The 72089-nt window shown below is 36.3% G+C and overlaps 1 protein-coding gene across 2 annotated transcripts; it reads right to left on the bottom strand.

Annotated features, from left to right (window-relative positions):
- Positions 1–24774: 24774 nt before the first annotated feature.
- LOC145681282 (cytochrome c oxidase assembly factor 5) lies at positions 24775–47520 on the bottom strand. Of its 2 annotated transcripts, XM_081752906.1 has the most exons (4): positions 47278–47516; positions 36661–36762; positions 32037–32113; positions 24775–24876 (listed from the first exon to the last, which is right to left on the bottom strand). In XM_081752906.1, the coding sequence occupies exons 1-3, from the start codon at positions 47386–47388 to the stop codon at positions 32072–32074; spliced, it is 255 nt and encodes an 84-aa protein (XP_081609032.1). In that variant the 5' UTR covers positions 47389–47516; the 3' UTR covers positions 24775–24876; positions 32037–32071. The 2 variants fall into 2 exon arrangements, with proteins under 2 accessions (XP_081609032.1, XP_081609033.1); XM_081752907.1 differs by lacking the exon at positions 32037–32113 and having other exon boundaries at positions 47278–47520.
- Positions 47521–72089: the final 24569 nt, after the last annotated feature.

Below are 72089 nucleotides of genomic sequence, written 5' to 3'. Positions count from 1 at the left end.
AATCTACATAGATATAACTCTAAGAAACGAAACGAAAACAACAGAGCGAACGCATGGAGTATAAACAATTCAGTGTTATTCTTTATCCTTCTTGACACAATGAATTTTCCTCGGTTTTTTTTTAGATGTTATAGTTTATTACACGTTTATATGAATTAATATGCTCGTAAGTTCCTTACGTTAGTTTTTCAATGTGTATCGTGAACGTTGAAATTTTCTCACCATGATTAAACAAAAAAGTTATTTCAAGAAATACAAAGGTGATTCATTTTTCTTATTACAAAATGAATTTACTATTAGATAAGCCAAAATAATAAAAAAAGACTATTATTAACAGCTTTCATTTTAATTACACTTTGTATTTCTCAAAAGAGGTAAACGTATATCTTTTATACCGTTACAAAATACAAGTTGTTTGTAAGTATCTTGTAAAGAGTCAGAATCTGAGACAATGAACTAAATTAAATGTGAAATGTTTCTCAATTGGTGAAGTTTCTACGAAATTTATAAACGTTTAAAAATGCCTGACAGAGAACTAAAACAATTTTAGTGGCGGATCTAGAAAGTAAAAATTAGGGGGTGGGGAATCCAGAACCTAGTCTATGATATGTTTACTAAAAACTTTCAAAAACGTATAAATAATAGCTTAAATTATTTTTCACACTAACTGGGGGCCTAGGTCCCCCGGCCCCTGGCTAAATCCGCCACTGCCAAAGTATTTAAATGAGATGTTAGGAGTTAGATGCTCAGTTAAGAGTTTCCTCAACAAAATGGTTTGGAAGTCAGTTTACTAGAAGTCCTCTGGTTTTAGTCTACCTGCCGAATAGAAAATACGAAGTTTGAATTAAAAGAAAGCCTGAAAAATAACCAAGAAATTAAATAAAAAAATAATGATACGGACTTAACCACAGATAGCCACATTGCTTTCCAAACTTTTAAGTCTTTTTTTTAAGTAACAATAATAATAATAAACACTTGAAGCTTGTGTAATGATGTAATCACTCCCCGATTGCCAATTATAATGTAGCATGGATTAAGAGCCAAAGTCATGGCATTAGTAAGAAAATTTTAAAATCTTTTCATTATTCAACTGATTAGAGATAGGAACATATTTTAGATTCAAAGATTAATCCAAGAAGTTTGGGAGTTTGGGTGGGGGAGTTAGTTCATAGGAGTAGCCCTTGAGGTTAGAGAATTTAAAGGAGATTTTTATTCTCAATTATAAAAATCAAGGAACACGTTTTCAGAATGGTTGTCATTCATAATCAGAGGTGGTCATGTAACCTGACGTAACTTCAACCCCACAGTAAGTGTTTTCCTTCAACTTCAAACTGTATTGTCTGAATACTTTGATCTGAGCAATACTGAGCAAAACTTACGCTTAGAACACTGAAAAAAAAAAAAAAAAAAAAAAAAAAAAAAAAAAATTCACATAGTTAACTTTTAATTAAGTTTTGTTTCATATTACAAAATAATTTGTTTTCTTTCGTGGCTTGAACATTTATTTACACATTTAACCTTTCTTTAGAGTAGTTTTTAACCTGGCCGTCCTTATGATAATCATTTACCTTGTCGTGATGAGGACAAATAGTTTCCATTATGCCGCACTCAATAAATAAATAAATAAATAAATAAATAAATAAATAAAGAGGCTTAACGCCTATAGTAAGAATCACAACTCAATGCAGAAGGAAGGAGCAAATCAGATCTGTATGCAATACCGTGCTAGAGTCCATTCATGTTTAAGTTTCTGCAAAGAAAAGAAGTCGGTACTTTCTGAGGAATTATTTTATAGTCAATTCTTCGGATCAAGAAAAGAGGTCAATGTCGAGAAAGGTCAAAGGAAAATCGTTCTGCCTACGATTTCAGCACGGTTAATATAAAGAAAATAGTTCAGTGGAATCCAGTGCTTCTTTCTGTTTCGCTTGAAGCTAAGAAGGCGCGAAATAAAAGAGCACACATTGTGATTTTTCTACTGCTCTGGAGGAGACTTCTGTCCTGTGTAGAGAAAGAATTGGTTGGTCAGTGTTCACTTCTGCCCTTTCTGTAGCAATTTTACAGTCATTCTCGGTAGTTATCAATTTTCCTATTGTATCTAGTGACTTATGTTATGTTACTGAAGGACAGTTAAATCTGCACAACATCAGCAGCGACTTCTGTCCAATCTATATATACTTTTTGGTGTAGAAAGCAATAGTTTAGCAAACGATGAAAATGCAGTATCACAGATAAGCCCTATCTCTGTACAATGCAGTAGCTAATAATGAAATAGTGAAAAAAAAATCACAAAATTATTATTCAAAGACTCTGAGGAACATACTACAGGTATCTTGCTCGCACATAAAATTAGACTGCTTTCCCTTTTCCCTACTCATTTGTTACCAGCCCAAACTGTAAAAATATCGCCCAGGTTCCTCGAGAAGCAGTTGTTACAGCATATAGCCAAGGATATAACTACGTACATAAATCTAAGCAATCATGCAGCAACGGTGACACCAGACAAAGAATGGTTGTGAATAAGACTATCTAGTTCAATCTACGTCGAACTCAGAGCATACTAAATGATATTTACGCATGAAAAAGTACTAATAAGAAACATCTTAAAATTAACTGTAGGAAGTTTCTTACTCCCTGCGTGAAGATCAGTGGTAGAGCTTTAACCTCTGGTGCTTGGGACCCTTGGTTTGATCCCAGCTCGCACCAAGTGAAATTGTGGTGGACAAACACTGTGTGCGTGGGTTCGGGGTTCTCCCGTTTGCTCCTACTTCATTTCACCATCTCATTTATTTCTCATTATCACCGTCTCCTTTAGCCTAGCCGGCAAAACTGTGGGACGTAAAACTTAAAGATTTGATTTTTCCCTATATGAAGAAATTTCCCCCGGCTTAATAATAATGATATGTACGAAAGCAGTTGACAACAACTACAAACCTCTATTCTGTTTGAAGGATTTGTTCTGCTTTATTTGAATGTGCGTATAGGAAGGAAACGAAACAAATTGGAGTCTGAAATTTTTGAGAGCTTATTGTATATCTGACAGCATTAGTTTACTGTTTCGATTCACACTAGTTCTTTTGTTAAATGGGAGCCTGCTTCACTAGAGCACCGGCTTCTAGCAACTTAGTCTCAAAACACGTTCAGTCCCTAAATTTCAATCAACCTGAAACCTAAAAATAACCTGTGCCCTTTAACATCTCATATTACTGCAAGGTTGAAGTTTGATTTCACGAATTTTTTCACCTTTTCTGAGGATAAATCATTCTGAAAACGGTTCGTTATGTTTCCTAACGTTCAAGTTTCAATAAGTTGCCTATTCTGTAACAGAATATTTTGTCTTGAAGCTTTGTATCTATAGGTACGTATACATGCAGTCATATGAGGAAGAAAGAACAAAACACAATCGAATTCATTATTCTTGTCCGTTTTGGACCTAATTGAATTTTGAAGCAATTAAAAAAAAATAGAAAGCATATGACGTTAACTGCTGTTCTGTCAACATCTTTAAAAGTGAGATACCAAGTATCTTACGTAAAATGAATGCTTCACTATTGTTTGATTTTATCTCTACAAGACTTTGTAGTGAGTGAGAACTTTTGACATTTTTATTGATATTTTGCACAAATACGTTGTGATGGGAGAGAAAAACGTGAGTTTTTCATCCTTTGAAAAGAATGCACATGTTATATATTCATATAAATATATTTGAAGAGGTTTTCTCATACGTTAATAAATTTTACATTTATTAAAAAAAAAAAAGGAGTATTTTTATTTCTAAGACCATCTTATTTTCCATTTTTAATTTTTTAAGCAAAATGATATGAAGGTTTAGAAAAAGTGTTGAAAAATGATTATTAAACATTTCTGTTCTTAATCATTTCACTTATTTAAATTGAGTTTTCTTTAAATTCTTAGGAACTGCAAGCTATTGTCTTTTCTACAGCCTGTCTTACTAAAAATAAAACATAATTTACCATTTTTCTTTTGTTTGTTTTTCATAAGTGAAAGGAAATAATGAAATACAACTTACCACGTTCATGGATAATGTTATTCTACAACAGAAAATATGAACCTCAAGAATTTTCAGTGTTGTCAGAATAACATTTTCCCCAAAATCTAACTTAAGGCAGCGGCTAGAGGAACGAACCCAACTCCATTTAATTACGTATCATGTTGTCTTGGAACCAGGCACGTAGCCAGGATTTCGTGAAGGAAGGGGAAGGGGTCCGTGACATGAAATACTGTGGTCATCGCACCAGGAGCTCGATCATTCTAGACTATTTTACTGGAACATATATTGGTTCGTTTAGCCAGGATTTCGCAACGGGAAAGGGGGGGTGGGGGTGGAAAAGTAAGTGACATGAAATTCTGAAGGCCCAGGAGCTCGATCAATCTAAACTACTTTACAATCAAAATATATTGGCTTGTTAGGACAATAAAATGAGGATATGTTGTTAAGAATTTTAAAAACAAACTACGAAGAAATCTCGAGTAAAATAATAAAAGAAAATATTGAAAAAGATTTACAATATTTACGTCCTTCCTCTGTTTTTTCAAATATAACAATTTGCCTTTCATTATGACCTCAATTATTATAAAAAGTACATATATTATAAAAAGTGCATATTCAATAATGTCTTGTAAAATATTTTACAATATCTGCGTTCCTTTCTCTGTTGAATCAAATGTTAACAGAACTTTCTTTCCACATAAACTTTTGTTTTTATTATTCCGTCAACTACTATCTGTTCCAAATGACAGGTTAAAGGAGCAGTACAAAATTGTTTTTGAAATAACATGTTTGACATTGCAAGGATGCGATGACGAAAAATTATGATAAAAAATGTCCACGCTGTTACGCAACGGCACTATGCTTTCGGAAGCTTAAAAACTCCCTGACTAGTAGCAGAAATTCTGAAAATTCCGTAACTTTTCTAGAAATTGCAAATTCCCTGACTCTTGCAGGATATCTCGCTCACCTCGCCACCATGTATTGCAAGTAATACAAATCTCCTCATAAGAAAGAGTAACCAAAAACTTCCTATAGTTTTTTTTTTTTTTTTTTTTAATTTTTAACATTGATTCTTCTTTTTATCATTTCATTTTGTTTCGTCCTTCCTTAATTTTTTTCATTTCTGGTCTCGAAGGGGGGTCTGGGGGGTCCGAACTCCCCCCCCCCTTGGCTACATGCCTGCTTGGAACTATTTTTTAAATAAATGTCGTATTTAGTATGTAATAAACAAAATAGTTTTAACATACAGTTATTAAAATTAAATAATAATGTTATTTAAAAAGTAGCTCACAGCATACCAAAACAACATGATACGTAATCAAATGCAGCTTAGTTCGTTCCTCTAGTTGCTGCCTTAACTTATATTTTAGGGGAAATATTATTCTGGCAACACTGAAAATTCTTCAGGTTCTTATTTTCTGTGTTGTAGAATAGCATATCTATAATTGTGGTAACTTGCATTTCATTATTTCCTTTTATTTATGAAAAACAAGTGAAAGAAAAATAGTAAATTTTGTTTTATTTTTAGTAATGCAGGCTCTTAAAGCCATATTCACGGAGGATATAACTAGGACTAAAAGAAACAAAGATATGAAAGTTTTTTTTTAAAAAAAAAACACATTTTGTATGGCAAATAGTGATACAAATATCAATTATTGTAAATTTTGTATCACATTTTCTGTACTATAATGAGTAATTATAGATTCATACAAGAAGTCAAATAAATACGAAAACACTTCACAATTCTATTCATTATGAATGGAATTGTGTATTTCTTTCGTATTTATTGAGTTTCTTTTATGAATCTATTATTATTATTATTATTATTATTATTATTATTATTATTATTATTATTATTATTATTATTATTATTATTATTATTATTATTATTATTATTATTTTCTATAATAAAACAAAGAAATAAAGTATATTGTTTTACAAGGGACGTAAATTGGTCATCCGGTATATCAGTACTTCAAATGAAAAGTGAAAAGAAAAGACGAATGTGTTTTTCTACATTTTTGAGGCTGAAGAATGCCGTTACTGTTTCAGTGATCTACTGTACGAACTTCAGCATTTTACTAACCATATCCAAGCATGGGCGGAGCTAGGAATTATCTGCTGGGGGCAGATCTTTTGGTCAGTCTCGGAGGTCTTGGTATGGGGCCACCTTATAGGTGACATTTTTATTTTTTGTCAAAAAGTTGGGGGGGGGGCAATGCTCCTCATAACTGCGCATATGTATCCAAGTCTCATTCATGCTACACGATATATCAGCTAGGTCCAATATATTTGAATTTGTTGCCAATACGCCTTTTCTTCAAGGGATTTTTTTTTTTTTTTTTTTTTTTGGTTACACACTCAGGAACAAGGATAGGATGATCCGAAACCTGAAAAGGTCTGGAGAATGACCCACTAGCAACAAACCGACAAAAGTATGGAAAGACAGGGTGGAAAACTGTTTTGTAACCCAAAGTCAAGACATTTTTTCTTCCAGAAACCGAGCCTTTAAAGAAAAGTTTCTTGAAATTATAGTAGCCTAATATTTTTCAGCTTGCTTTTTATTTTAGCTTCCGTGGTAATAATGAAAGATGCAAAGATGCATCGCAATTTGCGGTACATTTTTCAATTTATATCGCATTTCCATGCTTTTGTATCACAAACTGCGATGCAATACTGCTTATAACAAGCACTGGAAGCAGCTTCATAACCTAGATTGTTTCTGGGGGGCAAGCATTAATATGCATATTTGGGCCCCGTAGAGAAGTTGTTTTCCTAATTCTTGGGCCTTCTCTTTCCATCTTTCTCTTACTCTATATGGGGTCCCGGAGCCTGTGGGCCCTTCTGCACGGCAAGGTGTGCGGGGCCGTTAGTTACGCCCACGGGCCCTTTTCATACATGACAAATTAATTAAGAGGGCAATATTGACAAATCTCAAAGCCATACGAATAAATATTATTCCTAGGACCCCTAATAGTAGATATTGTTTACTGAAATGGGCCCACGACTCATTTTTTTATTTAACTTTTTTGTGCTGTTTTGTTTATGTAATGTAGTGATACTTCATTTATAATTTCATGTTCGTATCGTATATGGAGTAAGAAAATTTTGTCTTAAAATGAGCCCCCCTTGAACAGCGGGGAGTTTCTCTGGGAACAGTTTCCCCCTGCTCCGCCACAAGTTACCGCTCTGGCTGGAAGGAACGTACTCACTGCTGTCGAGTAGTGAAGATATACTTTCTCGATTGTCCCTTGTTGCTCGTCAAGCGACCCGTTACATTGAGATGTGACTCAGACAGACTTCAGGGATTACATAATAAGGTGTACCTTCACTGTTCTTCCTCGGCGAGTCCATTCCATTATATACGAGGTCCTGGCTTCGATTACCGGTGGGAGAGCCTTTGAAACTTAAAATATTACAGTGGCTCGAATTCCACTTTAAACTCATAGGTCTATGTCTCATATAGCTTTGCTGCTGAAAAGAAACGCTTAACTCGAACCAAGAAACTAATCAGTTCCTTCATATGTCCTTGATGCTTTTGTTTCTTCTACTCCCATTTTTATCCTCCGTGAATAAGGCTTCAGAAGAAAATCGAAAATTGAAAGTGCAAGGAATTTTCAGGAATTAGAACTTAAAAGTGAGTAAAATGATTGCTAAAATTCCTGAGTTTGTTAACATACTGTTTGAATTTCTTAGTAATTCTCTTTTACGATTATGTGCTTATTTCCAGGTAAGTAACAGAGAGAAAATAAAACTACGAGGGGCTATCGTAAAGTTTTAATTACCATAGTTAAAAAGTCAGGTTGCAGGGATTGTTGTGATTTGTAGTTCATAACCCCTCTCTCTGTAGTCATTACCCAGATGTACACATTTCTCCCAGCGTTCCCTCACTTCACGAATACCTTCATTGTGCTTTAAACCACTCTTCCATCTGAAGTATAACTTTATCTGTGTTGTCAAAATGGCGACCACGAAACAGATTCTTCATTTGCGGAAACAAGAAAAAGTCACTGGGTGCAAGGTCGGGAGAATGAGGCGGACGCCGCAATAGCTAGAAACCACACGCCCTTGCTTTGTCGACAGAAACTTGAGATGAATGAACTGGTGGTTCTGAAAAGGCGTCAACAAACGAGGAACCCAGTGCGCTGATACCTTAGATATAAGAAATTTGTCATGGATAATTTTCCAGACACTACAATAACTGAGACCAGTCTCATTCATAATCGTTTGGATGGCTACACGTCTGCCTTCGAGGATTAAACACTCCACTTTCTTCACAGTAGCCGTATCGCCCGTTAAGGATGGTGTTCCAGGTCTTCGGTCATCTGTGAGAGACATATGACTAGTTTGGAATTTCCTTTTCCAATTTACAATGATGTCATGAAAGATGGACACTCATCGCCATACACAGTCTTTATCTCGTCATGAATTTGTCTGGCATTATTACCCTTCAAATTCAGGAACTCTATCATATTGCGAGCCTCAATCGTATCCATCTTGCACTTTGATCACTTTTGGCACTCCCTGTATAGGAGCTAATTTCCTTAACATCATATACATAAGAATCAAATATAACTCTGACAAAGGTTCATCATCAATCTTAATAACTTCCTGGTGATAATTAAAACTTCACGATATTCCCTCGTACAAACATGAATACAAGAAGAAAAAAAATAGATTTATTCACTGGATATATGACTTACTAGTTGATTCTAACAAGATATATCTTAGGTGCGGAGCAAGAAGTCATAAATATGCTGCAGATGCTGCCAGAACTTACAAATAGAATATGAGTAAAGAAGAACTCCATGTATCATCGTTAGGAAAAGATATACAACAATAGACACATTAGTTACACTGAGATAATATAAAGACCTAGAGATGCCCTTTATGCCGCAGTGTTGATTCGAGCGTGTTCTCGATTGTAGCGTTCGATTCGAGATAGCCTCTCCCAAGATGGCGTATTCTGCAAGTTTCAGTCAGCTGTACCTTTTAGAAAATATTACACTTTCTAATAATTCACGTATGGTGGGCGAGTTAGCTACACCTCTGTCATATATTGTTACTTGTCATGTTTTTCAGTGCTCTGCTCTTGTGGTATTTAACTAAGCTTAATCCCTCTAATGGTGCAGATGTAAGTGAAGTGGATGTTAAGAAAATCTGTAGAAAGGAAACTTACAACGAGTACCTAAAATTTACCGTAGATTTTAAACAATACCAAATGCTACAACTCTTTACGTTATCCGCTCTACGCTTTACAACACTAAATCGCAAATTATTATTTTTAAAAGTAAATCGTAGTGCCTGTCATTTTTAACAAACAAATTCCACAAAAACAGAAATAATTATATACTATATACGAAATATAGTTTCAATTTGGTACAACCCTCTGCTAAAGTGAACGTGAACCCATTTACAAATATACTTCTTTTATACAGAATATCGATAAATAACGAGCGACTTTGATGAGAGATAGGCCCATTGTTCCTTTTAACAGTGAGTGAGGATTATTTTATGCAATAATTGCCATCATTAGCAATTTTTAACGTAGGCAAAGTAAGCCTACTTCCTCCACAACCAAACAGTTACCTTGCCTAGGTGTCACAGAACACTTGTACGTTACAGAATTTTGGGAAAATTTCCAACAACTCATAAACATATAGTTCAATAAATAGGCAAACTTAATAATAGTTTGACAATTCTCTAGGCGGTAGTCTTTACGAGCCTTTGAACAGTGTAAATATAATGCATATGCCTATTCATCCAATGTTATTACAAGTACACAACCACATTATACTATTGACTGTTACAGGGTAAAAGAAGAGATAAATGTCTTACCTTTGGTGTATTATGAAATTTCAAAGAACGTTGATTTTTTCGTACAATTTTTCCTAGGAGCACAAACAATCAACAATAAAATAAATTACTATGGATCCTTACGTGAAAAACACCTCTTTATCCTCTTCCAATATGGCGAATCGATTCGATATATGCGAGTTCGATACCATCAAAGATCTCTCATCAGGGCACCTCTGCTCCTTTATATTAACTCATTGCTTAGTTAACACTGTATTTTACCACACATACACTACATAAATAAATAATGCAGGGTGTTTCAAAATAATATCAGGGTTTTATGGCCTTGTAGTATGTATTGCACTTAACGTACAATTATGAATAATACATAAAATAAAAGAGCAACTCAAACAGTTTTTCCTACAAGTGTTCAGTGTGAGCACCATTCGTCACACTACACACATTGAGTCGATAGGCGAGTTCTTCCCAAACCTTGATCAGTGTGTTTGCAACAACTGCTTCAGTCCTCTTCAATTCTTCAATTTCCTTAACATTCTCCACACAGACGTCACTAGAATTGCAAATTTACGACTAGCCTTCCAAATCGATTTCTCGGGGTAACGCGTGAAAAACTCTCTCACTCACTCGTTCAACACGTTCTTCAGTCACTCTTGGTGGACCCGTACTCTTCCCTTTGTACAGACAGCCGGTATTTTCGAACTGATGATACCATATACGGATGTTATTATCATTTGGTGGATTGCAATTGAATTTAATGCGGAAAGCATGTTGCACTGTAACTACAGATTCAGTCTTTCCCAAATGTAAAACACAAAAAGCTTTCTGCTCACTAGTCGCCATCTTTGCTACTAGCGCTTTCTAACGGTGGACAGAAGAAACACTGCATGCGTATGCGTGCGTACAAAACTGTTTAAGTTGTTCTTTCATTTGATGTATTGTTTAAAGTTGTAACTTAATTGTAATAAACAGTACAAAGCCTTAAAATCCAGATATTCATTTTGAAACACCCTGTATTTTCTTCCAGCAAATAGAAACTAAAAATTGTTATTGGCAACGGACGACCTACCTTTTACCCTAAAAAAATTCATTCATTTAGATTTTCTCGAAAACTACGCATGCAAATTTGCTGTCAAACATGTTATTTTGTTCAGCATGATGTGATTTATCGGCTGAAATATGTCTTCTCTTTGGATAATATTTCAGTTGAACAAAAATTAGAATTTAAGAGCTAATGACAGTTTTAGCCCAGATAGCAAAAATGACTTCCAACAAACTTGCAGCAGATTTGCAATTCAAGTCTGACAAACTTGCAGCAGACTTGTGATGCAAGTCTGCAAGTTTCATGCAAGTTTAATGCAAACTTCCTAGTTGACACTCTTCGAACTCGCAACACGCCTGCAGTGCAAGTGTATGGTAAGTTTGCGAAGCAAGTTTCTGCAAGGGGTTTACTTGCACAGCAAGCCAACTGAAAGTTTCCACTTGCACTTCAAGTGCACAGCAAGTCGGCAGCAAGTTAGTGCAGGTTTGACGCAAGTCTCTGCAAGGATACATTTGCACTGCAAGTCTACAGCAAGTTTGTAGTAAGTCTTCTGCAAGTATATACTTGCATTGCAAGTCTACAGCAGGTCTTCAGCAAGTGAGTGTAGTAAGTTTTCTACAGGTGTATACTTGCGTTGCATTGCATGCCTTTTACAAACCGAACATTTACTGTATACGAACAATCACACAGTATATTTTTCTCAACAACTTTGTCAAACAATACACGTTTAAAATACAAATTATCTGTACATACTGGATGCTTACGTAATTATCTTAATTATCCACTTGTTTTCATGCTTCACACACTTCGCACCTACTACAAATGGCGGCCTGGCGGGGAGATTTCTAAGATTAGACTTTTGTGCCACATGTTGGTAGAAACTAGAACTGATACACTTGCTACAAAGTTGCAGCAAGCCTCCGAGGCAAGTAAAATCTAGCAAATGAAAATCAAATTACGACATTTGCGGGTAACTCTTTCAAAACACCTGCGGCAGGTGTTCAGTGTACAGAAAGTCTAGCAAGTTAAAATCAAATATAGTGAAAGACTTGCTGCAAACCAACATGCTATTAGGGAGGCTATATCTCATTAACTGCAAGGTGTGATCAAAAAGTACAGTGAATGAAGTTGCACAGTGCCATCTATCGATGTTGTATACATTTCAACTAGAAAGCCCGGTAGCCTAAATCTTTGGTACAGTCAGTGTTGAGTTTGAACGAGTTGTCACATGTTAGTTAGCTTCCAGAGGCAGAAGAGTGAGGACGTGTTAAGAGTGTCTGTCGCGTGCCAACATTAATTTTTGTTCTAAGCTGCAGAAAAAAGTGCCAAAGAAGCTCAGGAAATGTTAAAATCAATGTATGGCAATGAAACGGTGGCATTGAAGACTGTTTACAAGTGGTTATGAGCGATTCAAAAGCGGCAAGGAGTAGGTAGAAGAGGAACATCGATCGAGATGTCCTTCGACGTCAGAAACAAATGAAAACGTGAACAAAAGTGACACAAATGATTTATTCAAACAGGTGAATGACTATTCGAAAGCCTTCCGAAGAACTAAACATCTCGTATGGGTTCGTAAAACGCATTTTAACCGCCGATTAAATGGGCGAATGGCTTCCTCCTTTATCACAAAAACGCACCGTGCCACACCTTCTTTTTGATCCGCGTGTTTTTGGCCGAAAAAAAATATTCCTGTCTGTCCACATTCACTGTGCTCTCCAGATACAGCACTATGCGGCTTCTGGTTCTTCCCCCAAAATTAAAACCATGCATAAAGGAAAACGTTTTGAGACCATTCCTGATATTGAGTGGGCCACAACAGAGCAGCTGAACGTCCTACCAAAAGAAACCTTCCAAAAATACTTCCAGTCATGAATGCAACGTTGGGATAAGTGCACTGCTAGAAAAAGGCAATACTTTGAAGGAGATTAAATCAAATTCGATGTAAACTTATTACTTTATTTGTAATAAAATTATTCACCGTATATTTTGATCACACCTCGTATTCCATATATGCACTGCCTCCTGCTGCTGTCATAATGAAAAGCTTACTAAGAGTATATTTCAGTAACAGTTTCATCCTAATAGGAGCCATGATATTCGTACAGCATCGATTTTCAGGTTTACGAAAATATTTTTCTCTCCATGTTTTCGAAAACTACGCATGAAGTTTCACATACAATTTTTTTTCCTCAGTTCAATTAGATCTACCAATTGGTATATATTTCATTTTTGGACAATTTTCTTTCTTCGTTAAACACTAATAATATCAAGGATGTAATAAATAGAAGATCTGTCCATATGTATCTTTATCCTATTAAATCGGTGAAGCCAAAAAGCAACCGTGCATCGGCACGTCTGATTGGCTACTCTCGTTTCTACCATCGTCTGATTGGCTACTTTCGTTTCCGCCATGATTGTTGGCTCAAAACATTGCGATCGTATTGGGCGGAATGGGCAGAGTAGGGGTGGCGATACTGTGACGTATGGCTTCAAGATTTTGTTTTAAGGGCAGATCCTCTATTTTATAAGATCCTTGAATAATATAGAATTTATGATCGAAAATAAAAATAAAAACTTTTTTCTCTTTTTCTTTATTTTATCTTTTTTCTTTTACATATTTAGCATTTTCTTTCTTTTTTTCGCATTTCTCTTTCCATTAAAGAAATTCAATGTCGACTAAAAACAGGGAATTTTTGTTATTATTCAGTTCAAAATCTTTTGTTGTCGCGAATTCTCTCGACGGATTTGAAGCTTAAAATATATACAACGATAATCATGCCTGTTGTAGTGTATGATTGCGAAACATATCGCTTACTTTGAGGGAAGAACATAGACTGAAAGTATTTGAGGCGACGAATATTAGAACTCAGGAGGAACGGGACTGAGGAATGGCGGAAACTTCATAACGAGGAACTACACAATTTATACCATTAACCAAATATTGTTAGGATCATCAAGTCTAGGAGCCTCAGGTGAGCAGGCCATGTAGCCAGAATGGAAGAAAGTAGGAATGCTTTCAAAGTTTTAAGTGGAAATCAAATTGGAAAACGACCATTGGGAAGATCTAGGAGCAGATGGGAGGACAATATTAAGATGATCTCGCATAAACAGGAGTACAAAGTAGAAACTCGATCCAAATGGCTAAGGATACAACCCAATGGAGAGCTTTTGTGAACGGAGCATTGAACCTCTGGGTTCCGTAGGCCATAGAGTTAGTCAGAGTTATTCCTCTCCCCATTTTCGCCTAATAATGTTTGTTTAGTAATGTATAATTGTGTTTTGTCTAATAAAGAAATGTTAATAAAATTTCTGAGCAGTGAACGCAAATGCGATGCGAGTTTCATTTGGAATATTGTTAATACATAAAATCATGCATTCCAATGTGGCGCCCACCTGAATGCTTCACAGCTTCAGTTCTTTTTTTATTTTTCTTCTCCTTATCTGATGAGGTATTTAGCGAAAGTAGTTACTTTTTGTGTATGCTAGTATTTTTATTATTTTTTCTCTTAAGTAACTCGTTTTGTATATGTCTAAAAGACAATAAACATAATTTCTTGAGAGAGTTTTTTTTTTTTAAAGATAAATATCAGAGATCTTGTTTCTTTACCTTTTGTTACTATTTTTATCGGAATTGTTGCAATGTGTCTAGAACAAGGAATGAGATCAGTTAAACATACAGACATGCTTTTTTTTAATGGCTACTGAAGTCTCCTTTTTAAGGTTGTATTCTCACAATTGTACGTAGAACCATATAGTATAACAATTAAGCACTGATAGTGACGCCGTTGACTCCGGTGGAAGCAAAAGTTTTACAGTTGTACCGCTTGGTGTCGCTACTATATATAATAAACGTAAATGGTGCAGAGTTACAGTTCCCTTTCTATTTCACCAGACGTGTTGATGTGTACCCTAATAACACTGGATAATTATGTACTTAGTACAGTCATTTAAACACAGTTCATTCAAAAGTTCATATTATAACTATGTGAGAATTGAGTACATGGATTATGCTGTTTACGGATGACGAATTGATATGTAAAAGATATAAAGATAAAGCAATGAAGAAAGTGGACGAATGGAGAAGGATGTTGGAAGAGAGAGGTATGAGATAAGTAGACCAGAAACAGAATATATAGTAATAATTAAAGGAGAAAAGCTACTATCTACCTTGAAATTCAAGTATCTTGGATCTACATCGACCAGAATGGAGGATTACATACACAAGCCAAACACAGAATACAATCTCGATAGATAAACTGGAGAAGGGTGCTGTATGATAAGAAAGTAAGTTGCACGTTAAAAATGCCGTATATGCGAGAAGTCAAAAAATAAAGGGACTTGAGAAAAGGTACATTTATTCTAATGATATAAAACTGAAACATACGTTATTTTTCTACATAATCTTCTTGCACTTCAGTGCACTTTTCCCAACGCTTCATAAGTTTTTATTTTCTCTTTTTCTTTCTTTCTTTTCTTTTCTTTTTGATTCTGCCGTATTTGCACCGCATCAATGACTAGCAGATGGTTGACGTTTAAATTCCTTAACTTCTGGTGATGATGGGTATTTCCAAACCATGCTCGCAGCCCACTTTCCGGTTCGTGATGATGGTCTGTCCGATCTTTCCTCGTCACATAAAGAAATTCCTCCTTGTTTGAAACGCTCTATCCATTCGTATATTCTGCTTCCCTGAACACCTTCAGTACACAAAAAGCGAATCACTGCCCTCATTTCCTCTTTGGTGCAGATCGACAATGGAGCTGCCATGCTTAACAGTCTGCTACATTCCAACGACTAACGCAGAATAAGAGTGACACGTTGCCAGGAGCGGATCCAATGGGGATGATCCCTCCAGAATAGGATATTTTTTATTTTATTATTATTCTACTATTACTTACTATTATAGTATGTTATTATTATTATTTGTAATCCATCAGTATCAATTTCTAAATAAGCTAATTCTACAGAAGAACAACTTTTTTTTTTCAATACATTCTTAGCTTGATTTGACTTCGAACGACCGCTTCCCCAATCATTCAAGCTGGATCCTCCCTGCACGTTGCATAGAAGTGTTGCAGACGACATTAATTCAATGCTGGATACTACAGATATACCACATTGTCTTGATCCCTAGTCTTCCGTTGCAAGCGCTGCTATCGGCTGAAGGAATTCCACTCGCTTAGCAACAGCTGAACTCTTATTGGCTCAACGCGTGGGTGTGTGAGGTGTGAGCTTTAGTTCGCATTTTTGCCACGGCTCAAGACATTTTGGCAGCACCATAACAATGGTTACCAAATCCTAGTGCAAGAACTTGCAAGTCCCTTTACTTTTTGACTTCCCCTCGTAAAATGATACTAAGACAAACAATGATATACATTACTAAACCTTAGGCAGTCGCAAAGCCCCAGAAGTAGAAGATCGAAAGGTGGAGATGAGAATGTTAAGATGGATGTATGGTGTGACGAGGAAGGTTGGAATAAGGAATGATTACATAAGAGGTACTGTTAAGGTGGGACCTTCGAGCAAAAACTTTCACGAATAAAAACTGAGATAGTTTGGACACAATGATGTACGAATTGGTGAAATGAGAATGTAGAAGGAAACGAAAGTACTCCGAAAAACCCACAGACACAATCTTGTCCACTACAAACTTACTTCGCCCAGGTTCGAACCAGCGTCTCTATACACCAAATATAAGTTCTCCATCACTGATCCATCGAGAAGAATTAAAGATGAGAATGCAGACCCCCATATAACTCTGGGAAAAGATGGAGACAAAGAAAAAGATTTGAACCGCGAGATTTGTAGCTTTGAATTGCGTGACTAACTGATTATTATGCATAAACCATTGAATTTAGCTACCACGGAATGAAGAAAATGTGCTACGGAATATTACGTACATGGCTTGGTTCGTTTTACGACTTATGTTAAATCTTTGTCATAATTACTACAGATACTTCATTTATTAAGACGGTAATGATAGGGAATACAATAGAAGATTATTCTGTATAGTTTAAGTAAATAATGCACGTATTCTGATAGTAAGTATACACAACTACATAGTTTGCACTCTTGCTGTACTAAGCACATTACTGTAAACTCACTGTGAAGAGCTAAGCAGTGTTTCTAGGTTAGTTGCTAAGGAAGTGTAGGATATATACTGTATATTATCAAATCCTGGAGCAGTAGCCACTGTGTGGAGATCTTCAAGATGATTTTTAGAGTTTCCTACTAGCTGAACCTGCGCTCTCTACACAGCGCATCATTCGCATATGTGCATATATCTCCTCACTCCTCACAACATCTATACATGTCCCTTTACAGGCACAAGTGAAAGACGTCTTGATTTTTAAAAAATCGGCAAGGGGCATCATAAAGGGGAGATTTTTCGATTATTTTTTCTCAATATCTCTCACCGTTTGCAAGATTTGAGCCTATTTCTGGTTGGAGTTACTAAGTCATGTATGACCAGTGCATGCAGTATTTAATAAGCAAATACATTACATATACATTAATTATAATGTCAGTTATATATGGTGTTCATTGGGCAAAACACTTCAAAAATAAAGATTGATCTTAGACTGAAGAAATGGTTATCCTTTCTTTTTCATTATAATTTGACCATGAAACAAACGCCTGATACATATACAACCCCTATATGCAATAATGTGGTGTTGGAATGTATAATGCGTAGGGTATGCTGCTTTAGTTTTTTTTTTAATTTCAACATTTCCAGTGAACCGTAAAAATGTAATAAAGAAATAGTGGCAGTGTTTTTTTTAAATATTCAATTAGAACTGGACAATCTACGCAAAATTTGCAATTGATCAGTGAAAACTGCATCTTTCTAGAGCCTGTAGTTTCCGAGATCTCATTGTCGAAAGGATTGGTTACAAACATATAAACTTCCAGAAACATATAGTTTCAAAGAACTCCAAAGATGGCAGCACAGTTCATTTGCATTGATTTTGGAGAAGACATTAAAATACAAAGGCCATGACGATAATTTTTAAAAATAAACTTTATGAAAAAGATCTATTAAAATAATTTATTTAGATTACACAATAATTTATTTAAAATATTTGTCTTTGAAATCACAAATAACGGTAAATGAAAGTTTTGAAATCAAAAGTTAAAGGTTGGAGCAGAGGCGCTCTTATTGCTATTAATAGTATTTTAATAGATAGAAGATAGATGATCAACTTCCTTTCGGAAAAAGCACGTGCAGTCTTTTCCATGGCAGAGAGGCCGCGCTGGCTCAAGCATTCACCTCTGATGTAGGGGTCCTTGGTTGGATCCCAGCTCGTAGAAAGTGAACTTTGTGGTTGACAAAAATCGTGTGTGTGGGTTTTCTCAGGGTTCTCCAGTTTTCTCTCACTTTCTTCATTTCATTCATTTCTCATCATCACCATCTCCTTTAACCTAGCCGGCATAACCGTGGGACGTAAAACAAAGATTACATTTCATTTCCTATCAAATCCTGGAGCAGTGGTCGCTGTGTGGAGCTCTTCAAGGTGATTTATAATTTCCTATGATCAACTTCCTTCGGAAAAAAGCACATGCAATCTCTTCCACCGCTGATGGGAGTTTGCGGAGTTATTCGAGTATGGAAATTTTTGAATCAGTCTACATCAAAGTAATAGAGTAATAAATAGAAAAAACGTTACTTTTCCCTCCGCAGAATCCGAGTATTCTTCCAGTGTGAAAAAATGAAATGAGTTTTTTCTTAGTTCAACGTCCCACTATTATGCCTCTTAGGCTAAAGGAGGCGGGGGATTAATGAAAGTGGATAATTGTGAAATTTCATTTTTGTGCTTCCACACTAGGAATCGAAGCCGGACCACGAGCATCAAAAGCAAACGTGGTAGCAGTTAGACCAGCATGGAGGGGCTTCTTGCAGTGTGAAATATTTCACTCTTTTATATTATAATTATCTTTTCTAAATCTAATCCAGACCCTTTTTAAAACACTCTTGTTCAACTATTTTAAATTCAGAATTGAACGATTTTAATAGAAGAAAAAACCAATAAAAATATATGAAATTAAGACAGTGCCGTGCTATCGAAAATCAGCGCCCGGGGCGAGAGTACATACGACGGCTGCCCCCGTACATATGAGTGAGGTCACCAGACCAACCGTGAATCGCCATCATGATTGGCGCGTAGATTAAGAAAATTTTCAAAAATAAACCGTGCTTTTCCTTGATTTTAAACATTTTCTATTACTTTTTTCCCTTCCATTTTATATATACACATGTATTTTCCTAACATTAGTAACATTGTAGAACCACTTCCTAAAGCAGAAAGATGATTTAAGTACATACTAGTAATATTCCAAGTAATTTTTCCTCTCTTTTTTTCTTTTCTTTTTTTCTCCTCCCGAATTTTGCGCTCCTTACTTCGGCGCCCAGGGCCGTCGCTCCTTTCCCCTTCACGGTACTGTACAGAACGAAGAATAGAAAATAACCAGAGTAAAATGCATCTGAAGGTAGGGGAATACACGGATTTCACAGAAGTATCTTGCACGAACTTCTCAACGACAGCAACAGATAAAATACTACTACTGCAAATGGACAAAGCCTCCACTCATAGTTCAAGATTTAGAAGTGCCTCCATTTGAAGTGAAGATATACAAAAACTGGGAAAATGCATGGAAGTACTTAGAAAGAAACGGGAATTACAGAGGCACGCTCTTTTTAGATTTTGCCAGAGGGAGGTCAAGATTGTCCATCGACATAAAGTGTTCCAGGTTTTTATTAGTATATAAGTTATCAAAAAATATGTGTTTCTCAAACTCAGGGAAGGAGGAGGATTGCCCTCCTCAAATGACTAGTGCACGCTAGGCGATCCGTGCACATCACCATTTCAACGGTACCTTAATAGGAGACCGAGATTTTTATTAATAGCTGCGTCGCCAGACCAGGGATGTTGGTTATGGAAGCGACGCTTATTAGGGAGAAAAAGATTATAGTCGTAGACTAGACAGAGAAAAAATAAAATGAAAGAAAAGAGAATAAACTTTTACAAAACGAGAGAAAAGGTTTGAATAAAGTTTTGAGAAGGTAAGTTTTAGTAAGTTATTTGTAGTTTGGGTATAATGACCGTATTTCTGATTAAGTAAGTAATGCTTTAGCACTATGTCAGGTTTTGGCAGAGTTTGTCGTGTAAAGCTGAATCTCTTATATAAAAGGCTACAACAGGCATCTACCAGAATTACTTAATATTTTCAAATGAAATGAAATGGAATCTTTGTTTAGCGTCCCATGGGTATGCCGGCTAGGCTAAAGGAAATCGTGATGATGAGAATTAAATGAAAATGGTGTGGTGAAATGAAGAAAGTGGGAAGAAACGGGAGAACCTCGAGGAAACCCACGCACATGGTGTTAGTCCAACCCAAAGCTCACTTGGCGCGAGCTGGGATCGAGCCAAAGATCCCATGCATCAGAGGTTTAATGTCTTCAAAAATGGAGTTATAAACATTATTATTATTATTATTATTATTATTATTATTATTATTATTATTATTATTATTATTATTATTATTATTATTATTAATAATAATAAATCTGATTTTTAGCTGTTGCAGGACAGTGTCGAATTTGAGTTTAGCCAAGGCATATGTTGATTACATAAAAGGGGAAACTGGGTCACTAGGAAGTATTTTCTTTTTGTGTATTTACACACAAAAAATTAACATAATGTGTCGTCTCAAATGAGAAAGAGATTGACAAAGCATAAAAGCAAAAACATGATAAAATGTGCTTATATGCTACCTGTCAACACTCGCAGAAATATGACAAGTTATTTTCAATGGTTTGTTTTGTTTATAAGATTGATGCGAATACACTTAAATATATATATATAGATTGGTTATCGACCAGATATCAATTGGTAACATTATTTACAATACCATTGAAGACGAAAGATAAAACACTGGTATTTTGTCTCTCATATTTTAATGAATTCGATTGGTATATTATCTATTCCGGTTGCCTTTCCATTCCTAATCTCACAAATAGCTTTTTCAAACTCATCCCGAAGAATACTAAATTCTTTATCATCCTCGCGTATTTCATTTTCTACTTCAACATCTAGGCCATATGGTCTATCCCTACTCTCATGTAAGTTCTCAACATATTCCTTTCATCTTTCTAAGATTTCCCTTCTCTCGCTGACTACCTTCCCATTCTTATTTTTCTACTGCCATCGTAATATCACTTGTTTCCTCCTAAGTTGCATTGATTTCACCTCCTTGTACATTTCCTTATATTTCCCAACTCTTTCTAATTCTTCTATGTTCTCACATTTTCTTTTATAAAACTCCTTCCTTGCTCTGTTTCCCTTCGTAACTCTTTTAACTTCCTGTACATCTTTCCGGTCTCTTCCGCATCAACCTGCTTTCATGTCTCCCTTCCTTCCTCCCTTTCTTTCTTTCTTCTTCTTTTTTTTTTTTTTTTTTCAACATCTTTTCTGTAACCCATGAATTTTCAGCCGTTTTGTGTTCGCGATAATCTACTGCTTCTTCTGCAGCTTGTTTTATGCAAAGTTTAATATGGTTCCACCGTCTGTTACTACCCGCATCTCTCCTTCCCTCGTTTGAGTACTTTTTTTTTTTCTTCAATTTTTCAATGAAAAATTTTTTACTTCCTCGTTTTTCAACTTTTCACTATTCAACATCTTGTTGCTTACTTTTCTTCTGCCTAGGGCGACCATACGTCCCGTTTTAAGGGCGTGTCCCGGCCGTCCCGTCAATAGATGAAGAAAAGTAGTATTTGTCCCGTCCCGTTTTATGCAAGTGAAAGAATAAATAACAAATAACAAATAACAAGTAAATAACAAATCCACAATCTTTACTCCTTGTAAAGGAATTAATACTTAATAATAACAAAGAAACAAGAATTGAACTGAAATTCCGTACATTAAACATGATTCGTTCGCAGTACTGCTTGAAAGGATGCAGAGGTTTTAGCAGTTGCTTGCTTGTTGAACAAACTTTATCCTGTCTTTCCTTTTTCATAAGTATCGAATTTTTGCTTCCTCCCTGTAACAGAGAGAGAGAGAGAGAGGAGGAAAGCGATTATGTCAGGGCGCTGATAGGAAACAAAGGTAGGCCTAAAACTCCAGGGTTGCTAATTCTGTACCAGTAGCAATCCTAGCCACATTCTTTTTATTTCTAGCCAATTTTCATATTCATTCTTATGTCTGTAAAAAATATAATCAGTATGAGTAAATTGTATGTAGGTAGAGGAAATTTAAACGCGAACTTTTTTTACGAGCATGGCGAGAGATGCTGACAGCTTGGCACTTGGCGGGTGAGGATGTTGGTTAGGTGTTGACAACACTGCAGAAATCAGTAAAACGAAGGTGTTGATTGTCCCATTTCTCACGATTTTTAAAAAGCCGGAACTTGTCCCGCTTTCAGCTCAAAATTTTATGGTCGCCCTACTTCTGTCTATATTTTTCAGTTGAATATGCACTTCGGCCAGCACAAGATTATGATAAGACAAAATGTCAGCCCCGGGAAGGGTCTTCGTATTCTTCAAGATATCCCGAGATCTGTTTTGAATCATAACATAGTCTATCTGATATCTACCGCCGTCTATTATGGACTTCCACATATATCTTGTTCTAATCTGTCTTGAGCTAATTGAACCATGTGTTCCCAACTACTAGTGAATTCTTTCTACAGAAATTAACCAGTACCTCTGCCCTTTCATTTCTTTCACTTAAACCATATTTGCTTGCGACACCACATTTCTGTTTTTCTCCCACAACTTCATGAGAATCTCCCATTACAATTACGCATGAACTCGCTTCTCCCTATCTATAATTTCTTCTATTTTCTCATAATTTTCATCTAATTCTTCAATTGTATGCGAAGTCGTCGTTGCATATGTCTCTCACTACTAGATTCTTCTTTTTCCCTTGAAGTCTTAACATCATAACTCTATCATCAACACATTCTACTTTCACTATCTTCTCTTTTAAGCGCTTACCAAGTATTATTCCTAGACCATTACGACCGTCCTTTTCATTACCTGAATAAAATATTCTATATTCTTCGCTGTTCAACACTCCATTACCTTCACATGAATACATACCACTAAATAAATGTAACGTAAAGAATGGACCCTGAAATGTCACGAGCAGAGCAAAGAGCAGAGTGAACTGAATCGAAGGAAGTGCGGTGTCTATGTTACGTCACTATTGCCAGATTCAAAATATGCATCAAGGGTAGGTAACCAGATTCTATCAATGTTGCCAGTATCCAGATTTAAAGCTGGTTTATATTTATGAATAAAGAATGATTCTTTAATCTCCCGTTGTTTCTTTGTCTTTGCTGAACTTATTACATTAACCTGTTTAATATTACGTGTATGTTGTTTTAAATGAAGCACCAATCCCGATGTGTCCTCTTCTTGTGACTTTTTTTGACTGTCTAATATGTTCTTTAATTTTAGTGTTACTATTGCGTTTCATTTGACCTATATATGAGCAATCACACTCGCATTGAACGCGATAAATGTCTGATTTATTTAGTGGATCAACAAAATAACTTTTAAATCTGGTGAGATGTTTTTGTAGACTTTTCAAGTTGATACTAGAAGCAGATATGTTCTGCTTTGCAAGAATACGTTGAATTTTTGTCGATAATCGTGGAAAGTAAGAAATTTCTAACCAAGTTTCTGCTTGTTTGGGAATAACTGTTTTAGGGGCTTGCACCGATCTCCGTGTTTGATTAAACCACTTTTGTAAAGTACGCAATTTGTAACCTTTTTTTTTTTCTTCTTTCTTTTTGTCCTATTTTGTATAAAAACTGCATTTCGTCATTAAGATCATGTGGACAATCACAAATTAATAATGTTCTGCAAAAGACATTTTTCATGTGTTTTTATCCTTGTTACTTTGCCACTGAAGAAGGAACCAATGTGGCGTTCCGAAACGTGTGGAAAATATTTAGGTTTCCTAACGGAGGATTCATTGCTAAGTAGCCAATTCCTTGTTAATTCTATCAAATCCGGATTATTTTGTTTCATTTCCTCTTTAAGATTTTCTAATTTTCCTCCCTGTAATATGGTACAGTCCGCAGCAAAAAACCTGCAACATGAGCATGTAAGTTTATTGTGAAAGGACGAAGTCTAAGTGTGCAGTGGAGGACGCCGAGGTTTCTCCTGGCGTGATTCATGCCACTTAGACGTTGATTCCCTGCGTTGTTAGGCGTAGTTTCATAATAAACTTACATGCTCATGTTGCAGGTTTTTTTGCTGCGGACTGTACATACATTCCATGTTCCTATCCTAAACCTTTAGCTCTTGCATGTCTCTCTTTCCCTATCTATCTTCCCCACATTATTACTTTCTCGTTCAATAGTCCTTCCCAATCCATCCCATCCCGAATATCCGAATGGGGGCGTCAAACATAACCATTGTAAATTCCATACAAGGATATTTCTTTGGAACCCACCGGAAACCAAAAGGAGGATTATATTCTCAGTCAATTATCTGGTTTTTAGTTTCGTTTTCTACTGCCTACTGGACAGTTACTAATTTATTTGTATGGAAGTCCATCTTGACTTTTCTGCGAAATTTATTATAAGATTTTCACAGGATACAACTAAAAGCTGATTCCGAGAGTTGGCAAGTCTATCTACTACGTCTTTCTCAATACAATTACTTGGTACAGAAGTGAATAAAACAAAACACATTATTGAAATTTAAATTTATTTTTTCATAATAAAAGAACAATATTTTGGCAGTTATTTACATAGAAATATTTACAAATATTCTTATGAATAGTTTAACAAGGAATTCCACTCACACTACTCTGTTGGTAACTTTAGAACTTAAAAAAAAAAAAAAAAAAAAAAAAAATACTGATATATAGCACACAATCTTCACTTGGGCAGTATTTATTTCTACTTTCCACAACTCATTCAGAAATAGTAAATAGTTTTTCACTGAGAACTTGCGTTCCATATCTTAAAATCCAGTTTGGCTTCGACGTCTCACGCCACCTGTAGAAAGAATAATGGATTTATTAATAATGTTACAAACAGCAATAAGCAAAATTGAGCACTATGTGTAAACAAGAAATCAGTATATTCAGAAGTCTAAATATTAGAGAGAAGAAAAAATGAATCAATCATAAGTTACAGCTTGGCCTCTAGTACTGAATTACTATTCTATCAGGCTTTGATTTCATATTGTCAAACTAGACACAACACCACAATGAGCAAGTCTATATGATACTACATATAAAACACACACTCGCGTAACAGATTGTGTTGAAACTGTTACGTAATTGTATTGAAACGGTTATATATATATACATATATATACAGGGTGGTAGGTAACTCCACAGACAAACTTTGGGAGGCGATTCCTTATATGAAATGAAAGAAAAAAGTTCTAATAAACATGGGCCGAAAAATGCCTCCTTTCAGAGTTATGATCCATTGAAAATTCGAAAAATCATTTTTCAAAAGTCCCTAACTTAGAAACTATCCCAAGCGGTTTAAGGAATTACACAGGAACTGGTATACGCTCTATCTAAATATCGATGATTCAGAATTCACCGGTGCCAGCGAAACGAACGCACCACTAATACTTAAAGGAGTATTCCTATACTTCAACTTCCTTTTTACAATTCCTTTCATCGATAACGGAGGATGGTAAAACATGCATATTTAGATAGAGAACATACTAGTTCCTGTGTAATTCCTTAAACCGCTTGGGATAGTTTCTAAGTTAGGGAGTTTTGATATATAGCCCTGCTTACTGTGTTGTTGTGTTTAGTTTGACAATTCTGAATTACATATGATAATTTATTTAAATAAATGAACATAAAATTATGTTTAATTGCTAATTTCCACTTATACCAAATTTAAAAACCCCGAAATTATTGTAAATATTTAAATTTTTGTAAAAATCTGGAGTCTAAACAATTCAAGGCTGGTTTTAGCACAAAATACCAACTATCTGAGTTGAATGAATTAAGTCAGGGTTGTTTCCAAAATCTAATCCGGTTTATTGAAATAAGACCAAAACTTATTTTGTTCAATCAGATATATACAAGTGGAACTATCAGAAAAGGTTTAATATGAAAAGGCATTTACATTGTATTCCTTGTGGTACTTGAAGTAAACTTCGACGGCCACGCCTCTTCTTGATTTATGTACTTTATAGACGAATGGCAAGTCTAGAGTTGACATGTAGACTTGAAGTGTGTTGGCTGAACGTAAATGGTTCTTTTTATATACAACTGAGGAATACAATCCGCATGCATTTCATATTTCCATGTCTGGAAGTTCCACGTGAATGTCTGATAGAATAAAATAAGTTTTGAGCTTCTTTCAATAAACCGGATTAAATTTTTTTTTAAAAAAAGACCTAATTCATTCAATTGAGACAGTTGGTACTTTGCACCCAAGTGTGCCTTGAATTATTTACATAAGTTTTACAAAAAATTAAAGTTTTACAATACTTTATGGTTTTTAAATTTGGTATGCTACAATATACAGATCACCGGTTCCTCAGTCTCAAGTATGTACATGGAATAAAATTTATTAAGAATATCAGAGAGAAATACAAATACACTAGACTCTCGCTAATCCGGCCATTCCTGGCAAATATGGGCGGCGGATTAGCGGAAGTACCGGATTATTGAGTGTCTGATATTTATTTGATTTTTCGCAACTCACTATCCATTTGTGTTGAGTACTGTCAAATAACATCTTCTTTCTTTTTGATGTCATAAATAGTTGCTCGTCCAACATTGAACTCAGCAGCAATGGCTTCTGCGAAGAACCTCGATTTAACTTCTCAAATTTCGAGTTTCTGCTTGAGGTCCAGCGTAACGTGTTTCCTTTTAGAAGATATGATTTCGAACATGCTACAATTTCGAATACGTACAGTATATAAAGCATTGTTTAACTAAGCATTGTTGCGCATGCGCACGATAATTCATTGTGCACGTGTTTTTGGGTGGATGTACTCCGGATTACTGAGAGGCAGGACTACCTCGGGGGGAACGGATTAGCGAGGGTCTAGTATATTCATGAAATGAAAACTGCAATGAAAATTTAAACCAGAAACACAGGAAACAAAAAACCCGTAGCGTCAGACGGCTGGCAGTTAGCTGAAGAGAAATCATCAACCACTGAGCTGGTCAAAGAGTTATTGATGGCGATTTCGCTGCTGTTAACATGAAAATTTTTAGCGATTCAACTACACCGATATCTTGACAGTCATACGTACACATCACAGATAGAAATCTACAAAGAATTTCTGTTATATATTTTCAACTGTTTAGGATAATTTGGCGCCCCGCCATATAATGTGCCCTTCTTAGGCGTATTCAAGTCGCTGAAAATTTTTAAAATCCAACATACCCCGTCCAATTCTGGATGAGTGGCAACTTAAAAAGTAGACTCAGTATATCTATTAACATACGTACTTTCTTATCTTAATATTACGAACTTTCAATAAAAAAAAATCGAATAAATTAAGTGTTGGGCAATTTATTATGTTTAAAGTTTTGGACTCTCTTATTCCTCATATGCGACGTTCCGAGGAATAAGAGACAACTTAATAAGTGTTTGTTTTCTGTATCTGCACCCTAAACGGTCAAAATAATAATTAGATTATTTTGAAACTGTACTGGCTACGACACAGAGAAACTATTTTCACAAACTATAATGATAGGCACAACAACTGGTTGTCACAGAGAAGTTTAGTATTACTACTCAGAGACCTCAAATGTAATTTAAAAAGAGTTCAGATTGTACAGAACTTCTGTTCAGTTCGTCTTACTACACGGAACGCCTCACATAACACGCGTTTTGTTTTCAGAAAGTAAAACTAATAATATTCCTCATTGTTCGCAATAATAATAATAATAATAATAATAATAATAATAATAATAATAATAATAATAATAATAATAATAATAATAATAATAATAATAATAATAATAATAAAAAGTGAAACAAAATAAAATAGCAATAATATATTTCAGACCTAAGAGATGCAGCAACAAAAATACGTGAGTAGGTTGGGGGAAAAAAATACCATAACATGAGAATAATGCAGGACACGGTCTATTGGCATGTGGTAGCTACATTTCTCTACTACAGTGGTTCTCAACCTTATTCCTATCACGATCCCCATTTTGTCATGTTCTCTTACCAATGATCCCTTTATAATTTCTGGTTTGTAATAAGCTTGTGTGGGGTTTTTAATATACCTATTGCGGAGATCTCACGATATCCATCTATTTCTATACCATAAGAATTCCTTTTATATATATATATAGTGGATACAGTAACTTCCCTAAAAGCGAATGGATTAAAACCAAATTTGGTCAGTTTATTCATATTACAAATATCGAATCCGATCCGTCATACTGTTTCAAAATGAAGGCTGCTTGAAAATTTTAAAACATTATAACTCCCTTAATTTTGGGTCATATGATAAAAAAAAATAAAGTGATTTCTAATTTGGTTAAAAAAAACTCTGATAGTTGTTAAAAAAAATATTGAGTATTTCAAATGAGTTGAAAATATGCGTCACGAAGATTGAACCGGACATTGCCGCACTAGTGAAATCACAACATGCTCACAAGAGCTTTCAATTTTAATTATATTTCAATATGCAGGTTTTGTTTCATTTGTATTTCTCTGGTATTGCAATATGCAGTTCTCATTAGTTTCATATCGTATCTCTTTCATTTAAATTGATTTTTAAATAGCTCTGCACCTGTTGAAAATGTTTAGTAGACCTATTTTTTGTTGTTTTTAACAGTATGTATTAAAAAAAATTATGCTTTTCAGAACTAAATTCAAAATAATATTTAAAAATATTTTCCGGTATTAGATTCTAATTACATTTGTCTTTTCCGCTTATCTTTGCGACTCCCAATGAAACCCTCTCGAGATTCCCTTGGGGTCGCGATCTCCATGTTGAGAAACCCTGCTCTACTACAAGTATTCAACGGTGTATACAGTTCCATTCACTCACTTCCATTGTCATTTAGAAGTCGTTTGTGGTGAGAAAACTGAACTAAAGTATGGTGAATATGAGAGTACCAAGACTTTGTGTATCGGAAGCTCAGTGTTTAGTTAGTTTGTAGCACGTATAACACATTTGATTTATTTTGAGCAATCAGTTTAGGTATCAATAATTAATTCCAGTGTTCAGTGGTTGGATATTTTCGCATTGTGAAGGAAGTATTTCTATATATAGACAACTTGATATTTGTCTTTTAGATGTCCTAAACAGTGCCTTGCCGTAAATTGGGAGGGCCGAGCGGAGCGACGCCCCCGGGCGCCGAAAGAGGCGCAAAGTTCGGGATGAAAAAAGAAAAGAAAAGGAAAGAAAAAAGAGAGGAAAATTACTTGAAATATTAGTAGTGTGTACTTAAATCCTCTTCCTGCTTTAGAAAGTGGTTCTATAATGTTACTCATGTTCGGAAAATGCATGTGCACATATTTAAAACGGAAGGAAGAAAAGGAAAAAAGTGTTCAAAATCAAGAAAAAGCAGGATTTATTTTTGAAAATTTTCTTACGTTTCGCACCAACCATGGTGGCGCTTCGCAGCTGGTCCCTCGACCTCACTCAATATGGTCGGGGGCGCCGTCGCATGCTCTAGGTTTATTAAAGATGTCACAATAATCTCAGCGTCATATTTAAAAAAGAATACCTATAATTCCCATACATTTAATTCCTTATATATATTACATAACTGCGTATTATACAAAACGAAAAAATGTATTTTTGTTCGAATTATAATTTTGTAATCGTTAACAACGGCATGAATCTTATATTTTCAGTATTTTTATATTCTTTTTAAGTACCCGAAGGTACATTACAACAATTACACAGCAAACTTGAAGACTGGACTGATGGAACTTGACATTGCAATCGCTTGCTTCCTGGGAAATTGTTCTAGTTTTACGGAACCAACGACATGACTAGTTTCCTGTGTTTAAGCATTTCATTCTTCCAATTCATGCAAATCAGTCAACTTCTGACAATGTGCAGAAACATTCGTTAAGGAAATATCACCATTATTTTTCATATATCCGCAACGTGATTGTTTTGTTGTAACTATACATATGACCATAAAATTACCTACAGAAGTGATAGAGAAACCATTCACAATATAAAACTTTGAATTCAGCCCAATTCTATTCTTACATTTACATAACTTACACGAACTAAAATATGGCAGTTGTAGGAGGGATGTTTTCAAAGTTCTAGGAATTGCTATGTCACAAGTTCCGTATTCAAACAAATTATGACATTGCTTGTCCAATGATACCAGTCAACTTAGTAAATTTACGGATTCCTATGAAAAATTCAAACTCAGTTCAAATCCCATGGGTTGACGTACACTCATGTCCAAAATTATTGTCGCATGTCTATAAATATCTTGTTGTAGGAATATAATTTGATAACGAATTCGCCCGGTTCTTATAATGTTAGTATGTGTATAATCGGCAAAGACATGTATGTGGAAAATTTCGTGTCAAAAAAGCACTAAATAAGAACAATAAAATGAAAATAAAATTTTCTTGTCCATTTAGTAACATTTTGTTTTACTCATTCTAATTTTCGTATTTATAACTCTTTTCCTATAAAATTTACCACAAATATACATTTTCCGATTATACACATAGTATCAGTATTAAAAGTACACTGCAAAATAAATATCAAATTATATTCTCACAAGAAGACAGTTATAGATATGCAACAATCATTTTGGACACGAGTGTACAAACTTTACTACGGTAGGTACCTTATATTGCTACGACGTCACCGCTACTCGTCCAAAGACAAGTGGATAAGTAAAGCCTGATATTGGAGCAATCTAAAGTGAGTTCACTACCAAACTCAAGCAATCAATCTACCATTTCTACTGTAGTAGCTAACTTCCTTCCGACGAAGGGTAATGGAACATGCTCAATGTGCGATAAGCCAAGATCTATCTCCCAGTTATACTTAACTGATGGAGGGAACTCCCCTAGCAAGTAGGAATCTTCTGTAGGGACCGGAGCGTTTATGATAATTCTCGAACAGCGATTACTTTCTAAGTAAATAGCATGTTAAAATACCTAAAATTCTTGACCGATTACAAAGCATGTACAGCGAGTCTACAGAAAACAAAAGTATGGTTTCTCGTTGGCTTTGTCGATTTAAAGCTGACACAACATCTCTAAAAGACGATCACGGCAGTAGACGCCAAAACATAGCTCTAAATTACATTAACTTCGCTGCTGTGGAGAATCTGTAGCGCGAAGGCAGACAAGTAACTACTCGCGAGGGTAGTGAAAGTATAGGCATTGATACACACCGATTTTTTGAGATTCTGCACAATCATTTGGGAGTCAGCAAGATTTCAACTCGCTGGGTACCCTATCTTTAAGAACAGAAGCAGAAACTGCACAGATCTGACATTTGCCATCAACTTCACGAGTTATTAGTTCATTACGGAACTTATTCCGGCAACGAGTAATAACACCATATGACGAGACCCCATACTTAAATCTGGCAACCAGAAATCAATCTGGAGAGTGGCGCAGACCATAAGGTCGATCTCCCCTTAAAGCTCTCCTGTTCCTTCAGTTGGTAAAGTAATTATTATGATGTTGTGGTAGGAGAATCTTGGTGCATTACCTACCAAAAGACACTTAACGTAGAATTATATTCTACCCTTTGCTCGGGGCATTGTAACAGGTGCTTATCAAACACGGATCTGACAAGGTCCATAATCTGCTGCAACATGATAATGCAACACCACATAGTACTCGCCAATGAGAGCTTTACAAGACCTACGCTGAGAATTATTCCTATATCCATCTTAGGTGCCTGACCTGGTTCCCAATGACTATCACCTCTTCTCAGAACTGAGGACACCTCTGCATGATAAGCGATTTCAAAACTTGAATGACAAAATTTGCTGTAGACCACTGGTAAAGAGACACTCCAGAAAGGTCTTTTAAGATGTCCTGAAAATTTAGTTTTGCACAAACAAAACTGCACACAGTTAAACTAAAGTTACATCGAAAATCTTGAATGCAATGCAGATGGAAGTTAACGAAATTAAACTTTAAAAACGAAAGTCCAAGAACTGTGGAAACATCCCTCGTAAAGTACAAATATTTGATTATATTACCTATTTGTTGAAAGGACGTATACTAGAATCGATGATTAGTATCCTTTTCTACCTCGAAATCTCTGTCTTGCATCCAGCTGCAATAAAAGATAGTAAGTTCACAATTACTTTAGAGGTATCAATTTTTAAACAATTTGCAACATAGCAATCAGGGGCGGATCCAAGACGAACTTCTGAGGGGGGGGGGGCGATGGGTTGTAATACTGCTACTTAGAGCTACTTTTAAGAGCTCCAGACTCTGGGATTGGTTTTATTTATATATAAAATAAGAAAGTTTCCTCTTCTGGGAGGGCGTCCCTCTTGGATCCGCCCCTAATAGCAGCAATACAAGAGAAAGGAATACTTCACTAAGGGTGAGAGAAATATTATAACCAAATTGCATTTGCCATATACCTCAAGAGTACGAATACGTTCTTTAAGTGTACAGTTGTCTTCTTTTTCATCATGCCTATATAAGTTTCCAGAAAGCATAATATTAACACAGCATTAGTATCCCCCAATGAACATAGAGAAAAATTAACAGGATATAAAACTTTTCCTCACAAGTCACTGGGTTCCGCATGTGTCTATGAAGTCTCACACACACTCCAGGAAAACATGACAAAAATTAACACATACACACTGAACTGAAACAACACGTTTGTGATGCCAAACAGAACGATGCTCCATCACATTTTTCTAAACGTCTAAAAGATATAAAACATTTTATTTACTGATTGAAACTATACAATACGTGGTACATAAGAAAAGTGGTCCTAATTTGTGCCTCCGGATTTCATATATTAACTGAATAATTCTGATTCTCTTGGAAATCTTGATCGCTGTCAGTTTTGACTGCGTCACTGGAAACCTATTTATTTCCAGATCTGTAACTAAACGTACTATTCTATAAAATAAAATAAGATCCCAAAGTATTTCGAAAAACACTTGATTACATCACTAAATTACACCTGTTAACCAGGCACTAGATTGTTGCTAACTCAAAGCTGATGGCGATCAAGCTCTCCGAAATGGAATTTTCTTGTCCACATGAATGCACCATGCAAGAAGACTTTTTGTCTTTTTTGATGTTGAGGATCACCTCACGAAACACAGGGTTCATTATGAAAAGTAATGAGCATGATGCTACCCTGACTCAACAATCCACCGCAGCGCGCGCTGCCGGCGCGGAAAAGTAGTGGGTGGTCTGTCCTTCCAAACGCGCCCGGAGTCAGTCTGCTGCGAGCAGTGAAAGCGTGTGGATGTCGATCCGCGTGAAGCACGATTTTACAAGTTGTAACACGGCGCGATGGAGAAGGTCGCCGACGGAAAATGGCACAAGTCGTTCAAGGAGGGTCGGGAGGAGGTCGCCGACGAGTCCCGTTACGGACGCCCAACAACGGCCAGGACGGACGACAATGTTAACCGTGTGCGTGAAGTGTTGCGCTCAGACCGGCGTGTGAGCATTCAACAAATCGCGGACACCCTAAACATGTCAACATTTACGGTACATGGGATAGTGACCGAGGACTTGCAAATGCGAAAGGTCTGTGCGAAGCTTGTGCCGAAGGTGTTGACGAACGAACAAAAAGAACTTCGAATTTTGCGCTGCAAGAAGTTGTTGGCATTGTGTGAAAGTGATCCGGACTTTTTAGACTCGGTCGTAACTGGAGACGAATCCTGGATGTTCGAATACGATCCAGAATCCAAAAGGCATAGTGCGGAGTGGCACACCTCATCCTCCCCCGCCTTAAAAATTTTATGACGTAGCGTTGTTCGAGCGAACCCTCCATCGCGCCGTGTTACAACTTGTAAAAACGTGCTTCACGCGGATCGACATCCACACGCTGTCACTGCTCGCAGCAGACTGACTCTGGGCGCGTTTGGAAGGACAGACCACTCACTACTTTTTCCGCGCCGGCAGCGCGCGCTGCGGTGGATTGTTGAGTCAGGGTAGCATCATGCTCATTACTTTCATAATGAATCCTGTATGTACACATCTTTCTGTTCCGTTCCAATTGTCACCATTGGAGTTTCGGTTTAAAGTTGGCACTCTTACATGACGCAGAATTTGACAATATGCAAGAGGACTCTTTGTCTTATTATGATGTGAGGAATTTGTTCCCAAAACACCCTGTATAGCCTACACGCCTTAATCTGTTGAAAAAGACTGAGTAAGTCACTGAAATTTCTGTATATCATTTCAAGATGCAGAAAATAAGGTAGACCTATGCTATTGTTTCAAAATAGTATTTATAATGTATAAATTATTTTTAAAATAAATAATGTATATTACTTGTATTTGTATTTATTTAGAAGAATAACAATACATGAGATTTTTAGGTTTTTATTTTATACATACTTTTATTTTGTTCGTTATGATTCTCCGATCTCCTCTTTTTATTCATGTCACCCACCTTTCCTTTAGTTTTAATACCGCTACTGGTAATGATCTGCACTGCAGTATATGAAAATAACATTGCTAAAATATGAGGAAGAATATAGGACTAATAGTAAAAACCGTCCTCAACTTTTAAATTACTGACTAATCTTTTGAGACGAAGAGCTGAGAATGTACGTATATGTAGTTTAATTAAAAGATTGATTATTTATTCTGATGAATTTGAATTTCTGTCAGTTCGTTTGGTGCCCCGTACGAATCGTCCTCCTTCTTCAACTTTCAATTTTCACAACGAATTTTATATATTCCTATGGAATTAGGATATGTATCCCTGATCTTTTGGAATCTATGGTTATTTTCGCCCGTCATGTATGAAGAATGACGTCCCTCAGCGATCACACTAGCCGGTGAAGTGAGAAGGGAAGAAAGAGGCCTGGGATTTACATTAGATACAATACCGGCATTTATCTGATGTGAATGAGGACACTCAGGATGGCTGTACACCTTTCCGATCAGTGTCCCCAACGGGAACCGAACTCGGGACCACTTGCACCAAAGACGAAAGTGTTAGCGACTACACTAACTACGCGAGGAGATATGTGTTCCTGTAAGTCCAATATAAAAGGCAGTCTCTGTCCTATAGCAGATGTGTTGATTGTAATCTACAATTTTGTGAGCACAATATTATTTTCTTGAGTTGCTACTTAAACAGACGTTCTAGGGCTTTCGGCATCTAGAGTTATTTTAGTCCATCACGTATGAGAGATGGCGTTCCTCGGACCTGGAGAAGAAAGGAAGCGGCCAAGGAGCTTTATGTTAGATATCATTCCGGCAATTGTCTGGTGTGAATGAGGAACCCCCCCCCCAGAAAAAAAAAAAACATCACTCAGGACAGCTGACTCCTTAGCAAGAAAGCTCGCCCCCTTGAGTGATGCACCAACCTATATCTACGTGCAGCTCCTACATGCAGTTAGAAATCTAAAGCAGCATGTCGAATGTTGTGTCGCGTCGCAGTTTTTATCCTAAGACATGTACTGGACAGTGTGTGTTAGAGAAGGAAAGAAGGGTAAAAAAAAAAAGAAGATAGGAAAGCGCGTGAAGAATTTTTCAGCTAACTATTGGCTTGGGTAGTAGGAGGAAAAATCCCGGAAACACATGGAGTCCAGGGAAACCCCCTTTATCGGTCATGCACGTGTTCAAGTTAATGCACATGTAGAACCATGAAAGAATATAGCTGTATAAATACTGATCGTTAGTCTAGCGACCTGATCCGTTTCTATTTCCTGTTTCTAATATCCGAGATTAAGGCTCCAGAGGAGAGCCGCAAGCTTGGAAGTGCAAGCTGTTTACAGGAATTACAGTTAGCTGTAAGTTAAATTATTATAAGAATTCCTGAGCGTTTTAATATATTTTCTGAAGTCAATTGTAAGTAAATTAAAAGAGTGTATAAAAGTACTATACATTTAAGCTTTTATAAGAGGGATGATCATAAAGAAAGGCTGTAAAGCCTATCATGTCTTATATGTGAGACGTAGCTGGAAGATCAACACATCTGATGATAGAGGACACTCAACAATAATTCTCAACGTAACCACATTTTTTGTTCAACCACTTATCACAACGGCGGACCAACTTTTCTATACCATTTGTGTAGAAATCCGCGTTAAGTTCTCGTAAGGCATTGGTTTTGACATAATCACATGTCAGTTTGCTTTAGAACAGGGAAAAAGGTAAAGTCACTAGGGCTAGGTCAGGTCTGTAGAAGGTGTGCTCTAGTTACTTGAAGCATAACGTCAGTGGTTGAAGTACTGAGTCTACCGTTGTGTCCAGGGTTGTCTTTAACAATATTGGTCCGTCTTTCTTTGAAGACACGACCTACTTCGCTACATGTTGCTTTGAAATTTAGCCCTTCCCCTATAACTCTACAATCCGCCTATGAATGTCTGCACGTGTACTGTTTATGGCCCATAGAAACCGCACTACCGACCTCAACTCTACTCTTGACCAATTTTGCAGACGAGTCATCATTTTTAATGTCCTCTTCTCGGGTATACGTGATCAGAATTTAAAGTCTTCAAACGTGCACCAAAACAGACATGCTATTAATCTATAATTAATTTTCGTTAAGTTATGGTAAAGAAGTTATGCTTTGTAACCTATTTTTTCGATCATTTCTCGTACTTTGTTGTAATTATATTGAGCTATTCTTTAATGCCACTGATACGAACAATAAAAATTACATACCAACGACCGTTTACACTCGAAAAAGGTGGTACGCAATTGATAACATTGATCAGGAATTGAACCATCATGCAGCCTCAGGCATTCGCGAGGTGTCTTCTTATCCTAAAAATTAAAAAGAAAATAAACTCATATATATTGGAAACTATAAATATTAGTTAATAAAGAGACACAAACTTAGGAATTAAACTGTACGGTGAGAACAGAAATGATCTGAGGATAAAGACCATTTGTAATTAATTTAATCACGCTGAAAACATTCTATTATTTAACATTGTAACTTTCGACTGGCAGCGCATGATATTGTCAAGACGAAATATATTAGAAAATTACAAATTAAGATATGGCAACATTGAATGCTACTGTGACGTAAGATGGTAGTCACTGCTTGCTGATATATTTATATCGTGTGTGTTATAAATATTTCTTCTCAAAAAGTGTGATACTAGTGTTCTTCAGGTTATCTATAAATAAAGGAAATTCCACAGTTCAAAGAAAGACAACAAGCAACACGACGTAACAAATTAGTTCTTTAATCTACCTTCAGAAGAACTAGCCTGTATGGTTGTAGAATGCTCAACTGAAATTATCGCCAAGGATAAATTAAATTTTCAGCACTAAATAGTTTAATTAATTTTTTTTATAACTTTCGAGAAGCTAACCTAACTCATTTAACCTCAAGCTATCCCAAGGAAACTAGCTTAACCTAACATAAATTTAAAAACATCTCTACTTAAGAATTCTGACTGCAAATAGTGCTTACTCCAGTGCCTTCGGAGCTCTAATCTTTTACACTGCTCGCTTGCTTGAGTTACAACAGAAGTCCTACCGTCCAAGCGTATATAGTAAAAGTGAAGAGCTCAGTGTTTGGATAAGTGGGCCTAGCCCACAGCCTAACAAAACCTATCTGAGTTTTTGAGCTTATTACTGGTATATTATCGGCATAATCAAGCTTTATCACACTGCAAGTGTTTTTTTTTTTTTTTCTTTCTTGAAGATTTAGTAATATATAAATAGAAACTAAACCATTTATATATTACTACGATTTACTACGTACAACATTTATTAAATACTTAAGTTATTTTAAGATTATAGTCAAGAAATTCTTACTATACTGAATAATAATAATAATAATAATAATAATAATAATAATAATAATAATAATAATTTTTTTTTATTGGTTTCAGGAAATTACAGACTAATAGTCCATTTATAATTCCCAAGAACAGTACATAAATAATAATCATGCATACAGTAGTATTTAAAAAAACATAGAAAAATAGCATAATAATACACATTAAGTAAAACTTCACTAATATTACCATCGATTCAAATTATAGAAGAAAATACCATGCACGGACAATAATGAGATAAATAGATCCAATGTAATTAAAACATGAAAAAAAAAAAAAGAAGAAGAAGAAGAAGAAGAGGGGTTATAATAAGTGGTAAGTTATAAACTTTCTTTGAATAGAAGAAAAATCAGGAGTAAAGACAATAATGATATATGTAAATAGTTGTTGGCATTTGACAAACATTTATATATCGGTACATTACTAAATTAAGGATTATATTTGAAAATTTTAAAATTTCTTCGTACCATGTTAGGGACACCAAGATTAAGAACCTCAATTAACGGTAATTTGTCAGTCAAAATATTATGGAGTGGTTTGACGTCGAAGAAAGTTCTTCGTTCAGATAGTTTTAGTAGACTACGAAGGTACTGAATTTCATCATGAATATTGGGGGCGCGGTGGCTCAGTGCTAGAGCGTTCACCTCCGGTGCTTGGGGTCGCTGATTCGATCCCAGCTCGCGCCGTATGGACTTTGTGGTGGACAAACACCGAAGTCGTGGGTTTTCTCGGGATTCTCCCGTTTCCTACCACTTTCTTCATTCCACCATTTCATTCATTTCTCACCATCACCGTCTCCTTTAGCCTAACCGGCATAATCGTGGGACGTAAAACTTAAACATTTCATTCCTTTTTCTTTATTTTTCATCATGAGTTTTCTTTGATAGAAATCTAAGTTTCCATTTTAACCATGAGAGAAACAAATTTTGAACTACTTCGATATCTCTTGAAAGTACTAGGCTCCTTTATTCCAAATACCAGTACAGTATTCAAGCTGGACTTCTTACGTTAGCATAGTATAAAAATGAGCAAGTTTTTTAAATAAGAAAAATCTTTAGAAATCCATTTTATGATTCCTAAGTGTCTTCCAACTTTAGAAACTATGTGTTCCAGATGTTTATTATATAACAATTTGGCATCAAATGTAACACCCAGATCCTTAACAAAGACAAACGTTTTGACCAATACAAATATCAACAACATAGTTATAATAGACAGGATTAGTTTTTGAAGTAAAAAATACCGAACCTGTTTTATCAAGATTCAAAGGTAAAGCACTAGTCTTTGACCAAATGATAATGGTATTATTTTTAATTTGACACAATCACAAACATTATTAACAGCACGATAAATCTTCAAATCGTCAGATACATAAGAAATTGACAATTAATATTTTCTTTAAGTTCATTCACAAACAAGAGAAACAGAAGTGGACCTAAATTGGAACTCTGGGGAACACCAGACAAAATATTTTGTGTATCGGAAACATGACCTTTATATCTTACAAAAATCTTCTGCAAGATAACAATGAGATCAACCATTTAATAAAGGCAGGTGACAGGTCATATGAATTAAGTTAATTGATTAATATATCATGAGAAAATTTGTCGAAGGCCTTAGCAAAATCAAAGTATATTACATCTACTTGTCTTTGGGTTTTAATAGGAGGAATATCATACATAAAGCATGTTAAATTAGACAAGGTAGATTTATTTTTCACGAAGCCATGTTGTTGATCCATTGTTTTAGGAGAAACATGGTTATAGAGAACCATAAGGGAATCCAAAGAAACATGGGACGAGATGAGCTGGGTGATTTCAAACTCTTGGAGAATCCCTAATAGGATTAGAGATTTTAAGGGATTATCAGATTGTCCAAATAGAATACAAAGTAAAATTGGTAAATCATACAATGGGATGCATATTTAATAATCAAAAGGAGATTCATTTTATACTTTGATTGAATGAAATACCAGTATACTATTTCAGAGGCTTTTAGCCATCTTCATCGGTGCCAGAAAGATTTACGCCGCTTACATGTATTACATTGTAAGAACCTTCTCATTCGCAGAAACACAAAGAAGTGAAACGAAATGAAATTTTTGACTTTAAGGCTGAGGAAGACGATGATTAAGACAAGTGAATGACGATGGAATAATTGATGAAATGAAAAAGTGGAAGGAAACGGGAGTATCCCAAGAGAAACACATGAACTCAGTGTTGTCCATTACAAACTTATTTAGACGTGGATCGAACCAAGGACGCCATGCACCAGAGGTAAGCGCTCTACCATTAAGTCACCTTGCCCCCCTCCAACGCATAAACAAAGACTTGAGTTCTTCACCCTCGCTTTCCTATGTGATGTGTAAAACTTCTAAAATCTTAGGACGAGTCTATAAGTATTTATAAGTTTTACACAAAGGACGTGTCAAGTGTTTTTTTTTAAATGAAATATACTTTCTAGTTGTCCACCTCCAATTCCCATGATATAGGATCGAACCAGGGAGCCATTTCACTACGGATCAACGCTCTACCACTGAGCCATCGTGCCCACAGAGTCTCTTTTTGTTAAAGCATAAAACCTTTTAGTTGTTAGGTAATGATCTTTTCAAACTTTTACACTGCAGTCGTGCAGAAATCAGGGCCACGGTGGCTCAGTGGTAGTGCGTTCACCTCTGGTGCTTGGGGTCCCGGGTTCAAAGCCTGCTCCCGCCAAGTGAACTTTCTGGTGGAGAAACACCGTGTGCGTGGTTTTTCTCGGGGTTCTCCCGTTTCCTCCCACTTTCTTCATTCCACCATTTCATTCATCTCTCATCATCACCGTTTTCTTCAGCCTAACCGGCATAAACGTGGGACGTAAAACTCAAAAATCTCATTTCATTTTTTTCGTGCAGAAATGGTTGGGAGCAGATTTAAACTTACTGTAAATTCGCGGCTGTAACTGAAAGATGGATATGTACAATATTAATTTGCAGCAGCATTGTGCATTTTTATAACGTATGGGAGCTGTATTTTATACCAAGTGAAAGGTACAAGTATGAATCCATTGACAGTGCCATAGAAAGTCATAGTATCCGTGCGATACTATGACTTGCTAATTGTTACCTCAATTTTCCTGGCATAAAGTTAATGTCAGGAAAATAATTTTATATCCCAGCTGTACGGTGAAACACACAAGAGGTCAAAATTACTCCACCATACCACGACTATCCAACTAAACGCAAGTAACTCAACAAATCATATAACTACACAGGTGTTGCACAATTCACAGCGTGCTCAGCCAGCCTACTATTGTTGGCATCTTTAAAAGGAAAATTATTTTTAGGAAATAAAGCATCTGTACACTGAAAAAATGGACTGTGTCTGGAGAAAAAAAAAAAAACTTTATCTGCTGTGTATAGGACACGTGATGAATCTGAACTATGTTGTTTAGAATTATCGGACTAAATTAAAGAATAAAGCAGGCTTTGCAAACGTTGGAAAAGTTGCTACTTCTTGGTCAACGTTCTCACGGTTTTACACTACCCGGAGGGCCAAGAAACCTAATCATCTACGGTGACAATGGTTGTATGAGTGTAAAGTCTTACGTAAAATAAAAATTATTACGAATAAAAGTTATTGAAATAAAAAATAAAGGAAAAGTAATTTCATGACAATTGTCATTCTGCAATCATCCTACAAATGTGTGCAACGATGGGCAATAAGGACTGTAAAAACATCACAACAAGAAGCTAAATTCTTAAAGCAAATGATGATTTTGCTGGAAAAGTCATATATTTGTATGATTTTCTTCTTGCCGACAGTTCGTCAATCTACATGAATGGAGGGTGTTAAATGAGAAATTAATAATAGAACACAGTCTTAAGAAGCAGTTTTTTTTTTAAATAGTATATACCTGTAGCTTTATGCTGTGCCCACCTATTTTCAATATTTGGAAGGATTTGTGTCAAAAGATTCCCTCAATGAATGATCATTTTAAAACAAGAGACGATTCGTAGTCATTGCCTTGTGTTGACAATTTGTCGATCTGCAGAAACAAATGTGCCACCGGTCAAGATTTACAACAGGAATCCACATATTTTTAAAATTTATAAACTTGATAGATTAGTGTGTAAATAATTGAAATATGTTGTGATTTTCCCTATAAGATGCGCAGTTACGAATAAATGGCAGGACAAAAAAAAAAAAAAAAAAAAAAAAAAAGTAACTGAAGGAGTTACTTTTTCATATGCAAAAAGTAAAGTCAATGTGCAAAGTAATGAAGCGGAAGCATTGAAGTGTCACTGAAGTATGTATACACTGAAAGATTATTTATTGTGTTGATGTTGGAAATAACAGATACTGTAAACAAGAGTGGTAAAGCTCTATTGTAGTATAAAGTAAGTTTTCTTTTTTGAACTGTCACCTAATACAAATAATTTTAATCGCAACTGCAGTGTTTTGCCCCTATCCTCTTTTGTTCGTATACTCACCGTCGCAGACGCGCCTACTTCTTATGGACGTAGCCCCGCAGGGGCCTCCCTGCTATGCTCCTGTCCTGAGTTGTTCAGATAGCATTCGTACTTTTAGCTGCCACCTAGGACAAGATGCTTAGTGTTTCTTCCCTTACAGTTTTAATTACATATGTACAAACGCTGCATTTATGCCCATAATGTTTAAGCATCCTAAAGCGAATGTACAACGAAAAACGCAACTCCATGATGCTACAATAAAACAAGCTCCTTCAATTTTATAAAAATTTACCGAGCACGAAAGAATCATTAACTTGTCTCGTATAGAGTGCGGCCTTTGTATACAACGAAGTCAAATCTTTTTAATGACTAAGATAGTATTTTAACATCTTCATTTACGCGGATACCCACCGTCGCTGACGCGCCTGTTCCATATGGATTCACCTTTTCGGGCCCTGTACTGAGCTCAGACTCGAATAGGTAGCACTCATGCTTTTCAGTGCCCATCTGGTAAAAGTTGATTTATGGTTCTTACACAGCCATTTTATGCATTTTTCCGGACACAGCGTTTCCACGTTAAACAGCGAAGTACTTTTAAAGAGAATATGCACCAAAGAACTTTTGAGAAATATTTTCTAAGGTAGAAACAGTGGATTTCCTGATATATAACAAACCTTTAAGGAATAATACTGTACAGTACACGGGCATACAAAACTGGACGGGCCTTCTAGATTTTGGCCAACTCCACTCACGACAAATGAACGTTTACGGTACAAAGAGTAAATTTAATAAAAAACACGTGAATATGTAATGAATGTATGTATGGATCACTAATGTAAATATGAACCGTATCAACAATAACTAACTAACTAAAAAACTAACTCTATGGCCTATGGAACCCGGAGGTTCAGTGCCGCGTTCACAAAAGCTCTCCACTGACTTCTATCCTTAGCTAATTGGATCCAGTTTCTACTTTGTATTCCTATCTCTGCGAGATCCATCTTAATATTATCCTCCCATCTGCGCCTAGGTCTTCCTAATGGTCGTTTTCCTATGGGTCTACCAGTGAAGACTTTGAAAGCGTTTCTACTTTCTTCCATTCTAGCTACATGACCTGCCCACCTAAGCCTCCTAGACTTGACGACCCTAACAATGTTGGGTAAACCGTATAAACTATGTAGTTCCTCGTTATGAAGCTTCCGCCATTCCCCATTCTCGTTCCTCTTGGGTCCGAATATTCTTCTCAGGATCCTGTTCTCAAATACTTTCAGTCTATGTTCTTCCCTCAGAGTAAGCGACCACGTTTCGCAACCATACAGAACAACAGGCATGATTATCGTTTTATATATTTTAAGCTTCAAATCAACAATCAACAATCAGAAGTTTATTTTCTTATGAGTTACTTCTTCGATCAAAAATCTGCACGAATTTATTTTATTATACTTTGTGGAATTTTTAGACAAAACGTACATTTTCCACTATTTAGTCGTCTTCGAAACTTGTCAAGTGAACAATTATTCGGATGCCACAAGATTGCGTACTCATTTCATATGTTATGTAAGATTTACATCATTTACCTGTTCCATATTTACAGTGCAATTCTTTCACTGTTCAACTCTTAAGCCTGAGATGTAATAAAAGGACTAAAATCGAATGATTGTCATTAATGGAATATATTTTACACATATTTCATTAAAGTAAAGCCGTAGACATAATTAAATTCTATCTGTAATTTGTTCGGAGAAAAATGTGACGTGACTCATGCCAAATTTTATTCATATTTAAATTACACATTACTCGAGTAGACGATTGTACAAAATTTTGACACATTTCTTACCTTTTCAGATTAGGTTAGAGCTACGTGATAATGACTCTTGCAGACCTTTCTTTAGAGATGCAAATCATGACAGTGCCCTCAATGTATATCTATAGCTGTCTCATGTATATTAAAGAAAACTTGGAAAATATCAGTACCCGAAATAAAATTCTTAGCTATAACACAAGATACGGAGACGACCTCGATACACCATATTTCAGGTTAAGTAAAACACAGAGTTATAAATACACTGCGATGAAGATGTATAATCTTCTACCTACAGAAATTCGTGGTATGTGTAATAGAAACTTCGAGAAACACTGTAAATCTTGGCTCATTGAAACAACTGTGTATAGCGTTTTAGAATTTGAGAAAGAATTAAAAAATAAAAAGTGACTAGTTATGTACCTATATTCAATGTATATGTTTTATATACTCTCTTGACGTTGTCTATTGCAACAAATGTTGTTTAACGACAATAAAAATATTCTATTCTATTCTATTCTATTTTCATTTCTTTTAGCAGAGCATGCACTAAATGAGGAGCTCCATTACTACTTGCAGGTTGACTTTAGGACGACCCAGTTTAAATACAGTGTGGACGTATGGCATAAACACTACAGTGCATAAAACACGAACCAACTTATTCTAGATGGCCACTATAAAGCACGAATACTATCTAACTGTGCAGGTCATGTCGCCTGAATGAAAGAAAGTGGGAACGTTTTGACTGGACGACCAATCGGAAAAAGACTTAGGAAGACTAGGCGCAGATGGGAGGAAAAATATTAAGATGGATCTCACAGGAACAGGAATACAAAGTAGAAACTGGATCCAGTTGGCCAAGGACAGGAGTGAGTGGAGGGTTTTTGTGAACGCGGCATTGAACCTCCGAGTTCCATAGGCCATAAAGTTAGTTAGCTATCTAAGTGAGTCAGGCCAGGAGCGCAGAATGGGGGCACGAGCATTAGCGAGGACGTGTGTCCGTAGGGAGGAAGCGCGTCAGCGATGGGAGTTATAGGCATAAATGAGGATAGTGGAAGATCACATAATACTTTCACTGGTAAGAGTGCACTTTGAGCAGAACTAGTGATGGGTTAACTTTACAACGCCCGCTCCAGCAGGTATACTTACTCCGAAACGAGAAATTACACTCTATTAATTTTATGAAAATAGATCTAAAGGATATAGTATACATGAAGCTGCATCAGTTCCCGAAGGAGCAGGACGCTCATACTTTTAGGGATTATTCATTGAGTATGTACGAACTCACAAAGGGGGTTAAAAAAAAAAGCGACTTTTATTTACTTATCGACTGATACGAAAATAAAAAAGAACGTACCTGTACTTTATACAGTGAAACCTCTACTAACGGACACCTCTATAAAGCGGACACCTCTCATAACGGACATATTTTGTAATCCCCAAACACTGTAATAGGAAAAACCATGTTGACAAACCTCTCTAAAGCGGACACTCTCTAGTACGGACACGGACAGTCTTTTCTGTCTCTTATAGGTATTATTTACCTCCATATTACGGACACTTTCTCTAGAAACAAATTGAAAAATACAAAAAAAAAAAAAAAAAATACATTTTCAGAAATGCATACATATATCACCAAGGAAACATTGTAATAACATTTTTCCTGTTCAACTGGCTGTTCAGAAACTCAGATGACGCGTCTTTGTTTAACAACACCTTCACATCCTTTGCTTGCATTCCACTCCCACCCAACCTGTTTTAGAATCAAGTGATTGACAGTTGCCTGCCATTTGGGATGACACGCCATTTTACTGTTTTGCTGGAATCAAGCAGAAGACATGTTTGGTAATTTTTGTTCACGTATTCGCATATTGTCTTAGTGCCTCTATTTGTAGACGGAAGCAATAAGGTGTAAGTTGTTGTGAGCTTTCGAAATGCCACGAGAAGCGCTAATGTTAAAATCGAATTGACTGAATTTTCGAAGAATACTGAGGTGTGCGAAGGATAGCTGAAAATTTTTTTATCGGTAAAACTCAAGCACCTGAGATCATATAAAACCTAGACAAGTTAATAAAGTTGCGGTGTGAAAATGACAATGAAAATTGTCTCATTGCTTTGAACAAAGTTGGTGTGCAAGTGAATGTTTTTATAGAGTGCGGAATGAAAAAAAATCCTGTGTTAGAGTCGATGCTAAAAGCTAAGAATTTAGAGGTAGCAATAGAAATGAATGTTTCAGATTTCAAGGTCTCGAACGAGTGGTTAGAGAAGTTTCGGATTAGACAAAATTTCTTTCAAAGCGATTTGTGGAGAATCCGCAGATATCGACATGCCCACAGTCATAGAACGGTTTGATAAATTACCTTAATAGTTTGTAATTACATATCACCTTATTTACTAATTTACGTAAGAAAATATCGAAACCTCTCTAAGACGGACACCTCTTTATAGCGGACAATTTTTGATTCCCCACGGCTGTCCGCTTTAGAGAGGTTTCACTGTATCTGCATGTGTAGTGCCCTTGTACTTTATCTATGACCATGTGTGTGTGTGTGGGATGGGGGAGAATTTAACGCAATCGCATGTCTTGTGCACATGGACACTTCTTACTATTGCACTACGTAGAAAATCTATGTTATTTCATGTAGAAGTGGTAATAGAACACAGAAGAAACGCAGATCATGGGGTTCTCATGTATACTATTATCGATTAAAACTTACCTAACCTTAAGCAAACCCGTTCCTATCCCTACCCTACTTATCCCTACGTATTTTACTCTATTGCACTACACCTTTTAAAGTGGCCCTACTTATCGATACGTAGCTGGAGCGTGTATTGTAAAGTTTACCGCAAGTGATTTTGTCACAGAATGTCGCATTGTTCATATCAGGAAAGGTAGGAATAAGTAGAGTAGATCGGGTTCGCTTAGGGTTAGGGAAGTTTGGACCCTAAAATAATAGAGTGTAATTTCTATGTTCCTATGAATGTTCTGCTCAAAGTGCAATTTTGCTCTTTCACTATAACTCAAAATTTATTTCAATATCGTGTGCACTGACAGTAATTACTCATATTCGCACTCTCATTCCTTCAGAGAAAATTTTTCACGCCATATTTTACCTATAAGTGTTCTGTTTGGTAGAACCGTTTGCTCGAATGAACCCTTAAACAGTATCTTCAGACTGTAAATAAATAAATAAAACTTTAAGTTTTTACTCCTTGCACTGTCAAAATCATCTTACCCTCTTTACACAATCACTTTCCAGCAGACACATTTTTAAGTCGGCTCTAAGTGTTGCGCATGGACTCTTATCTTTTAGTTCTGAGTTCTCTTCATAATACTTCATAACCATGATGACAATTAATTGTAAATATTAAAAGCCAAGAGATGTTTGGAAACTTTGTTAGTGAAATACTAGGATCATCACAGTACGCTCAATTCTTAGTCATTTGTTTCCTCTCTCTCTCTCACGCTTGTATTTATGCTCCAGGCAGATGCCGATGAGCAATCCAAACGGTAAGATGATCTATACACCTAGAGCCTTATGGGGTGTTTACACTTAGTCGATTTGCGTTCGATTCAGTTGAATTGACGTCACTTTCAACTTAGTCGACCGTGTAAACGGGACTTCAACTTAATCGCTTGTTGATCGAAGGAGACTAATCGACTGGCAACTGAATTGAAAGACGTTCTATTTTCTGTGGTTGAAATAATTGAACACATCTATCGATCTGATTCGGATTAGTTACTTCGATTTAGTGGCAAATGCAGCGAGTCGATTTAATAGTGCGACTAAATCGACCAAGTGTGAACGCCCCATTATGCAGAGTCGTTTTGACATCTGATTAATAGAATACTACGAGGTTGACTAACGGATGGTTATGAAAATTGTATTCAGAGTCTCTGATTAGGATGTAGTATTTGACGAAGTTAATCACATGTGACTAATTAATCTAGAGCAAAGGTTAATCTTTTACCCACGGTTTAGCGTGCGACACAACATTTCGTATTTCGTATATATTCATTTTTACAGACTACGCATGCGCTGATCTACTTTTCCGTAGTTCCCACATTTATATTTCTCATCCGATGCATTAGGGTTATATAAGTTAATCATACCAAATCATCATTTTAATTGTACTCAAAGGTGACTCTGAGTACCAAAAAGTGCACCTTCCTTAGTAAAGAGTTATTATTGTTACTAACTAGTCTGTGACTAAACTTCGATTAACGAATTCTCTCTGAATACCGCCCCTAACTTCCAGAATTAATCCAGGGACGAAGTAACAACATGGTTAAGAGAGTCACATGAAGGCAAACACTAATTACGACGGATGCACTATATACCAAACACTACTATGAATACAGAAGACACTCTACTCTGCTTCACTTACACCACATTATAAATCGTACTTATTCACTACTTAATATTGTAACAGGTGATAAAGGACATGGTTTCTGTTAGCGAACGATTGGTCACTGCAGGGGAACTAGTGTAATCAATATAGTGAATGAATGTGTTGATTATCGGATCGTAAAAAGGTGTTAAAGAACACTGAAAGTCTGATGATCGGTAGAGCCTTCTTCTTTTCCACAATTACAATATCGCTATATTCTCACCTCCGTCTACACATGTTCCTTAAGTCTGAACATGTGTAGACGGAGGTGAGAATATAAACAACAATACTTTTGTGTTCAATTGTTAGGTGCTTCCATTTTTGCGCAGTGGAAAGAAATTATATTTGCCAGTAATTAATCCCAGGTACTGATTGTTGTTATAGTTGTTCCGAATGAAATTGCGAATGCGAACTGCGAATTCATGTGCCTCTACTAAATTCGAAGTTTTGCGATTGCGAATCAAGTTGCAATGTATCTTTCAAAGGTTCAATATGAAATATTTTTGCTTGAAAATTCGTACTTTACGTTCCTGAGAACACGAAGAAGACGAATGTGGATAAATGACATATTTTTTTATCAACAAATGAGAAGGGAGAATTTAACTTATTGTCTCAGCTAGAGCAACAAGAAGAAAAGTTTTTCGAGTATTTTAGAATGACGCCTGCAACATTTTATTATATACTTAATAATAATAATGTTTTATATCTTCGAACCAAAAATTTTATATCTTCGAACTTACCTTATACAGTTAGTATTACAAACTATCTTCTTTCCTTTTGTTTCAAGCAATAAAACTTTAATTTTTGCCGATATGACTTCCCTCAGGTGCTAACTCTGAATATAATATAATATAATATAATATAATATAATATAATATAATATAATATAATATAATATAATATAATATAATATAATATAATAATATTTGCAAAGGATCTATATCAATTTATTCAATTATTATATTGGCTGCTTTTTACTTTTAAAACCATTTTCTGCTGGAATTTAATTCATCTTTAAAAAATGCATACAAATTTATCAGAAACCTGGTAATCTGGATGAGCTTGGTTCCACAATGGAACTTATCAAAAACACAATTTATTAAAGCATCATCTATTTCCATATTTATTATTATTATTTGTCTCCGCAACTCACACTTTCGTCTACTTTCACGCAAAACACTTTCTTCTCTGACGTAGCGCTCAGTTCCTCTGCAGACGACTCTCCATACGCACGAATTCGGACGAATAATCCCAGCAGATTGGGATCGTTCGCATTTGCATCTTTTCTCCGGTTTTCGCAATTCGCAGGTCGGAACTGGTTGAGGCATTCCAATTTATTTACAAGTGCTGGGAAATTTGCATTCGCATTCGCAATCGCATTCGGAAGCCATGGAGGCCCGGCCGAAGTATGCTATTTAATTTGCCATTACCGTAGCAACCGCTCGGAGAGGGTGGATGCTGCGAAATGGAGATGAGGATATGTCATGTTGAGTTGCATCTCTACTAAGGATACCATTAGCTTCGTTCACTAGGACGTCACAGTAGGCTAGTGTATGAATTAGCAGGCAAATTGATTATTGGTTTCAGGGTTCGATTTGTTAATTTATCAGTGGGGGGATAGGTGGATCACAATGTGTAGTGCATTTGCATATAAATTAGGGACAGTGGGGCTTCAAAGTTGTGAGATGGCCAAAAATATTTTCTGGAGTCTCCTCTAATCAGAGTAATATTTTATGTTCAAATTCAAAATCTAGTTGAACAAAACATTCAATTATCAAAAGTAACAAAACAATATCAGAAAATGTAGTAAAGGTAGAGTAATACAAAAAAGTACGTACATACAACAAACTAAAGTTGTCTTTTTTTTAAAAAAAAAAAGAAAGAAAAAAAACATTACTTACATTTTAGTTGAAAAGGCGAGATGCATGCGAACATTCTTCGACATTTCTTGCTTTCCCGGTAGGATTGTCTGTAGCACTGTGACGCTTCAATTTTATCCACATTGTTGCATATTTTTTGGCATTAAAGAAACGCAAAGGTGGACCATTTATAGATACAAAAAGGAGCTTGCTAAGTGTTACAATCTGCATACGATTCCTCAGATTATTCAATGTTTGATTCATAGCACTAAACCTATGTTTACATTCTGCCGTTGATATTGGTATTATTTCAACAGCTTTCTTAAGGCGGTCTCTAACCCTTGGAGCGCGCTGAGATTCTCCCTATCTAAAAGCATGTAAAATTTGGTCATGATTATTTCAGGAACTACTGTACTTAGAACATTGTAATTTTGGATAAGTGTTTTAATGACCAATCTCAAGAAAATGACTGAGCAATTTTATAGATATCCCGTTTTGTTTTGCAGTTGATTTTCATTGATTAAATTTGACAATCATGCAATGAAACTCGTCGCTGCTAGCCCGAGCAGACACATTTTTTTCTCTTTGGTCATGTTCATTGTAACTCAAGAAACATTTCAACGCTCTGCGCTATACGTCCGCTTTCCTGGTATACAGTTACTGTGCGATGCCGACACACCACGGGTGGTGGAGGATGTCACCAAACTCAGTATGAGGACCTATTTATGGCTGGTCGAGGGAAAGTTGGTGAGGGTAACAGATCTATTGTCACTTTTGTTCCATGATTTTATGCTGTAGAATTCACCCACGCCAGTTATAGCTGTAGGTTTTGGTTTCACAAATGCGGTTCCTAAAACAATCGACTGCAAAAAAAAAAAAAAAAAAAAGTCACTCTGGGCTTCCGGAAAAACGATCCCTCAGGGATATTTTCTGAAGAAGTACTGGGAAAATCGACGAGAATCTGAAATGGACAGGTAAGCAAAACGAATGTCTGCTTCTTTCAAGTATTGGATTGGTGCTCATTGAAATGTCTATTGTCACTTTCAATGACAGTAAAACCAAATAGAAAGTATAATTACTAATTAGTTATTCAAACTAGTCTCTGGTTGCAGCCACATACTTTGCGTTCTCTCTGCCAACAATTAGATTCTATCAAGAAAAAGTCTGAAATCTGCAGTGGCGGAAATCAGGCCCGTATAAACGAGGGATCTGGGGGACCTGCCCCCCCAAATTTACTGACCCTCCTAAAATTTTTACGGAATGCTTGTAAATGAACTATAATATGGTTGGATCGCCCCTCCTAATTTCTACCGCCCCCCCTACATTTTTGGGCTGGCTACCTGCCTGGCAGAAAAGTAAGGGAGATCAGGCCTCCCTTCTCAGTAGCGACCATGTTATTGCTTACTAAAATATTGAAAAACTTGTACAGGTCGGGTAAATACTTTTAGCTAACAAACATTCAAATGCAATACAAACTTCTGATAACCCTAAAATACCACTAGAAAAATATCAGTTTTGAGTTGTCCACAAGAAAAATATAATCCGCCTTATGCAGAGTCGTTTTGAGGTATGATTAGCGTCATACTAAAGACCTTACTACTACAGGAACCTTATGTTAGTCGAACTCTTTAGTATGGCACTAATCACACGTCAAAATGACTCTGCATACGGCCCAATATGTGTAAGCCATATATAAGAGTTTCGAACCTAGACATACCTAATGCTGAATCAACGAAGTGACAAGCAGTGAATCAGTGGCTGCTAATATATATATATATATATATATATATATATATATATATATATATATATATATATATATATATATATATATATATATATATATATATATATATATATATATATATACTTGTCTATACTTGTTTATTATTATTATTTTTAGACATGTAAGATCAAGTACTAAAGTATTATCGGAGTAATTAGAGGCGGCCTGGTCCACCCGTGCGGGGTGGAGCAACAAGACAAAGACGAAAGTGTCTATTTCTAAGAAAAATATTTGTTTGGTTAGATGATTTCAATATCTAGTGTTACGCTGCTATGGGCTGGATGGGAAACCCAATTTTGTTGCACGGCCAACTCGGTAGCTAAGCTAGGTGGGCCAAAGTTTGCCAATCCGCCCCTGGGAATCAACACAAATAAAAGAAACGGACACCTCATTTTTCATTCCAGCTTCTCAAATTAGATAATAAACATGTCAAACTGAAATATTTATTATTAAACTAGCCTTCGGCTAGCTGGGAGCTTGTCGTCCCCAGAGGCCCATATTGGCTTGACCTACTACCTTGCACTTCATAGACCTGCAAGCATACCGAATTTCACTTCCAATATCAGGTTTCATGTCTCTGACCTTCCGAGATCCTAGGATACATCGAATTTCAGTTGAAGTACCAGGGGGCTTCGCTCCCAGACCACCTAGTTTGCTCGGCCTGCGGGCTCGCACTTCATAAACTACAAGTACACCAAATTCCAGTTTCAACACCAAGTTTCATGTCTCTAACCCTTCAGGACCCCGAGATATGAACATATAATCATTGTAATCCCCATCCATATTTCTTCCTTTCCTTTTTCTTACCTTATAGACCATATATAAAAATACCGCTTATTGAGAAGTCGAAATAGCAAATTGCATGTTTCTAATTTTCAGAGATTCTGAGATAACGACATCTTTATAATAATTGCAATCCTCGCCCCTCATTTTCCTTTCTATCTCTTTTCTTATCCTTTTTATTAAAATACTGAAAATGCTGAAATACGTGTGAAATTATTTTAAATGTGAAGTTCAAATACCAAGTTTCTTGAAGTCTCTAAGGGTTTGTAATAATGATTGTAATTCCCACTCATTTTTCTTTTCGCTCCTTTTCTTCCCTTCAAGACCATATTATGGGGGGGGGGGGGAGCTGAAAATACGTATCTAATATGAGTTCAAATACCAAATTCCATGTTTCTCAAATCCTATGTATTGTCCAAATTTCAAATTTCTGGTTGTGGATTAACCTTTGCTTAGTGTCAGCCGCAGGGAGGACAATATTAAGATGGATCTCGCAGAGATAGGAATACAAAGTAGAAACTGGATCCAATTAGCTAAGGATAGAAGTCAGTGGAGAGCTTTTGTGAACGCGGCACTGAACCTCCGGGTTCCATAGGCCATAGAGTTAGTTAGTTAGTTAGTGTCAGCCAGTCACTCAGGACTTCAATATTTTATTTACTGAGATTCAAATAGTCTGTCTAATTAAAAAGTTTACATCTAGTGTAGTCGAAATTGTCGAAGGATTATTTCTCGTCTCGATTCCATTTTTCCCATCTCGTCTCGAAAACTTCCTCGTTTTTTTCTGTATAATGACTTGAACATCTTTAAACGTAATAAGTGCTCTTCATTTTGTTCGTACAATAACTTTGTCAACTTATAGGATTATATTATGCATCATTAAGATCTAATATTTAGCAAGAAATACTGTTTCCCGCAGGACTCGAGAAATTTTTCGTTTCATGTAGAGTGTCGTGTGGAAAACAAGGTGAGAATTGTCATGTTTCTCGTCTTGTCTCGAATTTAAAAATTACTTGTTGCCTCAATTTCGAGACGAGACGAGACATCTCGTCTCGTGACAACACTACTTACCTCACCAGTGTAATATCCTTTCTGGGTCCTTCACAAAAAGAAAAAATGTACCATATTACAGGGTCAATTATGAAATACTATATTTATTCTAAAAATTCAATTTATATAGCATTTATTCACAAAGTTATAAGAACCATTCCTAACAGAATCACTAGAAAAGTCACTCAAATTCCGCTGATTCTATTTTGACAGAAATTATGCTATATTCTAGATTTACTAATGAAATAAACTCTGGAAACGACAGTATAGAGTATCAAGTGATATTTTCTAAATTAATATTGAAACCGAAAGTGATATTAGATTTATGCCGCTTCTGGTTATAGTAGAGAGATTAGAGTGGACAAAATATTTTTTCATGACTACAGAAAACCGTTTCTATCTAGGTAATTATCTATTACAGTTTTTGTCTACAGTGATCAACATTAAAATGTCAACATCAACATGAACTATGTAACATATGTATACATATGTAATATACGGAACACTGTTAGATGTCAGACACCCTGCAGCGACATGATGTGATATCTAAGCGGAAAAAAGGCAGTACGTATGTAGCATATGGATAATGTGCGCTCCGTACAGATTTATGTGCTAAACATATGGATTCAGCATATTTGTATACACGACTCCAAAAGTGCATTACCACCTGCAATTCTCGTTTTCCTGCAATAGCAGGCAACCCAAAAAGCTCGGCGGTTGGGTTGGTTCCGAATTCGAAAGGCGCTGGACCAAACCTCAATTTTGTAATAAATATATCAGTGTGGCAGACTGCAAATGAGGGAATAAAACAAATTGTTAAAAATGACAATAATATTATCATGACGGAGATGGATGACATCAAAAGTTACAAAATGATCTTACTTAAGCAGTTCAAAAAAGATGAATGGCAAAAGACACATATCAGAGGAAAACATTTCTCTCCTCACCTCCCAAAAAAAAAAAAAAACTCATAAAAAAGAAAAAGTTACATAAAGTTACGTAAGTTTTAATATAAAAGCCCCACTCTATATTGTGAAAGTTGACACCCGAAAGGCAAGAACAACTGAACCAAAGTCAATAAAATTGTGCACAGATATTGTAGACGTAAAAGGAGGGAATACGAGTTTCGTATTTTCCTGGAAAAAACGGTTGGGTGGGGCACGGACCCCTCCAAACCTTTTATCACGAAATATCAAAACTGCTAGTAACAGTATGTCAGAAGTGTGTAAAAGACATGAATAATTGCAACGGAACATTTTGTATTGAAAATACGCAAAAACTAAAGGAATACGGCCTTTTTAAATTTTCCGCGGAAAAACGGATTTAGGGGCAAAAGCTCCCACCCAAAATTTTGAAACTTGATGTCCGAAAGGCAAGAAGTGAACCGAAGTGAACGAAATTAAGCGCAGATATTGCAAACGTAACATGAGGATACGAGTTTCGTATTTTCCTCGAAAAAACGGTTAGGTGGGGCACGGAACGTGGCACGGAAAATCAAATGTGCTGGTAACAGCATGTCAGATGTGTGTAAAGGACATGAAGAATTTAATCAAACTGCGTCTATGGACAATACGCAAAAAATAAAGGAAAACGTTTATTTAAATTTTCTGTGAAAAAAAAAAAAACAGTTTTAAGGGAAAAAAGGTCAAACCCAAAATTTTGAAAGTTGATGCCCGAAAGGCAAAAGGAAGTGAACCGAAGTGAATGAAATTGTGCACAGATATTGTAGATATAAAATGGGGGAATACGGTTTTAGTATTTTTCTGGAAGTAACGGTTCGGTGGGGCACTAACCCCTCCAAACCTTTGATCACGAAATATCAAAAGTGCTAGTAACCGTATCTGAGATGTGTGTAAAGGACATGAAGAATTGCAACGAAACTTTATGTGTGGACAAAAAAATAAATGAATATTGTTGTTTTTTATTTTCCGCGGAAAAACGATTTTAGAGGGAAAAATTCTAACACAAAATTTTGGAAGTTGACGTCCGAAAGGCAGAAGAAAAAATGAAATCTTTCAGTTTTACGTCTCACGGTTATGCCGGTTAGGCTAAAGGAGACCGACGTTTATGATGAGTAATGAATGAAATGGTGGAATGAAGAAAGTGGGAGGAAACGGAGAACCTCCCAATAAGCAAAAAAAATGGAGAAGGGTTTTTCTGCGGAAAAACGGTTTTAGGTGCAAAAGCTCTCACACAAAATTATGAAAGTTGACGCCGGGAAGGCAAAAAGAAGTGAACCGAAGTGAATCAAATTGTGCACGGACATTGTAGACATAAAATGAGGGAATATGGGTTTGCTATTTTCCTGGAAAAAATGAGTGGGTGCGGCACGGACCCTCCCTAACGTTTGATCACAAAATATCAAAAGTGCTAGTATGTCAGATGTGTGTCAAGGACATGAAAAATTGCAACATAACTTTGTGTATGGACAATACGCAAAAAGTAAACGAATACGGGTTTTTCTAAGTTCTGCGGGAAAACGGTTTTAGGGGGCAAAAGCTCCCACCCTAAATTTTGAAAGTTGAACTCGAAAGGCAAACAGAAGTGAATCGAAAAAAAATGAAATGAAATCTTTAAGTTTTACGTCCCACGTTTATGCCGGTTAGGCTAAAGGAGACGGTGATGATGAGTAATGAATGAAATGGTGGAATGAAGAAAGTGGGAGGAAACGGGAGAACCCCGAGAAAACCCACGCACACGGTGTTTGTCCACCACAAAGTTCACTTGGCTGGGGCTGGGATCGAACCCGGGACCTCAAGCACCAGAGGTGAACGCTCTGCCACTGAGACACCGCGGCCCCAAGAAGTGAATCGAAGTGAGTGCAAATGTGAACATATATTGTAGACATAAAATAAGGATACGGGTTTCATATTTTCCTGGAGAAAATAGTCGTGTGGGGCACGGACCCCTCCAAACCTTTGATCACAAAAAATTAAAATGCTAATAACAGTATGTAGAAAGTGTATAAGGGACATGAAGAATTGCAATGAAACTTTTTGTATGGATAATACGCCAGAAATAAAGCAATACGGGTTCTTTTATGTTCTGTTGAAAAATGGTATTAGGGGGCAAAAGCTCCCACACAAAATTTTGAAAATTGACGCCCGAAAGGCAAAAAGAAGTGAACCGAAGTGAATGAATTTCTACACAGATATTGTAGACGTAAAATGAGGGAATACGGTTTTCTATTTTCCTGGAAAACAGGGTTGGGTGCTGCATGGACCCCTCCAAACCTGTGATCACGAAATATTAAAAGTGCTACCAACAGTATGTCAGATGTGTGCAAACAACTTGAAGAATTCCAACATAACTTTGTGTATTAACAATACGCAGAAAAATGAATACTTTTTTTTTGTTCTGCGGAAAAACGGTTTCAGGGGCAAAAGCCACCACCCGAAATTTTGAAAGTTGACGTCCGAAAGACAAGAAGAAGTGAGCCGAAGTGAATGAAATTGTGCACAGATATTGCAGACGTGAAATGAGGGTACGAGTTTCGTACTTTCCTGGGAAAAACAGTAGGGTGGTGCACAGACCCCTCCAAACCTTTGATCCCGAAAAATCAAAAGTAATAATAACAGTATGTCAGATGTGTGTAAAGGAAATAAAGAATTGCAACATAACTTTGTGTATGGACAATACGCAGAAAGTAAATGAATACGGGTTTTGTTATGTTCTGCGGGAAAACGGTTTTTGGGGGGCAAAACCTCCCAAACAAAATTTTGAATGTTGACTCCCGAAAGGCAAAAAGAAGTGAACCGAAGGGAGTGAATTTGTGCACAGATATTGTAGACATAAAGTGAGTGAATACGGGTTTCGTATTTTCCTTTAGAAATCGGTTGGGTGGGGCACCGACCCCTCCAAAGCTTTGATCACAAAAAATGAAGAATGCTAGTAGCAATATGTTAGATGTGTGTAAAAGACATGAAGAATTGCAACAAAACTTTCTGTGTGGACAAAAAATAAAGAATATGTTTTTCTTTTTTTCGGAAAGACGGTTTTAGGGGCAAAAGAACCCAAAACCAAAATTTTGAAAGTTGACGCGCGAAAGGTAAGAAGAAGTGAACTGAAGTGAATGAAATTTGGACAGATATTGTAGACACAAAATTAGGGAATAAGTTTCCTTATTTTCCTGGAAAAAACGGCCAGGTGGAGCATGGATCCCTCCAAACCCTTCATCACGAAATATCAAAATATCTAGTAACAGTATATCAGATGCGTGTAACGGACATGAAGAATTGCATCAAACTGCGTGTATGGGTTGAGTTGAGTTGATTTTAGTTTAGCGTCCCTTTCAGCAGCGAGGCTATATGAGACGTGGACCTACTGATTAACGTGGAATCCGAACCACATGAGCTCCCGCCGGGAATCGAACCCGGGTCTCCCACGCCAAAGGCGCGTACGCTAACCGCTTAGCCACGGAGGAGCTCTGCGAGTATGGGCAATACGCAAAAAATAAACGAATACATTTTTTAATTTTGGTTAAAAACGGTTTTGGTTGGCAAAAGCCCCCGTCTACAATTTTGGAATTTGACCCCAAAAGACAAGAAGAAGTGGACCGAAGTGAATGAAATGTCCACTAATATTGTAGAGATAAGGTGAGGGAATACGTGTTTCATATTTTCCTGAAAGAAAAAAAATGTGAGTGAACCGAGGCGTTGAGTCGCGGGAGAAGTGGACCGAAGCGAAAGCAATTGTATGTAGATATTGGATATGTAAAATATGGCCTGTCGTGTTTCACAAGTGTCGTGTCTCCATCCGATTTCTTCAAATTTGGCAGATCAAGTAACAGCAAACACAAACAGTATAGCGTATTTTATAGTATTTCAGGAGGCACCTTTAACCCTTGCAATGTTTTTTCAGCATAAAGAAAAACACGTGTCGATTTATTTCCAGTTTGCTATTGGTATGCCAAATTTGAAGCAAAACGGATAGGAACATTTGAGAAACACGAGAGCCCTTATTTTACATATAATGTCTACACACAATTTGATTTGCTTGGGTCCACTCCTTTCTGAGCTATTACGGTAATATTTCCTTTTTGGGGGGGGGGACCTAGGCCCCAACACTGTTTTTCCGCAAAAATTAAAACACGTTTCATATACTGTTTTGCAAATAGTCCCTTTACGAAGTTTCGTTCCAATTCTTCATATTCTTTAGGAACTTTTGCGTATGCTTATTTGCACTTTTGATATTCCGTAATCAACGGTTTAGAAGGTCCGTGCCTCACTCAACCGCTTTTCCCAGGAAAATACGAAACCCAATTATCTCGTTTTTCGTCTACAATATCTGCGCACAATTTCATTTAATTCGGTGCACTTCTTCTTGCATTTTGGGCCTCAAATTTCAAAATTTGGGATGGGGGCTTTTGCCCCCTAAAACCGTTTTTCCGCAGAAAATAATAGAAAAACCGTATTCGTTTATTTTTTGCGTATTGTCCCTACACAATGTGTCGTTCCAATTCGTCATGTCCTTTAAACATTTCTGTTATTAGCAGTTTTGATATTTCATGATCAAAGTTCTAGAGGTGTGTGTGTCCCACCTAAACGGTTTTCTTTTTTTTTTTCTCAGGAAAATGAGAAAAACGTATTCCATCATTTTATGTCGACAATATCTGTGCACAATTTCATTCAGTTCGGTTCACTTCCTCTGGCCTTCCGGGCCTGAACTTTCAAAATTTTGGGTGATAGCTTTTGCCCCCTGAAATCGTTTCTCAGCACAAAATAAAAAAAAAACCGTGTGCCTTTATTTTTTGGTATGTTGTTCATACACAAAGTTTCGTTGCAATTCTTTGTGTCCTTTACACACATTTGTCATATTGCTATTATCACTTTCGATATTTCGTGATGAAAGTTTTGGAGGGATCCGGTCCCCATCTAACTGTTTTTTTTTTAGGAAAATACGAAACACGTGTTCCCTCATTTTATATCTGCAATATGTGTGTAAAATTTCGTTTACTTCGGTTTCCTTGGTTTTTGCCTTTGGGGCGTCAACTTTCAAAATTGTGGGTGGGGTCTCTTGCCCCTTAAAACCCTTTTCTCCGCAGAATATAAGAAACACGTATTCGTTTATTTCATGTATAGTATCTACCTTCCAAATTTTATCAAGATCGGAGTGTTCCACTTCAGAAGTGTTGCTTGTTAATAATAATATTTCTCTAAAATTTTATGAACAAATAGAGGGAATTAAAGCAAAAAATTGGGATCAATTGGAACTTCGGCTCCTACCAACATTGAAAGAAATGACAGCACAAGTATTTAGATGCAAGGTAGACATAAAATTTAGAACTGAGATTTAACTATATTTCTGTCATGATTTTAATGCAGACTTCGAAGTTCTTAAATGCTAATTAAGTCAGGATTTCACATCCAAATTAAGTTGCAACATAATAATTCTTGTTAGAAAAGCCGAATCGGCAATGCGAATTTAAGATTAGCCGATACTTTAGATAGCATGGGAAAAAGGTGAAGAGTGTAACCTAAGTGTGCTGCCAAGTGAGTTGCGAGGCGGTTTAATAAATTGGATGTCTTCTACTCGGCAGAGTCCACTTCAACCGTTTAATTTTGTTTTAAAACAAAACATTTTTGTCATGAGTTACATTTAGGGATGCGCACGAGACGAATCGAGACAGGATTTTCCTGACAAAATTCGAGTCGAGACATGGCACTTCCAATAGAGAAATATACATTTTTCGAGTCGAGACATCACTTTTACAGCACATTTTCGAGACGAGACAGCCACAAATCTTGTCTCATGCGCATTCCTAGTTATATTAGCACACACTACATGAGTGACAATTTATATTATGATAGAATATACTATGAGCTTTAATAGAAAAAGTGTAGACACTCGATAATTATTTTATGTAGTAAGATTTCAATAGATTCAGTGCTTGATCGTGCCGTGTATGAAGTTATGAAATATGAATTGGTTTCAACAGGCGCGGATCCAAGAGGAATTTTATAGGGGATAGGGATACAGCCCCCCCCCATGACGCTCAGGTGTACACTGGATAGAGTGGGTTTCAATCCTACTTTATTTACACTGGGTAAAGTTGGAAACTATGGTTTAGTCCAGCGTTTCCCAACCTTTTTCAACTTGCGGCACACTTCAGGGTAACTTGAATTCTCGCGGCACACATATTATTATTATTATTATTATTATTATTATTATTATTATTATTATTATTATTATTATTATTATTATTATTATTATTATTATTATTATTATTATTTGAAAATATAAAATACTGTATTATTTTTGTCTGATTACTGACATCCTTCTCACAGAGAAGAAAGCTAGACCACTGTTTTTTTCCCCGTGGTAAATCATTATGCTTATTTTTCATTTTAATTTAAAAATAGAAAACAATTACAATCAGATATAGGGCTCAAGTTGTTAAAAATACACTTTTTTTTCGGAAACTGTATCCAACCTTTCATTAAGAAGGAGGATCACTAAATAACGAACGAACAAACGAATCTCTTTTACTTTTAAAACACAAATATAGGTAATTCGTATGCATGTTTACTTTGCCGGAAGGACTGAATAATATTTTAAAATTTCAAGTTACGAAATAGTCTGCAACAATAAAGAAGCAATAATGGTCATAACAATGATAACAAATACTTTTTTTAAAATTAGAAATGTACAGAAAAATGTTCTACAGAAAAGTAACACAGTATGAAACTTTAAATTTTAGATTCATAGTAATAATTTGAAATACAAATATACCTTTTTCTGTATGTCTTGCAATTTGATTGCTATAGAATTAATAATTTTGTTCCGATTTCCTCGCGGCACACCAGTGACCCATTCGCGGCACACCACTGTGCCGCGGCACACCGGTTGGGAAACGCTGGTTTAGTCCATCCCTTGATCATATTCTGGTTCTGCGGTGTTAATATCTGGTCAGAACTTGCTGTTCTAGAAGCCTTAAGTTCATACGCGATAGAATAGTATTTCCGCATTATGCACCTTTTTAAACTATTTTCAATATTTGTATGTATCTTCAGATAAACCCTCCGTGAAAAGTTTTATTTATTGGATACTGTATTTCTGACGATGCTTCCATTATCAAATAGTGTATGTAGTTTTATTTAACATTCTCATTGTTTTAACTTTTCTTGAGTTGATTTTGAACTTAACGTCCCTTTCAGCAGCGAAGCTATATAAAACGTGGACCTACTAATTAACGTCGAATCCGAATCACATGAACTCCCACCGGGAATCGAACCTCGGTCTTCCATGCGTTAACTTTACTTGAACTTGAACTCAAACGCTCTGCAGCAGATTTAAAACGGTGGACTTGCCACCCCTGAGATTTTCAATGAATGTATTTCTTAGTAATTATTTTAATTTTACTTTTGAAAAGGTGTAAGCATTTTGCTTTAAAAAAATCCTTGAATTATACGTAGTCAGTGTTGAATACAGGTTTCATTTTTGTACGTGGTAATAGTAACTTCCATGGTCCCCTCTCTTCTACCTCTAGACACAGAAATTTTGTTTTTAATAACGCCAAATTACAATTTTTATCAATAAAGAGTGGCTGTCCTACTAACTCTTGTATCGATTTCCTGCTAAACAAAGATAAAGTGAATCTGAAAAGGTAGGGGAACGGTAGGTAGCGGCATGACATCACGCCGTCCCCCATGCCTATCTTTGCCCATTGTAATTTCTTAGGAACTGGGGGGACGCCGTACACATTTTTTGGAGGTGGGGGACGGCGTCCCCTGCATTCCCAAGCACTTTTACCTCTGCTGCTAAGTATTAATTGCTGTAAGGACTAACGAAAAATATTATGTGGTAATTCTACTACTACTACTACTACTACTAATAATAATAATAATAATAATAAATGATCTGAATGATAAAGATGTTTTTTAACTTTCTAATACAATCTCTGTGGGCTTTCGCGAATCTGGATATATTGTTTTTAAGAGGAATAAAGAGGCTTCAAACAACGAAGATTTGTATAAAAGTCTTATCAGGTGTCTGACAGCTGACCTTGTTTTTTTTTAACACAATGTTACAAGGCACAGAAGTGTGCGGGCATTTTGCTTTTTTTTGCCTGAGTGTAGTTTCAGTACTAAAATCGAATTTCGTTCTGTCGTTGGCACGTGTCGAAGCAGCTTGTTTGCTGTGCGATGTTTTGCCTTCAGGCGATCGACTAGATCGAAGAGTCAAGAAAGAAAGAAATAAACAAAACGATATGCTTGTTTCATGGAGATATGCTTGCTTCTTGGCATTATTGTTTGAAAACTAAAACTGTTCTGAGTATCCATTTTGTTATGTCCATAATAAGTATAAAGGGAAATGTTAATTCTCATATATAGTACGGGTAAAACTGAGGGGGAACGCGAGGGTAACGTTATATATATTAGGGATGGCCGGATCCGGATCTGGTCGGATTCGAAGATCCGGATCTGGGTCCGGATCTCGAATCTCGGATCTGGATCCGGATCTGGATTCGAAATTCGGATCTGGGTTCGAAATTCGGATCTCAGATCTTAATTCTTATCCAAACCCACATCCCACCCAAATTGTGATAAACTTGAATATCAAAAATTCGCCGAAAGAAATTTCACGAAGTCCTGACAGTGAAGAAGAAAACAGAAAATTAAGAAGAATACTGGCAAGTCTATTTGTCTCCTTCAATCTACACTAACGATTAAATGCTTGCCTAACTAAAAAATAATCTGATTTGATCCGGATTAGAGTTCGAATGTCGAATCTAAGTCCACCCGGTTGCAGGACCGAGATGAAATACATACATATTTAAATTTGAAACCGGAATACAAAACACGAATATTTAAAATTCCTCAATACACCTATTTCATTGACAGTTAAGAAAACATAAACAGTTAAGATAAGTATTGACTAGTTTTTACGTACATGTATCTTGCTCAGTCTGCTCAAAATATCAAATGTATAACTTACAATTAGATTTAATAATTATTTAATAAATCACAATATGAGCACCGAGAATAAACTATGAATTTTGGTGCCCCTTATCTAGATTTGAAATTTCGGATTTATACATAGAATCAGGCTGAAAGATAAATATTTGAGATCTGGAAACCGAAACAAGTGCTAGTACCAAGATCGTAGCCGTTTGTACCTAGGTAGTGCGAGAGGAAGGCACTTGCACTAAGTCCGGGTGTACTTTGGGGAACACGAGAAACTAAAAACAGATATATATTCTTTTTCAGGGGCAAGTCGCGCTTTAACATGACTTTTCATGAGTGTTGTGTTTAAATACGAAAACTGTAATGGCGACTTGTTTGAAATAAATGCCATTTTTTTTAGCAATAATGTTAGGTTCTTTCACATTGAATAAAAATTACCAAAGCACATTTCACTGATGAGAGTGCTGGTTCTTATGGAAGCTTTCACACTGAACCGAAGATTTCCTCATGTGGGTATCGGATTGCCACAATTCACCTTTCTGAAAGACGTGGTTTATCAGGAGGTCGGCCAAGATTCTTTTGGACTTAGCGTGTAGACTGCTTCTGGTCTCAATTATTCAAATATAGTAAGACTATCCGTATATAAAGTTGGTTCGAAATGATTTAAAATGAAGGGTGCGGTGGCTCCGTGGTAGAGCGTTCACCTCCGATGATTGGGGTTCCTGGTTCGATCACAGCACGCGCCGTGTGGACTTTGTGGTGGACAAACATCGTGCTCGTGGGTATTCTCGGGGTTCTCCCGTTTCCTCCCACTTCCTTCATTCCACCATTTCACTCATTTCTCATTATCACCGTCTCCTTTAGCCTAACCGGCATAACCGCGGGACGTTAAACTTAAAGATTTCATTTCATTTCATGATTTAAAATATCACTAATTGACCTTAAGGGTATAATTGCGATTTAAATATTCGTAAATTAGAAGAGATGTAAAAATTAAGCGTTAAAATGAATCCGATAATTCCTAATGCAACCTAATAATAGCAATAAAACTCCTTATGTAACATTTTCAAAGCTAAGATTAACAGTTATGTTCTTGAAGAGGGTTTATGGCAACATAGATTATAAATCCAATTATCATAAGTAGTACCTCTGACAGCCCCGCATTTCACATCACCATCGCCCTTCATCCTGACAATTCCGGACATCCGGGCAATTCACTTACCCACAATGACTTTTCAGGCGTTCCAGTGACATCAATATCTCAGTTTGGGTTTGGGTTCATGCTTCGGTGAACCTTGACTATCACCATCAGCAGCTATTAGAGAATCAGAACTTATTTCTGTATTAGATAATGTGGGTAACTATAGCTTTTCGTCTATAGAAGACTGAAATACTGCCTTCGGTGCCCGTGGTCATGGGTTCAATTTCCGGAGAGGCACTCAACAATTTCGATGTTGACCCAGCATCGTGGGGGAGTTATCTTAAGTAAGAGGTAGTGGACTCCAGTCTAGAAAGCTGGCATAAGGACTTCGGGTGTCGATGCGTTGACTACACATCCCCACTTTGAACGTAAGGCCGCTGGTAGGAACCAAAGGACTGTCGTGCCAAGAATTTAGTTTGTTTTAATTATCATAAATGCCTTCTTTATTATTAAATTTTATCCAATATTTTATTTTCAACTAGTTTGCGAAACTCGGAGCTAGCTACTTGTTTTCTTTTTAATTCATGTTCATAGTTAGAAGAACTAATCACTAAGGAAAATCAATCTTTTCAATAAAATTCGTCTCGCGTCTTTCGTAGCTCTAAGTTTAGTTATTTTTAGTTTTTTTTTTTAAGTTGAAGGGCGGTTTATCATTTCCCCTCGCTTTCCCTATTTTTTTTCTAGTTTTACCTATATTTCTTTGCACGGACATTGCACCTATACCCACGTGCTTAGTGTGTTCGTTTACAAAAGCGGACCATTTTCCTGCCACTATAGAAAGCAAGAGTGCACTGTATCAGAGAAATATTAATTGACGTATGTAAGTGAATATATCTGTGACGAAGTCATAATTACTCAGTTTTTGCATCGTACATAGTTTCCTCATCCTCATTAATCTCTTTACCCCCGCTTCCTGAATTCCAGTTCTAGTATTTTTTCTTGATAGCGGACTGATGTCTCATGTAGACTTATTAACTATAACATCAGCAATAAATAAAGTACGGTTTAATTTGCACTAATTTTAAAACATTACATTAATTAAATATTAATAATAATATTACGGAGCGAGCTCAGGCTACTTGTTATGATTCTTGCTTCGCAATTGGATAATACCGGATTCGAATTCGGAGACCAGCCATCCTGACTGAGGATTTTCCAGGGTTGTTCCTCAGTTATACTGGGGAAATGCTAGGTTAGTACCTTGATCTAAGGCTCTGGAGACCTTCCTTTCATTCCTTTTCCAATGTTTTCATCTGTTGATTACTACAGTGTAAAGTAGCCTCTGAGGATGTATCTGGTAGCTTATAGTGAAAAAACAATAACGACGTAATATATCTTCACGAAACGTGTGGGTTAATTTAACTACAGCCTTACAGTCCCAATATATAGCTAAAGTTTTAATATCAATTTCCTGACTTTTAAATACTATTTTCATATTGTTTCAGCTTTCAATTTTCTCATGTATGTTCCCACCGAGAATGGAACCTGAGATCACATGAACAAATGCGAATATGTTAAATATTTTTGAACACTTTAATATACAAAACACAAAACGCTTCAATGATACGACGCATGGATATGTTTTGGTTACCTCCTGCAATGTATGTTTAAAGAAACATGGAGGGTGAAGAAAAAATAATAGGAATCTCTTTTATATTTACTCCTTCAACAAGCGACCGACCTCAGAAGGGCAAGCCATAAGTTAGGTAATAAAGTCATACAACGAACACAACCATATCGCTCTCCTGAAATTCTCACGCCAACCAGTCTATATTTTTTGTTGTATATACCTTCGAAGTGAAAGATATTCATTATTACATTTGTTGATGGTTGGACTCTAGTGAGTCAGAAACTACTATTAATAAAGAATTTGTTTTGTCTAGTATTCCTGCGATTAAAAGGGCCTTATCTAAAAGATATTTCATTTGTATCTGAGAAAAGGAGAAAGTTTATTTTCTAAGAATAAAATAAATATTATCAATGTGAAGCTAACATTAAGTTTCGAAGAGCAGCTAAACAGAAGAATTTGTTACCATTTACATCAGTTTTCAGACAATTCACTATACTCTGAAATGGGAAGAAATCAAACTTGGAAACATTTTACTAAAGCGACTTCGACAGAAAGGGCAACATGTAAATATTGCAAGGTTAAAATAAAATAAAGAACAAAGGTAGCACAAACGTGTTACGGAAACATTTAAAAGCACAGCAACCTACTATATCAGTGAATCCGAAAAAAGATTTAACGAATTTTAGATATTCAATTTTATAAGATCACAATTTCAGATGTAGGTTTGGATACGAATCAAGGTCTGAGATTCGAATTTCGGATCCAGATCCGAGATCCGGACCCAGATCCGAGATCCGGATCTGAGATTCGGATCCGAGATCCGGATCCGAAAATTTTTGGCCATCCCTAATATATATTTTTACATATATATATTTTTTACAGTCTCTGTTTTGGAGTAGCTAATTCCCTTTATTAAATAAGTATAAAATGTGGAAAGTTTGAAGAGTACTGGTTTCCCTCTAAATAGCTATTACCAAATAGAATATAGAAAATTTAGATAACCAAGTTCTTGATTATTTTCCACTAATTTTTAATTTTTGTTCTTTCTCTCTCTGTCTCTCTCTCTCTCTCTCTCTGTCTCTCTCTCTCTCTCACACACACGCACTCTTTGATGGTATATTTTTTAATCTATTAATGCATTTAAATTTCAATACATTCTGGAAATTAATTTAAGCGTAATTTTCAAATTTTGATACACTGTGAACATAAGCATATGGAAAAAATCCTGATTATTATTACTTCCTTTTATTTTCATTAGAATTGTATGCAGATCACTTTTCCCGGTTCCACTCAATAAGCAGTGATTGAATACAATATTTTTTGACAAGTCAAAGTAGAATTATTATTTTGAAACGAAACCAACACAATCAAACATAGCATATTTCTTTCCAAAATTTTATAAAAACGATTTATTTTATAGAGTTCAAAATTCGGCCAAATGTTTATTAGTATTAATATTACATGTTCACTTTTACTTTTTCTTGCTAAGGTAATATTATAGCGCGCTAATTAAAAATTAATTTTCTTCCATTTAAAAGCTGTTTAAGATATCGGCTGCATTTTGCAACAATGCAGAACAGCAGATAGGAATCTAACCAGGTAGATTTCTTTCTCTCTATTCCCTCGCTAGGTCACGTGCGTGAACTTAGGATTGTCCGCGGAGAAAAAGAAACCGATGGAATGTAGATTGACAGCAAATAAGAACAAAGTCTGTTTTCTTTCTCTTCATAGATCGTAAAGATTTCCTTGATTCTATGTAAACATCTCCGCGAATAATTACCTGTACAGGAATATTGCAGCTAACAACGTACGAAAGTTTCAGAAAATCTGTCTATGTTGTTTTCAAGTGTGGGGAGTGTTCATCTTATAAAATCAGTTTCGAAATGTAGAGCGTAGAACAAACTCACTTATTTTTTTGCATCAACTGACAAAAGTTTACATACAGATCAAAGAGAAGTCTTAGTGCGTTTGCACACGGCAACGATAATATCGGGGGAAGCATCGATAATGTCGGCGGTGAAATCGACTTCAATGTACTCAAATCGTAGCTTACACACGCCACCGATATTATCGGCCGATCCTCCGACACGCAGATGCTGTCGGCCAAGCCCCAGATAATGTCGGCGGTATCGCCGACACCGATTTTGTCGGTGGCAATGTTTTCTTATGATTGGATGCACATGTGGCCGATAATGTCGGCCGGCCAGTGGGTTAGATAAAGAGAGTGAGTGACAAGGCGCTGTATATTTTTGTTTCGTTTCTTGTCTTTGGAATTTTGTTGTTTCCATTTTTTTCTATTATAATTGTATAATAATATTATTATTATCTTGTCCTATAAACAACTTCGGAACAGCTTATTATTTTTTTACAGTCTCTGTTTTGGAGTAGCTAATTCCCTTTATTAAATAAGTATAAAATGTGGAAAGTTTGAAGAGTACTGGTTTCCCTCTAAATAGCTATTACCAAATAGAATATAGAAAATTTAGATAACCAAGTTCTTGATTATTTTCCACTAATTTTTAATTTTTGTTCTTTCTCTCTCTGTCTCTCTCTCTCTCTCTCTCTGTCTCTCTCTCTCTCACACACACGCACTCTTTGATGGTATATTTTTTAATCTATTAATGCATTTAAATTTCAATACATTCTGGAAATTAATTTAAGCGTAATTTTCAAATTTTGATACACTGTGAACATAAGCATATGGAAAAAATCCTGATTATTATTACTTCCTTTTATTTTCATTAGAATTGTATGCAGATCACTTTTCCCGGTTCCACTCAATAAGCAGTGATTGAATACAATATTTTTTGACAAGTCAAAGTAGAATTATTATTTTGAAACGAAACCAACACAATCAAACACTCTTTCCCAAGCTCCAAGGACAAGTTACTCACTTGGCATTTTCTTGATTGTGATCTCAACAATAGGGATGTGACTTCATGCTTCACTTGTTACAGATTTTTTCTCTCACTTCCAAAACTATCCCAAATCTCCCATTTTAAAAAATAATGTGTAGAATGGCAATTGAAAACAAAGACCAAAGCTATGTATCCAAGTTTTCCCTCTCCCCTTTGTACCGGGATCGACCCCCTGATAGAGTTCTGCATTTTAGCTACAGTGATTGGATCAAAAGGTTGTGTATTATTGCATTCTTACCTTTCTAGTTTTGCTTAGATTTTTAGAGATGGCAGGAATTTTTCCATTCGATATTTTAACCGTTATTGAACTTGTGGAATGTAGACTTTGCATATGGGATAAGATAACAGACTTTTTCAAGGACAGAGCTCCGTCGTGGCTAAGCGATTAGCGTACGCGCCTTTGGCGTGGCAGACCCGGGTTCGATTCCCGGCGGGAGCTCATGTGGTTCGGATTCCACGTTAATCAGTAGGTCCACGTCTCATATAGCCTCGCTGCTGAACGGGACGCTAAACTAAAATCACCTCACCTCTTTCAAGGACAGGATTGAAAAGCAAAAAGCACGGCGAGAAATTTATGCAAGCCTTGTCCAGGATTTTGAGTTCATGGACAAAAAGAAACGAGAAACTACAGGTATGTATGCAACAGCGCAAATCTGTCTTCAACATTAAGGGAGGGGGGGGGGGACGGGTAAGATCGTTCCCATATTATATATATACATATATAGCGATGTTCAAAATATTTCTGTAGCCGAGAAACAATGCTGTAGAGGATCAGGGGAGCAGAATTGTCTTCAACATTGGGAGGCGGGCAGATTTGAGGCTTATTCTGAGTGGACATTAATTTCATCTCACTTTCCTTTCTAGCGATCGGACACAAATAATCAAATTTCTCTCCCAAAAAACACATTTCAAATCGGATTATTGGGGAGGACAATCTCCCCAGTTCCAAGATTGGAGGGGACATGTGCCCTTCATCGCCCCGGGATTTGCTCCAGTGTATGTATGGAGCAATGTAAAACAGAATTACTAATTCGAATTTTATCATTTAATCTACTATGACATTAATGTTAACTACATGGAAAACAAAATAATATATATACATGTATTTTCATTGGGAAGGCCGATGGGGGCTGAATTTGAACGTAAACACTATCGGGGTTGTCACTATACATCTGAGCAATCCCGATAAATATGGATTCGACACAAATATTGGTCATTTTCTACTACTTTTACATGTCCCAGTAAACGCCCTCTGAGACCCCCTTGGTTCGAATTGTGAAAAAATCGCCTCTGGCCTCCAGCCGATACCGCGAAAACTTTGAATGTGACACTAAAATCTGCCATTTTCTACTACTTTTACATATTCCGATAAAAGCCCCTATGATCCTCTGGTTCCAATTTTGAAAAAAAAACCATGCCTCTGGCCAGCAGCCGATGGGGGCAGTATTTGGAAGTCAACGCCTGTGTGAGTATCACCATTCATCTCAGCGACAGTGGAAACTATTGATTTGAGACTAATATCGGTCATTTTCCATTATTTTTACATGTCTCGCAATTCTCCACCCCGGTGACTCCCGGCCCACATACAAAGGTGGCTGAATTAGAAAATCATCGCTAATGAAAGTATTACCATTGATCTCAGCGACCGCGAAAACTATGAAATCGACACTAATATCGGTCATTTTCTACTACTTTTACATGTCTGGGTTAACGCCCTCCTGAGACCCCCCTGGTTCGAATTTAGTCAAAAACGCTTCACCTTGGTCTGGGACCTGAACCAAGGTATCCGTGTCCAAAATTTGGTAACTCTCGGCCAACTTGTCTGGTTCCCAGGCCGGTCCCGGTTAAAAAAAAAAAAAAAAAACTCTTCGTATTGATCTGTGGCCTAGACCAAGCTACCCGCGACCAAATTTTAAAAACTTTCGTCCACTCGTCTGATCCACGGGCCGCACACAGATAGAGAGACAGACACTCAAGCAAACTCTATTTTATTTATATTAGAAAGGTCAGATCCACCGTTATTGTAATAGAGCGGTGCTTGAGTGATTGATCGTAGAAATTTAAAATCCAATGAGTGATAATTTCATAGCCTTGTTTTATTACAAGTTTAAACTCTTTAGTCAGTAGAGAAGAGGGCATGATTCGTGGGTCAGATTTGATGACAATGGGTTTCGGTGGGTCTTGGGTCACAGTGTGTGACAGTGGTTCATGGTGGGTGGTGGGACAGAGTGGGTCACGGTGGGTGGTGGGTCAGTTGGTTGTGGCTAAAGTTTTCATTGCCTCACACTCTCTCTGAACTACAGTGTTGAAAATTAATCAGTGAAAATCAATTGCAATTTATCAATCAATTGAAAGTAATTGCTGTGGAAATCAAAAATTGCAATTGAATTAATTGCTAATTAATTTCAATTGCAATTACTTTCAATCGATTGATTAATTGCAATTGATTCTCCTTTATTAATGGGCAACTGCAATTAACAATTAACCATTACTTACTTCCGTTGTCAATTGCAATTAACAATTAAATTTACAGATTAATTATTAATGTCAATTCAATTGAAATTTGCCCAACACTGCCACTTTTCTC

This window comes from Thermobia domestica, chromosome 3 (assembly GCF_964235325.1).
Source record: "Thermobia domestica chromosome 3, izTheDome1.hap1.1, whole genome shotgun sequence".
Classification (NCBI taxonomy): domain Eukaryota; kingdom Metazoa; phylum Arthropoda; class Insecta; order Zygentoma; family Lepismatidae; genus Thermobia; species Thermobia domestica.
The sequence above is the reverse complement of the archived record's forward strand: the minus strand, read 5'-3'. Positions and strand labels throughout refer to the sequence as shown.

What these genes read in the sequence shown, in the direction of transcription:
- LOC145681282 (XM_081752906.1), bottom strand. Translation starts at nt 47,388, where the DNA reads ATGGTTATGAAGTATTATGAAGAGAACTCAGAACTAAAAGATAAGAGT. An exon ending in AAAGTGATTGTGTAAAGAGG is followed by an intron (nt 36,763 to 47,277) that starts GTAAGATGATTT and finishes TTTAATTTTTAG; the next exon opens with GATAAGAAGACACCTCGCGA. An exon ending in TCGAGTGTAAACGGTCGTTG is followed by an intron (nt 32,114 to 36,660) that starts GTATGTAATTTT and finishes CTTTTATTGCAG; the next exon opens with CTGGATGCAAGACAGAGATT.